At 40.8% G+C, this 70,477-nt stretch overlaps 5 protein-coding genes across 5 annotated transcripts in view; 2 read left to right on the top strand and 3 right to left on the bottom strand.

Moving 5' to 3' along the window:
* Nucleotides 1–7,470, bottom strand: part of LOC106920649 (E3 ubiquitin-protein ligase pellino homolog 2) — a 13,264-nt gene extending 5,794 nt beyond the window's left edge. The window contains exons 1-6 of the mRNA XM_014991800.2: nt 6,534–7,470; nt 2,015–2,144; nt 1,608–1,709; nt 951–1,148; nt 693–878; nt 409–614 (exon numbers count right to left, since the gene is read on the bottom strand). Of these exons, the coding sequence (XP_014847286.1) occupies nt 409–614; nt 693–878; nt 951–1,148; nt 1,608–1,709; nt 2,015–2,144; nt 6,534–6,613 (902 nt within the window). The 5' untranslated portion in view covers nt 6,614–7,470. The remainder of the gene's footprint in view (nt 1–408; nt 615–692; nt 879–950; nt 1,149–1,607; nt 1,710–2,014; nt 2,145–6,533) is intronic.
* A 13,287-nt stretch (nt 7,471–20,757) lies between these two features.
* Nucleotides 20,758–23,635, bottom strand: arf6a (ARF GTPase 6a). Its single transcript, XM_014991805.2, has 2 exons — nt 23,503–23,635; nt 20,758–23,351 (listed from the first exon to the last, which is right to left on the bottom strand). The coding sequence occupies exon 2, from the start codon at nt 22,668–22,670 to the stop codon at nt 22,143–22,145; it is 528 nt and encodes a 175-aa protein (XP_014847291.1). The 5' UTR covers nt 22,671–23,351; nt 23,503–23,635; the 3' UTR covers nt 20,758–22,142.
* Nucleotides 23,636–26,026: 2,391 nt separating this feature from the next.
* On the top strand, nt 26,027–33,231 carry prpf39 (PRP39 pre-mRNA processing factor 39 homolog (yeast)). The gene is made up of 15 exons (XM_014991803.2): nt 26,027–26,179; nt 27,180–27,591; nt 27,731–27,921; nt 28,039–28,164; nt 28,802–28,920; nt 29,015–29,182; nt 29,300–29,480; nt 29,901–30,008; nt 30,106–30,270; nt 30,767–30,893; nt 31,502–31,770; nt 31,912–32,096; nt 32,183–32,266; nt 32,386–32,500; nt 32,586–33,231. Exons 2-15 carry the CDS (start codon nt 27,213–27,215, stop codon nt 32,673–32,675), a joined length of 2,307 nt encoding a protein of 768 aa, XP_014847289.2. The 5' UTR covers nt 26,027–26,179; nt 27,180–27,212; the 3' UTR covers nt 32,676–33,231.
* Nucleotides 33,232–33,717: 486 nt separating this feature from the next.
* faua (FAU ubiquitin like and ribosomal protein S30 fusion a) lies at nt 33,718–36,184 on the top strand. The gene is made up of 5 exons (XM_014991807.2): nt 33,718–33,815; nt 35,195–35,276; nt 35,418–35,562; nt 35,795–35,850; nt 35,955–36,184. The coding sequence occupies exons 2-5, from the start codon at nt 35,202–35,204 to the stop codon at nt 36,078–36,080; spliced, it is 402 nt and encodes a 133-aa protein (XP_014847293.1). The 5' UTR covers nt 33,718–33,815; nt 35,195–35,201; the 3' UTR covers nt 36,081–36,184.
* An 832-nt stretch (nt 36,185–37,016) lies between these two features.
* fkbp3 (FKBP prolyl isomerase 3) lies at nt 37,017–39,208 on the bottom strand. Its single transcript, XM_014991804.2, has 7 exons — nt 39,065–39,208; nt 38,768–38,869; nt 38,513–38,614; nt 38,290–38,425; nt 38,113–38,180; nt 37,446–37,543; nt 37,017–37,311 (listed from the first exon to the last, which is right to left on the bottom strand). Exons 1-7 carry the CDS (start codon nt 39,164–39,166, stop codon nt 37,257–37,259), a joined length of 663 nt encoding a protein of 220 aa, XP_014847290.2. The 5' UTR covers nt 39,167–39,208; the 3' UTR covers nt 37,017–37,256.
* Nucleotides 39,209–70,477: the final 31,269 nt, after the last annotated feature.

Below are 70,477 nucleotides of genomic sequence, written 5' to 3' on the forward strand. Positions count from 1 at the left end.
TAAAAACTTACTCTTGCCCATGATAAATGCAAAAAGTAAGCTAGCTAACAAAGGTGTATTAGCTCCTAGTTACCTGCAGCCTCTGCCACCTCGAGTCACTCAAACTTTTGCCTGACAGAAAAAGTCAGGCAAGAAAAAAACACAAACTACATAGTATTTGTGAGATTAAATAGTGCTGCCACAACAACATTTAAGACCTGTGATTAATATATTTAAGGCCAAATGGGAAAAAATAAATGAATTGAAGACATTTTAAAACCTTGATTTCAGATATGTACATTTAAGACTTTTTAAGGATGCGCGGACACCCTGTTAATAATTTATACTGTCGCCTTTTGCAAACAGGAAATCCAATAATAAACTCCTGATAAAAGTTCTTAACACTAAATCAAGTGACAGTAGTCTCACCTGTGGCTGCGTGGTAAGCTTGGGAAGGCCAGCGTGCTGAGGCCCACAGGACACTGCGGTCGGGACGCGTTCAGTTCTTGACGAAGGGCCTCCAGGTGACGCAGGGTGGGAGCGCGCATCAGGCCCTCCCCGGTGCGCCACAGCAGAGTGGCGCCGCAAAGGTCCACCAGCGAGCCGTCCCGCAGTGCGCTGCTCTCCCCTTCTGCCTACATACAGACAGGGATATGCCTACAGTTCAACCCAAACCGGATCTACGGAGCAAAACCGTCGCTGAGGTGACTCACCAGTTTGCCCCGAGTGGGCCCGGAGCGGGTTTCTCTGAGGGCATAGACGTCTCCGCACACAGAAATCTCCCTCCACAGACCCTGCTTGGGCTCCTGGGGGAAACCCTCCGGATGCATCACCAACACCCCGTTGGTGGTGAGGCCGTCCATGTGGCCGTCAGGATTTTTCCACTTGGTCGCTTTCTCCTAGTGGTGAGAGCGCCGCTTCAGCATTTCCGAACAGAAAGCGCCTCTGTGCCGAACTGTTATCACACTCACCCCTAAAAAGATATTTTTAGACGAGTCAAAGCCTGCCGCGTAAATGCGTGCGGTGTATGGCGGGTTGCGCTCGCACACCACTCTGCAGGCAAATCGGGAGATGGTGCTGGGAGCGATGGAGGGGTCTTCTCCTTCTGTCCCCCCTCCGGAGGTGTCGGTCACCACAAAGTCGATGGGACTTTCTGTGGACCGTCCGATCTGCAGGAGAAACAGAATTCGCTCCTGTTTCATTATAGTGTTAAAATAAACCACACCTACAATTTATTACTATTGATCTTACTGTTAAAAGTGGGTGACAGGACTGCCGAATCGGTTAATAAATAATCTTTTGTAGTTTCTGCCTAGGTCTCTGAAGTTTACTGAGAATCTGAACCATGATTGTTTATGTCTTTAATTCTTAAAAAGGAAATGGCAATCCAGTTAATCATTTACAGGAAATAAGGCAAAAAAGAAATAAAAACAGCCTTAGACAAAAATAGATTTTCTTTGAAAATTATTTTTAACACTTAATCGTCACAACGTTGAACTGAAATAATCTGCCTAGTTTCGTGTTGCATCTGTGATGTTACATAAGAGCGTTTGCGGTAGGCATCAGGAAGAGGATGTTTTAAAAAAGAAACACGACCGTGTCTTAAAAGATTATTTTGTGTGTTTTACCTGGAACATGTCTGTGCTGTTGTCATGGCAATACTCCACCACCACAGTCTGGTTACGGGACAGTGTGAAAGAGATGCTGTGCTGCCCTCTGCTGTGGACGGCCTGCAACACGAAAGCAGCAACAAGCAGCATAAGTACGCTACAACTTTTATTTTTACCACTGAAAACAAAATTAACAGTTTCAGTTTGGTAAAAAAAAAAAAGAAATCTACTGTAATTTGACCAGATAATGGTAAATCTTTTAACATGTATGCTCCCAAGAAACCCAAGTAGGAAGGCATAAGGGAAAGAGCACAAAAACGCCGTTTTTCACAAGTTCACATCCTGCCTCTGACAGGCAAACAAAGGTCAACAGACGATCAAAGGCAGGAAACTTACAAGCCGTTTTAGCGTGCACACACGCATACCTTGCTGTCCTGCGGCGTGTTGAGGATGTGCACGGCGCTGGGTTTGACGCCGTTGGCCTTGGCTCTCCGGTAAAGAGCGAAGCGGCTCTTTCTGCGCCCACGGTCTCCGCTCGGCAGAGAGCCATTGTACCTGGAGACGGACAGGGAAATCAGAACACTGCAATAAATCGCTGTTATTTTAGGCAATCTGCAGAGTTAAAGGACACAAGAGAGGCCAAACATACAACCTGGTCAGTTCACTGACCTGTTACAGCGTAGATTCAAACATATTTGTAATTTAAACAAGTTTTGTTTTTGTTTTTTTTGTTTTACTGCATCTTTCTATGTGATCCTGCCAACTTTGAGTAGGCACACAGATCTTTGGAGATGTTTTTTTTTTTTTTTATTCCCTTGAAATTAATTAAATGAGACAAACAGATAGCTGTTGCAATGAGTCGTTCAGCTGGAACAGCCGTCTGAAGCCAATACAATCATCAAGATGTGCTTTAAACTGAAACTTTAACTCTGTTACTTCTGTCTGACTACAACTGTCTAAAAAAAATTTGTATTATATTCTCGGTATTGGAGTTATATTTCAGAATAAAAGTACATTTGTCTGAATATAAAAATGCCTGGTGAGATGTTAAACTTTGATGGAGCGCTGGTACAGACGAATCTAGAGCGGATCCCGCAGTTTTTTTAAGCTGCGTAAAACATCATTTTCACGGTTTGGGTTCACACAGAAGGCGCTCTGCTATTTTCGCTAATCAGCAGAATGCGGTCATTATCGAAACCACTCGGGGCGGGGGGAACCCAGCACACCAGAAGACTGTCAAAAGAGTCATCAACTGCCCATATTGGCCCACAGATACCAGCCTTGGGAAAGTATTCACGCTCTTTGCAATTTTCAGTATTTTATTGGATAGACCAACAAAAAGCAGAGTTTACGAGGGACTTGAGAGTCCAAAAGAGGCTCACTGTCTATGTGGAAAACAACACTAACCCTACAACCAGAGTTTTAATGAAATGGTTTAGGTCAGAGCATATTCCTGTGTGTTAGAATGACCTAGTTAAAGAAAAGAAAAAAGAAAAAAAAAAAACTTACAGTCTGTGGAAATGTTTTTGAAATCGCTGTATACAGATGGTTTTCCTTCCATCTAACTTTAAGGAATAATGTGAAAACAATTTCAGCCTTTTGATGCATAAACTGGCAAATTACAACTAGAAGATAAAAAACAAAATGTTGAATCAGGGGGTCGAATACAAAGGGATACCAAACTATGTGCTTGTATGTGTAATGAATTTGGAAATTCAAGTGTCACTTTCTTTTTTTTTTACTGAATACCTAACCACAGTTTTTGTGTTGGTTTATCACATACAATTCCAAAACAATATGTAGAAGTTGTTTTGGTTTGTTTTGTTTTTTTGGCAAAATATGAAAAAGCTCAAATGAGGAGAATATTTTTGCACTGTAAGGAAGCAATGAGTGCTGAAGCAGTTAAAGCTCTAGTGACAGTATAATTTCATCGTATGGCAACGAATTAAAAACAACTCCACCTAATCAGAAACACATTTCCTCATATCAGTGTAATACAAGCAAAACTTTCTTAAATCTGTCTTATTTCTCTTTTTTAACCAGACCGATCAAAGTAAATTTACCAAGACGACATTTTGAATAAGTCACCAGTAGTGCAGCATTGTTTAAATTAAGGAGCATGACTCAAAGTTAATGTGTCCAGCCCAGTCAGATCAAACTAATCTGGGTCAGGACGAAACAGGACACATAAGGACAAAGTTATATGGGGCCTGAGTAACAAGATGCAGATGTGTATATCAGAGATTGTTAAGAGAAAATATCTAGAGAAAATGGAGAAGAGAAAATGGAGTACATAAGACAGAAACGGCATAAAAGCAGCCAGAATCCAATTTGAAAAAAATCAGAACCAGAAGCATAAATCGCAAACGCCACCAGACAGGGAGATCCAGATCCTCACGGTGCAACTGTGGACCAGTTGTGTGCACATGCAACACGCATGTGCAAACGCCGTATGAAATATTCACTCCTTCTGCCCCTCAACACGGGGTTTATTTTTGTTAAGGGCAAGCCACCGCAGACCGGGAGCCTGCTTCCGTCAAAGTTTGATACTCAGCAGAACGCTGGAGGGCCGGGAGCGAGGGGACCGGGTCGGAAGGCACCACGGGGTCGTGGACGGGAACGCGCGCGGAGGCAGACGTTTGAAATGCTGACGAGTGTGGGCGAACTCTGCTGGACGTGGCGCATCGTACGGAGACCAGTAAAGACAACGAGTGTTGGCAGGACGAGGCTGCACAGAGCACATGGACCGCAGTGAGGCAGACATCAACCGCAGAGGGCATGTGAGCGTCAGCGGCTGACCATATTCATGTAAAAGCACACATGCACAAAACAGGCCTGGGAGTAATGACATCAGACAGGGAGCAGAAGAAAGAAAGGCCAATTTAAACATATTTCATCTGACTTTTAAAGGGGCTGCTGTGTGACCAATGGTCTCTAACAAGTCCTACCAAAAACATATTCTAGGATTGATTTAGCAAAAACATTATGCAGCTATACCTATAATAACCGCACAATATTTTCTGTTCTAATATTGTATAGTATATTGTTTTTAACGCTTTAAGAAATTTCTTTACACCTGAATTTCTTTTTTGCGGGACAATAAAATCTTTGATACTTTTCAGAGTTTCCCTCAGTGTATTATCAGCCTGGCGGGCCACCAGGCTATAGTTGCACCACCACCAGGCAAAGATTTGTTCATTTATTTATTTTAGTTGGGTTTTTTTTTTTTATGTTTGGCTTTTTTAAAGACTTTGTAGTTGATGTTAATAATTTCTTCCAATAACACATAATTATTACTTGGAGACATTTTCAAATTTTCTGTCCATTTTGACCATTTTTTAAACTCAAAAACACGGTGGGATGACCAGCCTAGCGACCCCTACCACCGGCATTAGCAAGTTTTCTTGGGGGAACCCGGCTCTTCTATTATACTCTTCTATAAATGTTTCTTTTCCTGACATAATCAGATTATAATCACTGAATTAAAGATAACAGGATCTGAAATTGAGCAATTTCAAATGCTCATAGTAGCATAATTGTTAGTGCCTCTTCATAAGAGGGCTTGGTGGAGATATAATGTTTTGGTGACTAGAAGCATTTTCAGAAAACTTAAATTGTCTTTTGTAGGTAAGACCATTAACCATTCTTTAAGCCAGCAACTGACTAACAGAGCTGCGTTCAGCACACAGTAAACTCACCACTGGTGTTTGTTAATTATTGTAAGTATTTCAGTAAAAAGAATTACCCTGCAACTTCTTGAACAGTAATCGAGAATTTACAGGTCAAACCTTAACGGCCGCTAGAAATCGGTGTCAGTCAGCAAAAGCCTGATTTGTCCCCCACTGGTTTTATATTACGGGATGCAGATAGCCACGCTCGAACTGAGAAAGGCTCTCACTTGTTACCCATCCTGATCTTAAGGATGTAAAGGGGAGCTCTGTTCAAACAGACAGATAACAAGGCGGCGGGGGCAACTAATCGGTATGCTGATGAGAGCAACCACAGCCTCCTCTCTATGTTCATCCGAAGGAAGGAAGGGATAGGCCATTAGGTCACTTATCTTTGGCAGACACAGGAAGCCTGCATTAGCAGTGTTTGGTTAAGATGGTGCATCTGTGTGTGTACATATATATGTGTGTGTGTGTGTGTGTGTGTGTTGTGGCATTTATGGTCCCTGCAGACCTCCGCACAGCGTGCAGCTGTAGGGGCTGGAGCTGCTGTGGAAGCCGGTGGCTGTCATCAGCACATCCTGCCCACTGCATGCATGTGTGCGCGCTAGTGATGTAAAGGGGCTTTTCTCCTCCTCCTCCTCCTCATCCTCCTACTTCACCTCCTCCGCCTTCATCCCTGGCATGAATCAGACTGAGACGATTTTCTATCAATTCTTAATAATCAAACCCCAATAAATAAATATTTATATATATATAAGTGAGGTGCATGCATATGTCTGACAATGGTTTGCTCCTCAGACCTACTTTTAGGCAGTCACGGATCCAGCAGTGGATGACATCATTGGGATTTTCAGCCTGCTCACCCCCACTACAACCATTGATGAATAAGCGGCTATCACCATAGTAGCCTTCTAATGTAGTACAGCAACTGCAGATTTTGCATCATTTCCACTGAAATCTGTATTTTTATATTAAGTGCTGGGATATTATTTATAAATGCTGCTCGGTTTATTCGCTAAACCTACTTTATATTACTATTAAGCTGTCAGACTGTTGGCAGAACCGACGGGCATGTGTAATAAATGAGCCTAACTATGTTACTACAATACAGCTGGTGTCGAAAAACAATGTTAAGAGCGACATATTGTGAGTAAAACCGGATTTAACACGTCGCATCACGGATTACTGTGTTAATGGGGGCTCCCACGCGTTTAATATGATTTGCCGCTGGAGCGTTTTTTCCCCTCAACCATTACGTTACAGAAGGACTTACCCTAAAATGACCAGCTCTCCGTATTTCACCGGGTCTTTAACGGGCACATCATCGTCTCCGTCTTTTTTCGGCGAATTCATCAGACTGGACTCCTCCAATGAAAAGGAAAAATAAGAAAAGAAAAGAAAGAATCAGAAAACCTCGACCAGTGCCAAAAAAAAAATTTAAAAAAAAAATAGTGAGGCGATAATAAAACAAAGCTATCAGACTCGAAACTATATTTGGTTGGTGGTCTTATCAAAGTTTGGGCACAGTTGGGTAAAGTTTTCCCAGACGTCCTGGTGTTTGTTTTATCGTTTTAATCCTGTGAAGAAGCATCTTTTCTGGCGGTTAAGGCCAGTGGGAAGCTAGTTTGTATCGCGGTAAATCTGTTCAGTAGCATAGGGTACAACAACGGCTAACGGCAGGGTGTAAGACGTACCAACTTTTTCAGGAGGGTAGGAATTCAAAATGTGCTTTAAATATTTTATAAACCATCGTTCTATCCGCTTATTTTAATTCCGTGTTTCTTATAACGTATTTAAATCCTATTAGTTCGAATGTCTTAAAGAAAGACGTGCTGGTATTTTAAAAAGTGAGTGAGCTGAAAAGCGAACGCCACCTTCATGAGTCCAAATGGTTTCTTCCATCGAGAGACTCTGGCTCCCACTGATAGAATAAAATGAGGCGTTTGGAAATTCACAGGAAGTACTTGTGTCCCAAGGCATATTGATGGATTCTGCAGTTTCTAAACTGATGATATACATCTTCTAATTTAATATCCGACCATAAAGCGTTAGTAGTCTTGTAGTTCATTATAAAGTCTGACGTAATGAGTCTCTTTGCGGGCAGAGAAGATGTGGGTGAACATTAGCGGGCTCCAGGAAGAACATCTTCACTGTATTTCACATGGGAGCTGAAACACAAACATAAGCCAGCTTGAGGCTTTGGATCTCTGTCATCTCTTCCTCTCCTCCCCACACATACTCACTTCACTCATGCTCTGTCACAAAGTGTAGTAAACTATAATGTTGTAACCACATGAGGGCAGTGTAGAGGCGAAATAAACAGACCAATCTATTAAATTAGTTGATTCTTGTTGCTATAAATAATTGTTAAGCTACTTAGGACTACTTTTTGGTGTTTTTCGCTTAAGTATTTCTTAACGTTTGATTGACTACTGCAGTTGATTTAAAAATGATTGTGTTTTCAGTTTCTGGTTGTTGTCATGTTTTATTATTTTAATATTGACTATATTTGTTTTAAGTAATTACAAACAAATTCATAAGTCTTTATTATTAATTTGTGTTTTTGTATTTTCTCATTAAACATTTAAGATAAGAAGTATTTGGTTTTAATCATTTATATTGATGCTTATTGATTTAACTATGCATGTATTCATTATTTTTCATTTACTAGGTGTAACAACTGACATATATGCAAAAAAATTCATTTTTACATTTACATTTAGCATATTCGTGTAAGTTGACATTTCAGTCAATGAGTTTTAGAAACTGTTCGTTTAAAATGTTGTCCCTTTTCTTCTTGAATCTAAAAATTGTTTATGCCTTTCTTTTGCGTGACTGTTGCTATTTATTTGTTAATCTATTCATTTTATTGGCTTACGCGCATAACTTCGGAACTACCTGTGTCCAAATCTGAAGAAAGCAACGACAGACGTACAGGGCAGATTGTTGAATCTTTAACTTGACTGGAGGGGTTCACAGCAAGGTAAATTTGGATTCTTCTCTCCTTAGGTCTTAATAAGAGCCAGATTGGAGTGCAACGTCGTTTCTCTCATGTGAGCTGCGTACCTCAGCTCCTCCTTGCTATGGGCGTCTTTACCGTTGCTTTGATTAATGCCCTTCTTGACCAGCTTGTCAGTTTAGGAGTTCTGCCATGCCTTGGTATGTCTGTAGTTGTGCCATACACTTTCAAATTACAGTTGATGTTTTGAACGTTGCCGTGTGAGATGTTCAAACCCTGTCACGTGGCTTTGTTGTTTTATAACCAATCCATCTTTAAACCTTCCTTCAACTGTATCCCCGACCTCGCTGGTGTGTGTTCCTTGATCTGCATGATCATGGTCTCTTAAGAAGTTTATGGTTGTATAATGATGCAAAAAACTGGAGAAGGTTCACATGGTTTGACTTTTTTTTTTTTTTTTTTTTGCAACAGACTATATATGAAAAGTTTTATTGTGAGTGTGTCCCGTGTCTTGCCTCTAAGCGCTCCAGTTTGACTACAGACTGTTTGGATAGAATCCAAAGTTTCAGTAACAGAATCTCTTCAGTCCTCCAGCTGGGTATAAGTGCCTTTAGCTGAAACAGAGGACTTAAAAGTGGTGCAACACGTAAAGGCTTGCATGCCCTGCACAGTCCTCTGCTGCAATGCTGGAAGCTGTAAAACACTGAAAATGTCTGTGTTAATCAGAGAAGTGAATGGTAATGGGTGATGGCCCATCAGTGAGACTCAGGATAAATGAAGCAGGCGTCCACACCCTTATTTTATGAATGACAGCCTCCTGCAGAGATAGTGTCCGCCTTTAATGATAACTCACTTTTTCTTGGGTATAAAGAAGTAGATTACATAAGCTGCCTTGGGTCTATCTCTTGTTTAACCTCCAACATAGTTTTCCTATGAGATACAAAGTAGAAACTGGCTAGACCAGATGTGTGCGTGCGTGTGTGTGTGTGTGTGTGTGTGTGTGTGTGTGTAAGTGCGTGTGTGTGCGTGTGTGTGTATGCCTTTCTTTCTTTCTTTCCCACTGTGGGATTAAGGTCACACCCTCTGTTACTCTGCCTAAAAGTCTCTGTCTGCTTTTCCGTGGCTGTGTGGGGCTGAGTTTTAACACTAAGAAGCAAACAAGCTTTTAATTGATGAAACGTTTATAGCTACATTGTTCAGACATAAGGACAGAGATCCAATTTGGACAGCTGGAGTTGTTTATTTCACTTCTCGGCTCAGGAATTTAAAGTATGACCCAAACGAATGTATGGACTCTCTGCTGGACAGACCGTATGGAAAGACTATGCAGTAATCCCAAGAAGAACATATTCCCTTTGCTTTGTGCATCAAAACTTCCTGTTTTTGCTAAAGAGCATATTTAGAAGGCAAACGCAGAAAAACAGCATGAAGGACTTACCGGCTCGTGGAGTAACATTTAGTTCAGAACCAATTCTTACTGTCAATGTTGGTCATAAAAAGTCGGTCAGGAAGCGATAGATATGGAGCGTGACACGTCCCGAATAACAACAAATAAATAACTTGTGAAATAATTACTTAAATGTGTCATCGAAACTGTAAATGAGTCCAGAAATATTTTGTTAAATATAAAATTAATCATGCGTGTCTCAGTTAAATGCATGGATTTTATTTTCCATGATTTAATAACTTATTTCATAAGATGAAGCACATCAGGAATTAATTTTATCTGTCAAACCCCGCCCACTGACGTCTGGTTGGCGGCAAGTCAAGTCAGTTTCCTTCAAGTTTGCTATGACTCTGTGAAAATATTTCAACTAGAAGTGTGAAAATAACTTCTGGTTATTCACCGAGCGAGCAACTTCAGCCTCTGCGTCTCTGGTTTGGTCTCAAATATTGCTATCCCAAGAAAGCTCACTTGTGGAGGAAACTGCCACAAACTCCCGACAGCATCGACGTTATCCCCGCCCACACATAATCAATTCTATATTTGCAGAATAATTTCTGTATTTAATGTCCAGTTTCAATAAATTAACGACACGTTTAAATAATTTATTTTATAAGTTATTTCTTTATTGCAATGTGGCACTCGTCACTCTCTGTAGAGGAACACGTAAAGTGCACAATGTTTTCATCCACAATGTAAGCTTTCTGTGGTAACGATTTGAGATTTTCTTTCCTTATTTCGCAGGACATGTTCCGCTGGGCCCTGGGAGGTTTGCCTTAGTGCTGAAGTTTAGACAAACTGATTAATGGGGTGGCAGTAGCATCCAGAGTCTTTTCTGCAGCCCACAGGGATGTGTATTTGTCTTTAAGAGTGGACAGCTGATAATGTCCTTAATGCAGTCTTCTGCACCTTTCCACAGTGCCTTCCCTTATCAGCTGCAGAGCTGCATGCCTTAACAGGATGCTGATCTGACAGAGGATACTCCCACTGGTGCTGCAGCAGAAGGACATAAACAGATCTTGAGAGAGTTGTTTTTCTTCCTCAGACTTCTCAGGAAATTCAGTGTTTGAGGTGCGTTTTTTTTCATCGAATGTTTTTTTTTTTTTTTTTTAAATATGTATACCCAAAACTAAAACTTGGTATTATCCCCGCTCCCACCCACCCACCTCCATTTTTCTACGCTAATATTCATTGGCAAGTGAAAATTTCATTTCCCCCTTAACTCAATTATCAGGTATTTACTCTGTTTTAAAGCTGAGATGTTTTAAACGCTCAGGTCTTTTAGCCTCTTGCCCTTCACTTTGTTGGCATGCTGGCTTCTTTCATTGATCGGCCCAGCTTCCTTTGTCCTTTCCGACAACTCAGTACTGATCTTTGTGGGATGAGAACGAACACAGCTGAATGTGCAAAGAAGGTGCACACAAAACCCTGCTGGGTTACTTCGTCTACCTATGGATTGGACACATCATTCAGTGTTTTGTTTGATTTGAGAGGAGACTAAAGGGAGTCCAGCATTTTGAACGAAAACAAAGAACCAATCAGATGGTTCAGAACCTCTTCCAGGATGCGGTAAGAAGTTAGAAAATGATATATAGTAGTCTTATTGCCAGGAGGTTGATGTAAACACTGAAGAAAACCAGGTTTTTCACTGAGCATCTAAGCAGTTAGAGTCTATTAAACCCCAATATGTTTATGGAGAATTTACAAGATGATTCAAGTAGGCTATTTGTTAGAAGTACGTTATTAAATTACAGATTCCAACTGCAGTTTCATATGTTGCACACAAGTTTTAGCTGTATTAAAGTAATGTTTTATGAAATTTTTGGAGGAAAACATAAACATGTATTCAGTGTTAGGTATGGAGTACATTTAACTTTTCTTTATCAATAAAATGCTGTTACATATTTTGAGGTGGTATATAATTTCTAGTGCAAAGTTAAGTAAATAAATAAGTTAAAAACAAATGTAACACAAACAGTACTTTTTCTAGTAATTTAAGGTTATTGCTCATTCCTTTCAAGCCACTCTTCGGTAAGATTAACATTTGATTTAGTCACTTTGACACATTTCTTGGGCTTGCACAGTTTGCTGACTCAGCAAACAGTAGCACAAAATGTTGTTGTAAATCAACTTAGGCACTTCGTCGTTGATCCAGGATGTATTTGGCAAAAATAACTCAATCTGGATTGTTTCTAATCCAGCAGTTCTGGGAATGTATAAAATGGGGACTGAAACAGAGCCCTGTGGGACTCCTGTGCAAAGTGGGGAAACGCAACAGCGGTGAGGATCAGTCTTGATTGCAAAGCCCAAACTTATTCATACCCATGCCAGATTTTGGTTTAAAACAATATCTTTATTTTACCAACATGTTTCTTCTGACTGTAGGTGTTACTGATGTTTTGAAGGTTCCCAGCAAGAGTCAAAATACCAACAACAATTTGCCCTCCATATGATTCATGCTTGGGAATATATTGCACCACTTGATGAGGTTCCAAATCTGTAATATAACAAACAGCACCTGCACAACCCTCTTTGTTCTGTATAAAAACAGCAACAAGAAAAGAGTTTTAGACTGGTGTTTAAGAGAGTGCAGCCTCTTCAAAATTGACGTTATGCTTTGCAGTTGTTGAGGCCGATCCTGCAGAGGATGGTGACAAAACTTTGGCTACGTCCACGGCGCAGTTCCATCTGGACCAGTTGTTTTTAGTACAGTGCTATGATTTGTGTGAGCAGCATCTGCCCTCTGTCTGACTTGATATTTGGCCGGCACAGTGGTCTTCACAAAGAAGTGATTGAATCACTGCTGCTGCTGCTGCTGCTGTTGGTAATCAGGTTGGCACTGTACTTTAGTTTTCAACATCCATGCAGCATTTTTTTATTGCTTTATTTTATTTTTTGTAAAACATGTGCGTGAAAGTATTAGTACCTTATCAGTCAATGACAACAACATGATATCTTGGCTGCTTCTCAGTTGTGATTGTTTGCATAGCTTGCATACCATGACATTTATGTTGTCTGCATAACTTCTCATAATAATACGGGATTGAAGCAGCGAAACCGGAAAGAAACAGCTATGTGAAATCCTCCAATTGAGCCAGAAGTCATATTAAATTAACTAATCACAGGTTAGATTGTTTGCCTTAGTTTGAGCATTTGGGATGAATTATTTATGCTACCACAGCAGGACGCTTGGCCCGTAAAGACTGGATTTTTTTTTTTTTTTTTTTTTTTAGAATTTTTGGGAAATGAGCACAAATATAGATATTTCCAGGATAACTTTTCTTGTATGAAACACAAATCCAGAGAAAACGTAGGTTTTATTCAGACTCACAATTGAGCTGGTTATTCTCATCCATTTTTTTTTCTGCCTTTTGTAAATTTCAGACGACTGACACACGCATACCAGGTTGTAAAAACTCACATGCTTTTGAATGTTAAGCAGACAAAAAACATTTTTTAAAAAACCATATCAAATTCAAATGTGGATCAAAAATAATGCTGCTTGTAAACTGTAGAAACGGGTAAAAATAAAACACATCTCTTAATATGGATTTAGTCTGTATTGTATATTGAAGTTTCCACCTGAATATTTGGTGGGGGAATGGGAAAAAAAAATAAATAAATAAAAGATGGGAGTCAAAACAGTCATTTTAGATCACTTGTACACTCCAGCCATCTGCTCCTGGTTTCTTTGTCACTGTTGCCATAGAGACAGCAGCAAACAAAGAAAAGGTATGACGAGACAGTTTATTAAACAAACTGTCTCGTCTCCCCTGTTTGTGTTGAAAACTTGAAAGCAACCAACAAAGCAGAACTTGAGACATTAAAGCACGACGCAAGCGAAACTGGACTGCAACAAACGACTCTGCCCGTAGTGTGTGTACCTGCTAGGTGTGTCCTTATTTTATGTTTTTATGTATTTTACGAGCAGGCACAATGCCGCAGATGGCTCAGCATATTCCCATTCTCCGGTAGCAGAGCCTCTGCTACTGTTAGTGATTTCAGCCTGCCCCCCTCCTGGGGAGCACTCTAATTGCATACGCAAGCAAGTTTTGTCACTTTACACCAAATAAACAAATGTTGTAGCAAATGACTGTCTGGTCCGTGCCGCACGAAGCGGCATCAGCAGACTCACAGATCTCAGCGTAAAGCCGAAGACCACGAGAAACTGGAGATAAGAGCTTTTAGTGGACAGAAAATCACAGCCAAAACTGACCAAATATAAAGCTCATAAACATGTGACGGGATTAACCTTTGTATTCGGGGGAAAAGGGCAGAGCGTAAAAGCAGCAGTTCAAGTCTGCGTGGCCTCTTGGAAAAAGAGGAACACATGCGAGGAGATCTATTTTTATCGCGTAATTAAAATAATCTGTGGTGCACTGTCTTGGTTTTTAACTCGAGGTGTGGAAGGCCTCTAATCCTACGCTGCTGAGCCCTTCAACTGTTAAAACAATTTTAATAAGGCACCTGCTAACAACCTGCTGTACATGTACACACACACACACACACACACACACACACACACACACACACACAGCTGCTGGTCCGAGCTTTGCCGAGTACTTCACATTAAAGCAGATGGCTCTTCAGACGGGACGTTTGTAAGAACCAGTGGGGAGGCTCTGTGTGTGTGTGTGTGAGTGTGAATGAAGTGTGTGTGTGAAGTGTGTGGGGTGGGTTATTTTGGGATTTTGTGCTATGTGTTATTTAGGGATGTAAATAACACTTCTCTAAATAAAGAAACCAGAGACAGAAACCGGCTTTGTCTGTTAACACCTCGACAGCTTATATATTAATAATTACACAGAACGTAAACTGTAATACCTTTTACCTAATTCTGACATGTTTTATTTCTTCTGGTTAAAATAAAAGTGTACTGTTGCATGATTGGTTGTTTCACTGACATCCCGGAGCGGAATCAGGTCCATATTATTTTTTCTGCTTACGAAAAGCCAGTGCATTGTGCCCTTTCAGGCCCATGCCTTCATAACCAGTCTCTTTCTTTCATTGATATCGCCTTCTTCCTTTTGCTATCTTAGTCTGTCCATCTGTCACTGTGGTGTGCCATGTGTCACACAGGAAGGTTGCAGCACATGTCAGTTCCTGTCACAACCGAAAGCACAACTCAACATTTATTCAACCCACCGTGCCTTTGTCTATAGAAGACAAAAGATTTGGCATAATTAAAAATTCTCGTAGCTTCCTGTTATTTCAGATAGGCATCGTAGAGGTAACCATTATTGCTAGGCTTTTCTGAGGTACCTTAGCTTCTTCAAATGGCTTCTGAGAATTTGTTTTAACAAAACAAGTGCAGTGCTTTGCATTTCTTAACTTTTTTTTATTTATTTTTTTTACATTTTGTCACGTTAATTTCACATACTTCGGTAACACTTTATTTGAAGGGGGTTGAATAAGACTGACATGACACTGTCATAAACATGACATAACACCTGTCATGAACATCAATAAGCCTTCATGAATAGTTATGACTGTTGTCATAAAGCGTCATTCGGTAAATTATGACACTTTTAATACAAAGTTGACATTATTGAAAATGTCTTTGTTATGACAACTTGACATTAACCAAGAAATCATTACTGTTTAAACTTTACCTTTAATAACATAAAGTTACCTAATTTTTAAAGTGCAATCAGTAATGCTTTTATAACAAATTTATATCAGTAATGATTTCTTGATTAATGTCAAGTTGTCATAACAAAGACATTTTGAATAATGTCAACTTTGTATTAAAAGTGTCATTATTTACCGAATGACGCTTTATGACAACAGTCATAAATATTCATGAAGGCTTATTCATGTTTATGACAATGTCATGTCAGTCTTATTCAACCCCCTTCAAATAAAGTGTTACCCATACTTCCATTTATTTCAATGGGCTTCTATGGTGTGAGCAATTTTAACGCAGAAGGAAAATGCTACACACTTTGAATCAACTTAGAGTCAATACTTTAGCCACAATTAAGACGGCAAATCTTTTGAGATTTACTGGAAAGTGGACCTCTAGTCCCTTCATCTTCTAAGATTGCCATCTATCGTCACATCGACTCTAAACAGCTTTACCCACAGTATGATAGGGCCAACACCATGTTTCACCATTGTACAGTGTGTTCAGGGTAAATCTGAGTTCAGTGTGTTCTGTTTTGATCTTTTTTGACCAGAAATCCTCTTCCACTTGTTTGCTACTTGTGTACCTTTTGTCGAAAAATGCAAATGGATTCTCTCCAGCTCCTCCAGAGTCAAAGTGGGCCTCCGGATTTTTGCTCTGATCATTAAACTTTGTCCGATTTGGTCGTTTAGGAGGACGGCCTCGGCGGGTTTGCGGTTGTGACATGCTCCTTTTATGTCCAGACAGATCCCACAAGATGAAATTTATTAATGGGTGTGAGAATAAAGCAGTTGCAAAGCACATTTAAAAGATTTTATTGGTGGAACATTCAGAAGACCATGTACCGTTCTCCTTCCAGTTCTCATTATGCAGCGCCGTGTTGGTCGACGACACAAAATCCCACGAAAATACGTTGCCGTTTGCGGTCTGAATATGACAGAAAGGAGTATAAATACTTCTGCAGCTTTCTGTCCCTGCGTCTAATTATACATTTCATTCAATAAAGATTAAATGAGATGGATTTCATCCAGTGAACGCTGCTGCTAATGCACCGCCTCCACTAATTACAACTGTGTGCCCTAAATCGTTGGTGCTGCGTTGGTGCCGCCTGCGGCAGAAGCACGTCGCCCTCCCATTGCACAGCTCTCCTCCAAAAAGGCGAACGCAGGCTCTGGGCTCCCTATAATTATTAGCACATTGTCCGCAGCAGAGGGGAACGGAGTGTGCAACAGACTCGGGAGGAGCTCTCAAAATTGCCCTGCTAGCTGAATGCCGCCCCGCGTGTTGCTTTAATGGACGCCGTTTAAGCGGGGAGGGCCTTTGTGCTGCAACTGTGACGGCGAAGCCGAAGCTCTCTGGCCCGTCCAATAATAGCCCGGCTTTTGTCCTTTTAAGCGGAATCTGCTGCAAAGAACAATTATGTCGATGCGGAGGAATTTCATTGGCCCTGTAGCGAGTGACAAAGGAATAAATGTTTAGCTTAAAAGGCCCCGAGAAACACAAGCGGTAGGATGCCGAGGAGAAAAGAGAACTGTAGAAAGTATAGCTCATTGAATTACACACAGAAAATGTTTGTTGTGCTCCGGGGTTTAGGACAAATCGTCTTTTTTTTTTTTTTTTTTTTTTTAATTTTGCAAAAGTATTACAGTCCAGCATTTGTTAGGTAAATTAGAAAAGCGCTGATTTCTTTTGTCACCGAGATCAATCAGAGTCGTTTCTGGTAAAGCGTTTGCTGATCTCAACTTCCTGTGTGATACCGTATTAGAGGTAATAAAGTAGCATGTAAATATTACTGGTGAAATATTACCAATTTCATCAGCATCACACTTTTATCAGTGATATTCTGGATGCTCCAGTGTTAGTTTCTTTTTCCACAGCAAACAGATATTTTATCCCAACTGGACTTCTGTCGTAGTGCGGTGGTCAAACACGGGTTTTAACTCTTATAAGAAAGTTAGACAACACAAGAGCTAAAAAGAGGTGATTAGCTTTATCTTTTGTTTCACAGCGCACTCGACGCATACAGCTACAGTTTGCAAAAAAAATTTGCATCTTGTGCAAAGCAGTTTGCTGAACGCTAGGCTAACATATTTAATCTGTTTTAATTTGACTAACTCATCCGGGAGCAAAACTGTTCTCTAACTTTACACATGCAACGCTTTACTTTGAGCGTTGTTCAATTTAACAACCAGCGTTTCAGCTGCTTTCTGTCCAGTTCTGCTTGCACATACCTGAGCAGATCGAATCAGTTTCTCTTTAGAACGTGAAGACTGTTTTAAAAAGGTTTTGTAAGGTGCTTACATTACAAAGGTAAACCTAAATTTATTCGATCAATAAAATGATGTGGATAACCCGAATTATAGCTTTGCTAGCTGCACACATGAACATAAGCAGCAGAGGAGTTGAGATTTATCAGACACACTTAAAAAGGCCTTGATTTCTGTGTTGAATGAGGATGTCTATTCATTTAAATATGCACAATTCCTCTTACATTCAACCTTATGAAAAGAACAAAAACTGTAAACTAAGCTATGTTTGTAATGGCTTCATTAAGACATATACAGATTTGGATTCAGTCCTCTATCTTGGGCTGCAGTTGCCACTAAAATACATCTTGCAATAATTAGGACGGTGTGCTTGTTCAGTGAGGTTGTTGACGTTCTATCCTGCGAATGTTTTTTTTGTCACTTTGTTTTCTCAGTTCTGTTTTTTTCCCCGCTTTCTGCAGGTGTAGAAGCAGACTTCTAAACTTCTAGGGTGTTTTCTTTATCATTCTGTCTCTCCTCTACTATCTTTTAACTTATTAAACCCTTTCTTTTCTGTCTTCGTGTCCCATTTAACCCAGAGCAACTTCTAATAAATTTTTTTTCTATATATCAAGCAGATAGCTATATTGAAAGCCATAATAACAATAGCATTTCTTCCTGTTCTTTTGGTTTAAGTCTATTTAACGAGGTGCATTAAAATGTGCTGGAGTGACTAGGATTTTTTTTTTTGCCCAAACTCAGTGACATGCATAGAGAAACATATAATGCCCCCCCCTCCTCCACCTGTTGCTACGCACTGCTGGAAAGCAGGCCGTGCCTTCCCACCAAACTTTTAAGGAGGACAAATGATGCATTTCAAAGATATTTTCTGTCACAAAAAGCGCAGTCATGATGTCAAAACAAAATTAACATCTGACCTCACTCCTAACAGGTAAACTCTGTTTTCACAATGCAGTTGACAAGTTACATGTTGTACATCTTCTAAAGCAAACAACCATTAACTGTACAGTAGCCTGCAGGCAAATAGTTGTGAAGCAAGGTCTGGAATGACAAAAAGAGATATTTTGTTAAATAATTTCATTGACTACTACTACTAACTTGACCAAGGGTATATTTTAACTTATTGCGTTCTACTTTATAAAAAATAATGAATAATGGTAACTGTAATACCAAAGCAATTAACTGCTTTGTTTTAAATCATAATACAAATGCAGTGATAATAACTATATCTTTAACTCAAGGTTTCTCAAATCAGCTGTAGTTTGGCAGTAAAACTTGAGAGTAAAAGCTCGGGAATTGAAACTTTAAGGGTTTTTTTTTTTTTTACTTAGCCCCTGACTCTGAGCATTGCCAAGTGTTAACTCTTCTATGGAAACAGCTGTAGGAGGACGACACAGACAGCGAAGTGTGAGAAAAAAAAAAAGACGGGTCTGCTGGTTTTTGTCTTCCACATCCACGTATCTTTCATTGAGGACGTCGACATTCGTGTGCAGTTTTAATTCGGCGTCAGCTCTCTTTTGTGTCGACTTGTAAGGCATAATTGGTGGCTTTCCGATGAGATGAATGAAGAACTGAAGGGAGATTAAAATCAAAGAGCAACGCCTGAGTAAACAGTTGACAGGGGAACTACCAGTAGGCTTGGTTTGTGAGCTTTGTTTGAAGTCGACCCCGTCAAAGGCGTACAATAGAGTAGTTAGCCTCCGCCCAGGGGAAAAGAATAGAAACAAACAAAAAATGTAGAAAATGTCCATTTAATTGTATTGTTTAAACCGAGGGGCCACAGGTGAGCCTGACAGGGTTTGACACCAGCTATCGTGTGTGCGGAGCATGTGCCGGTGAGCACATTGACAGCGGTACAAAAGGCCTGTGACACATGTAGCATGATTCACCGGCCCCAGCGATGACGTAACATCAGGAGTAGTTTCAAACTCCTCTCCCTTTTACACATTTCCTCTCACAGGTTCCCCCTTCTGAGCCACGTTTTCGGTCAAAGTTTCCACATCCAAAAACCAAAAAGGGTCGTGAAAAAAAAAAAACAAAAAAAAAAAAAAACAATAAGAAAAGTCGCAAAACAAGGGGTATGTTTGTCACTTCTTCTGGCAACCAACTGCTCTGACAAAAAAAACAACAACAAAAAGGACAGGAAATTCTTGTGTCTGGTGATCCTACTTTAAATAACAACAACAAAAAAAAACAGACGGTGGAGAAAAAGCGACGGCGGTTTCGTGAGAGATAACCGGGCCAATGTCTCATTTGTGTGACTATCTCGGGCGAACAAGCTCCGTCCTTCAAGCCGGACACATGCGGAGTAGCGCTTTGCTTTCGGCCAAGCTTCACATCGACAGCTGCAGAGCAAACACAACAAAAGCAAACAGAGCAGCAGAGAGAGACACAAAGCAAGCATTCCTGAACAGGAATCCATAGACTTTTTTTTGTGTCTTTGGGAAGTTTTTTTTTTTTTTTTTACGAGATGGAATCACATAAACAAAACAAAACACACACACAAACAAACAAAAAAACACTTTATAGGATTTCACCTGTTCTTCTGTTGACTCTCAGATCTAAGTGCCAACAATCAGCTTTGCTAAAAAAAAAAACTTTCCTGGCTTTCATTCCACCTTCTTTCTTAAGATCGCATTTTCACAAGCAACTTTATTCCTTATTTTTGAATGCCATGGGTGACACATGACGCTCCAAGCGGGCGGTATCAAGTGTTAAGCAGGCAGGGGGAAAGCAAAGACTGAATGGCTTTTGAAATAGTATAGCCCGACTTCAGATCTGTGCCTCAGGATTAGTGGTTTACTCAGAGGCGAAGCGGCAGGACGGTGATGAATAAACTTCATCATCATAATCATGTGATTTCCTCTCGGCTGTGCGTGCGTTTTTGGCGGCGACCCTCTCTTAGTAATGAAGTCTGTAGAAAAGAAAACACGAGAACCGCTGCAAGAGTCTGCCACCCCGGATTGGACTGCACTGGACGAAGTGATACTCGGAGACCTTTTGACGGGAGCACGCTTTACCTCGCAATCACTACTCGGAAACTAGAGCTCTCATCATTTATTCACAACAAATGACTCACAGGAGCAGAAAGGAAACAAGCCGAGGCTCACTTCTCTTCGGTTTGTCCTTCTTTCAACTATCGCAACGCCCTAAGCTCTCATTTCCTCTTTTATGAGCTCAATCTTTTTCAGACGGGAAATATTGTTTTTTTTTTTTTTTTTGGTAATGCAAAAGTAGCAACCGGTCATTGAAAAGGCACCACTTCCATATTGATCTGGATATATATTTCTTTTATTATTTCAACAGCATAGCATAAGAAAAAAAAAGGTACTAGGGGGGAAAGAATTAAACAGCAATATGGTTTTAAACTTTTAACAGAATTGACTGCAGGACTTCAAACGGGCTGGTGATGTTTAAAACAAACAAAAAAAAAAGAAAAAGAAAAAAAGGTAAAGAAGCACCTGTTTTGGAGGCGAGTGGGGGGGTTGGGAACTTTGTAAACCTCGCTGGAGTCCAAAAGTCAGTTCAAGAAAATCCAAAAAAAAAAAAAAAAAAAAAAAAAAAAGTATGCACTACCAGCAAGTTGCTCAACCCCCCTCCCTTCTCCCATTCAAAGTGCAAACTCAGCGGCTGAGAATACCCTTTGCCATTGCGACTGTCTCAGTTTCGGGGAGGACGGGGAGTGGGAGGGGGGGCACACCTGGGACCCTGGTCCGGCCTAAGGCAGCTGAAAACTACAAAACACTCAATGGAAGCTCTGAGAGAAACGAGAGTGGAGATGACAAGAGACTGGTTGGTAACAGATTCTCACCCTGAAACAACCCCGCCCCCCCAACCCAAAAAAAACTTACATATATATATTTTTTTATATATCCATATCACAGTGTGAATATCCAGCGTCCATGTTGGACATTATCATGAATGGAACCACTGCACAGGAGAGAGGAGCTTCCACATCTCATTCATCCCAGTACAATCAGTTGAACTTTTTAAAAAGGTCCTAATAACACATCCATAGTACACATTCTGACAGAAAACGGAGGCATCCCCCCCACCCCCCAAAAGTGATATGCTGATCTAGGAAATGGTTTCTGGGCTTTTCCCCCCCATCCTTTGGATATGTAGCTGGGTTGTGAGAGTGCAGGATGCAAACTAAGTAGGAGGGGGAGGGGGGGAGGCAGCACCGTTCAGGTGAGTCCCCCTTTAAAAGAAACGATACAATAATGAGGAAACAAAAGCAAAATGCAGTAAAAAGCACAAAAGTAAGATGTGTAGATTAACAGAACTGATTACACAGATTGAGAACTAAAGAAAACTAAAGAAAAACATTTTCTTTTTTATTTTGCTTAATTGAAAATTTGGGATTAAAGTGAAATACTTGTCGTAAAGAAAAATAAACCAATAAGTAAATTACGACTGTCTTCAATACACATTAAGCAAAGAGATCAATGAATTGAATTAATTGCTTCAAATTGCATCCTTGTTTTTTTTATTTTGTTTTTTTTTAAATCCTCTGCTACTTTTTTTTTTTTTGTGTGTGTGTGTGTGTGTCTCGAAACGTCCAAGCTGGTGGGTGGGAGGAAACATTAGGATTTGTAATTTGAGGTAAGCCAGGTCAGGCCCTCGTATAGTCCATCCCCTGTCGTCGCGCACGAGGGCTGAACGTACCAATTCCTATCCCGGATCCGGGTCAGGCCCAGCTTCTCCTGGATCTCGTGGGGCTTCATGGCGTCCGGCAGGTCCTGCTTGTTGGCGAAGATCAGGATGATGGCGTCCCTCATCTCCCGGTCGTTGATGATCCGGTGGAGCTCCTGCCTGGCCTCGTCGATCCGGTCCCTGTCGGCGCAGTCCACCACAAAGATCAGGCCCTGCGTGCCCGTGTAGTAATGTCTCCAGAGGGGCCGGATCTTGTCCTGGCCGCCCACGTCCCACACGTTGAACTTGACGTTCTTGTAGGTGACGGTTTCCACGTTGAACCCCACCGTGGGGATGGTGGTGACCGACTGTCCCAGTTTCAGCTTGTACAGGATGGTGGTTTTCCCGGCAGCGTCAAGTCCAAGCATCAATATTCTCATCTCCTTGTTGCCAAAGATCTTTGACAGCATCTTCCCCATCTTGTTTACTGTGCATAAATACTTTGTTAGAAGAAGAAGGGGAACTCCTAATTAGAGCCAAGCTTGTTTTCAGGACAACAGAGAAGGCCGGGGTTCAACGTGAAGCTACACACGTGACAACAGTGGGTTGACACAAGTGTCAAAAAAATCTGAGAGCTGGCAGCAGCGTTTAGGTCTTTACAGTACAATGAGCTGGATTGAGGTAATCTGGCCTGAGGAATCAGAGGGACTTCATGGGGTGCTTTTGTAGATTTGGGTGGGGATATATTTTCATGATCCACTGCGCTCCGATGTGAGAAGAAAAAACGACATTCCCTTCTTTCAAAGTCGGCTTAGACCACACACTCCCTCCCAAAACCAACAAAAATATGGGTCGACTCTGCTTACAAGATCCTTTTTTCCTCCCAGGTGACCGAGCAGAGTCTGGTTTGAGGAGTTCTTTCAACCTAAGGACAATATAAATCAGGCCCAGGCCAAGCCGGGGGATCCCACTTCCTTCTTGGCCGCCGGCTGTCCACACTTAGCTTATTCCCCCTCGGTGAATTTCGAAGCACGCCGATTTTCTTCGCTAACCGGCGGCGACAATTCAGAGCCTTCCGAGTCCGCTTCAGTACCGGGGTAACCACAGGAGGACCGCTCAAAAGGTCATTGATTCATCCGACTTTCTTCTCTTCCTTCCCCCTGTGACATAGGAGCGGTCCGAAGAAGGGAGGGGTGTTAGTACAGAGGACAACTTTGAATCCGACAAAAAAAGAAAATACTCTCTCTACTGAAACCTAAAAGCTCAACGGAAAACAGATGAAAAAAAAAACTGCAAGAGCGGGATAAATACCTGCGTCTGCGGCGACCATTCCCCAGTCCCCCGGGCCGTTTCTCCCCCACTCTTGCCGCTCTCGATTTGTCTTCCTCCCTCTGTGTCTCCAGCCGTTCAGTCAGGCACAGCGGTGGCGGGGCTGTTACCGGAAAAGGTGCGGACCGAGATCAGCCGCCACTTCCTCTGCAGCGCGCACTCACACACACAGAGCAGTGCTGCGTTCAGGAACACGAGTAAAGCTCCGTCATCTGAAATTATAAAGAAATAACGCTAAGACTATTAGCATGAGCTTAAAAAAAATAAAAATAAAAAATAACATGTCAGACAAGGAACATAGTGGAGCATCCAAAGTAATTTCACTTGGTTTGCTTTCTTGTACTTTATTTGATATAAAACAATGTAAATAATAAAAAAACAGACCTTGGCTAATTTGCCTAGCTTACATGTTGAACACCTTTTGAGTCATAAAGGAATTAATATTTAACTTAATTTAATTGACATGAAATAAAGTAAATTATTTCATATAAAAAACTAAATACAGGTAAGCGTATCTTTGTAAATCTATAAAGTGGTCAATAACTTCAAAAGTAAAATACAATTTGAAATTATCAATAACTATTACAGTGGTGACTTTTAAAAAATATTAAGCTTGAATATTTATGAAATCTTATTGTTATTACAGAACTTAATATGCTATTTTTGTTTTCACTTGTATTCATAATTTCAAATTTATTTGAGCAGGGTCTATAGACCCTAAAGCCAAAGGCTAATTTATTTAGATCAAGTTAATATTATTTGTCAAAATCAATGCATAATTATCTTAGAATAAAATTACAAACATAGACTGAAACAATATTTCAGAATGTGTTAATTCTTTAACATGATAAATAATTTATTATTTACTACTCTTTATCTACTGTACAGTATGTACAGCCATGTGGATATGGGAAATAAATGTTTCCGATTACCCCTAAAGGCGCCGTAGCCATTTCGCATGCGCGCAAGAAAAAAAAGAAAGCGGCAGCTCAGTTGCAAGTCGGCCCATTAGCTCGTGTTGCCGCCATTAGAACGCTCATATCAGACACAATCACCTCCAATGTGACGTGTACTTTTTTTTAGTAAAACTACTAAAATAGTTAATGCGGCACAAGGATTTCAAGATGGGTTTTACATGCGGTTCTTTCCAACATGTCCGATCAGTCATTCAAACAGTTTCCGTTTGATTAGTGCGTGACGTGGAGGCTGTGCATGAAATGGGCGGGGGGTGAGTGAGGGAAACTACAGCGCTGCTGTTCTGTCAAAATGCCAGTGGGGTATGGCAGGCCGTTTTACCGTAAAATCGGTTTCGTCAGACTATCTTTAATTACATTCCAGATGTAAAATGGACACAAATACATTTTCACCATTCTGAATGGTATTTTAAGATATCTTCATTTAAATTGTGCCCACTAAGAAGAAGAATTCAAGATATGGTGTATAAGCACCCATACAGCTGCATGAAAAATTTTGGGTGTCCTGTGATGAAACCGATTTTGAGTTGCTGTAGTTTGCCATAAATGGTGGTCCAGGAAAAATTTACCAGGGGGACAAGAGTGGGACCAGTGTTTTTTTTAATGGGAGGTTCAGAACAAAAGAATGCAACAAACAAAAAAATTAAACAAAACAGGACAATATAGCATGGTTTAATCAGACGACCTCTGAAGCTGCAGGTTTCTATGTTTAAACTACAACATAAACGTTCAGTAATTTATATAATCATGGTTTCATTTGATCAACCGGAGTAAAATATTTATTCAGTCTTTAATGGCAACTTTGCACGTGATGTCAACTAAGAACAAAACAACAAATAAACATAAATGAAAGGTACTCACAGACCTGACATTTTACATCTATACAAGGATATGAAGAGCTAAAAATGCTACTCTTAACCCAGTCCCTAAGCAGTTGTTAGGTCTGTGAAAAGCATCTGAATTAATTTTTTAAAGTAAAAAATGTAAATCAAGATGTATATATTCTGTTAATCTTTACATGTTTTGTTTTTCAATATGCACAGATTATCTCAAGTTCTCTCCAAATAAATCAATCAATCAATCACATAAGCAAATGTGATTTAACACACATTTAGTTATTCAGTTGCTAATATTGCTTTCTTGTGAACTAATGGTTCAGTTCTTCAGGTAGGTTGCTCAGTAGCAGTTCAGACAGTCACAAACGTTTCCCAATATCGTGATAGCAGGAATAAGGAAAAACATAACTCAGAATAACAAGCACAGGTTTCCTGCCAACAAATATGGCAGATAATATTAAACAACCAGCGTCCATGTAACTCCAGTAGTTAGTTTGGGCTTGTTTTCCTCTCTTATTTTTATTTATTTATTTATTTATTTATTTATTTACTTGTTTGTTTTAATATAATAGATGTACTTACATTTTAATATCATTGGATACATTTTTGTCTTAGTGTAAATAAAGTTTGTTTTAAAAAAAAAAAAAGTCTTTGCCCCTGCGTTTTTCCCTGGTAACCCCGTTCAGCGTGTCTCCATGGTGTTCTGAGCAGGCATGCGCACTCTGGGTCTGTTCTTCCCCCCAAGTTGATAGGTATGGTGGATGACGCGCGTCTGTCGGTTGTTCGGTTATAACTTTTGAGAGTAATTACCGTTTGAGAGGATTGACTTCAGTGACTTGGGAGCTGCAGGTGAGATTTTCAACCACGACATTCATCCTACTTTGCAATCAATGACTACGATTAGACATTGTGCTAATGCTAGCCACGCTGGTGGAGACGATAACCGGCTAGCCAGTCTGGTGTGTAGTACCAACTGGGGACGAAATCAAAAAGGAAGATTTATAGTTGCGTTGCTTTGTTATCTCGGTATTTCAGACCAGTTATTAGAGAGGGTATTTGATTATGTATAAAAGCAAATATGGAAACAACGCAATCGGGAAAAAATGTCTCTATGCTATTGCTAGCTAGTTAGCTTAACATTCGCGTCAAGTAGACAGGCTTAGAGGCCCAATTTATCGCTGAACTTTGAGCAAGCGATCACCCGGATGAGACATCGCCTCATTTCAGCAAACCCTCTGTCATAACGCTGGTATCTTTCCTCTTTTTTTTTTTAAACTTGAAGTTTTTTTTTATTTTTTATTTTTATTGGGCATGTTATGAAGCTAACACATCTCCGCTATTATTTTTAGCAGGTCAGCTTGAACCTTGTATCGAAATTGAATTTAGGACTAGGAAGTATCTTGTTGCACCACCAGCTGGCGCTTGTCACCTGTCTGCATGGGGTTTATTTTCGGCGCCCAGTCATTTAAAAGTACAGTAATCCATCTTAATGTAAACGTTGAGCTAAATTGAAGCTTAATGTTGCTTTAGATGTAAAGAATGGGTGCTGGAATTCAATTTAGGTTTTTGTTCACCTGGTGGAAAGACGCCATCAGTTGAGTTCTGGGAAATATGCTTTGGCTGCTTCAAACTACTTTTCTTGATCAATAATTAGGAATGTGTAATTATTTTCTATTAAGAGCCTATCCTCTGACTTTGTGCTTATAGCATTTAATTTAAAAGAAAATTGGAATTCACTTCTTTTTTTTTTTTTTTTTTTACTTGGTTTAGCTTGTAAAATTAAAGGTGCATCCCGTTTTTTTTTTACTACTCATAAAATAACCAAAATGTTTTTCTTTTCCCCCAACAGGTCTGTGATTCTAAAGGTGCCACTTTTACTGGAATGCTGGACACTGAGTCCACAGCCATGGAGAGTAATGGGAACGAATTTCTTCCTGACCTTCCTGCTCAGGCAGCGGACTGGTCCTTGGAGCAAGTTCCTCCACAGCCGGCCGCCAGCGTAGCGCCGGAGGGCTCCAATTCTTCTCAGGGCGATCTGACGCAAGAGCAGCAGCCGAGCCAACAAACGAACTCCTCCGAGTTGGGATCCGTGGAGAAGGCTGTGGAGCAGTTTCAGCTCGCCAGCGCGTCTCTTTTCCAAGAAGAGCATCCTCCTCCGCCGCCACCGCCCCCTCCGCCGCCACCTGCAGAGGATCCAGACCAACCGCTGCAATTTGCTACTGAGCCTCAGCCAGAGGCTTTTGTGCCAGATGGAAGTCAAGGTAACTAATAATAGCTAATCTAAGTTTAACATCCTTGGGTATTTAGTAAGGCAGCAAGCCTAGGATCAAATGAAAAGACTGTACTGAATGTTCTGTTTTTCTGTTATTATTTTGTAACTTTTTTACAAATCTTTTGTAGATGGTACAGAAGCCACACAGATGGAGGATGGCATGGAGCTGGAAGAACCAGCCCGAGACGGTTCACAGGAAATTTCTCTTCCAACAGAACCAACCCCACCCTCAGAGTTTGAAAAGCTTTTTAAGATCTGTGAAGACAGCCCAGAGGACTTCAACGCCTGGGTTTCACTGCTGCAGTATGTCGAGCAAGAAGTAAGAAAACATACTTGAAATACGGCAACTCGCCTCCGTCGCGCTTGTATGCAATGCCTGAGGTTTTCATTTAGAAACTGAGTTGTAATCTGTGTTTCCATTGTGTGTCTTTTGCAGAATCTTCTTCTCCCTGCAAGGAAATCGTTTGACGTCTTTTTCCTGCGTTATCCCTACTGCTATGGCTACTGGAAGAAATATGCAGACATGGAGAAAAAACACGGCAACCTACAGGTTTCAGAAGAGGTACAAGTTCCTCTGAGACTCTTTTTTTAATGTTTTTTTTTTCCATAGGCACCAAAATGAGGTCAGCAGAAAGAAACAAAAATAAATCAGAGTCCAGTGCAGTCCTTTAGGTATTTATAGTGGAGTGTTTTTGTTAATATGGTTCATTAATAAGAAAGAAGGGGGGTGGAGCGGAAGCATTATGTAATAAGGAGAAAAAAAAATACTTTTTTTTTTCTTGATGATTTTATAGTTTGAGGGGAAGCTACATAGGGAAAGCAGTATTATCACAGTTTGCATTATGACGTCTCTCCACCCCAGCATGCCGTTATGCCATGCATGTTGTAGATGTTTAACTGAAACACCCATTTGCATTGGACTAATAATTATCCTGGCTGTGACATGAATGAGCTCTTTGAGGTAACTGATTACTTTAAATTAAAGTGTCCAGAAGTGGGAACAAACCTGAAACGTGCTGGACAATACCTCGAATTCCAGAGTTGGGGAAAACGGTCGCGTAATAAAAACAAACTCTTGAACTTTGTGGTTGGACTTGAATCTTTGTCTGGTTGAGCGCGCCAAAGCGTTCAGCTTTTACAGAGAATCATAAAACCGTTTCAGCTTCTAACCAACGACTTTCAAACACTCTCCTACCAAGGTGTACAGAAGAGGCTTGCAGGCTATTCCTCTTAGTGTGGACCTTTGGCTTCACTACCTCACCTTTATCAAAGAGAACTCGGACCCCAACGATCCAGAGACGGAGGGACGAATCCGAGCGTGAGTGCAGCGTTCGTTGCCTAAACGTGACCTACTTAAAACCCACGACTTTGACAATAAACATCCCTTCTTTTCCTTGTTTTTATTTTTATAGTTCATACGAACACGCAGTGCTCGCAGCAGGCACAGATTTCCGATCTGACCGCCTTTGGGAATCCTACATAAGCTGGGAGACGGAGCAGCAGAAGCTGGCTAACGTCACCACCATCTACGATCGCGTCTTAGGCATACCGACGCAGTTGTACTCCCAGCACTTTCAGAGGTACACAGGAGGACGAGCAGTTAATTTTTATTATTTCATGTTTTTTTGTTTTTTTTTGTTAAACTACTTCAGTCACGCCTCTGAGACTGAATGACATTTTGGTTTTCGTTTGCTCAGGTTCAAAGATCACGTGCAGGGCAACCACCCCAAATACTTTTTGTCAGAAGAGGAGTTTGTTCAGCTCAGACTCGAGCTCTCTAAGTCCAGCCTGTCTGGAATGGTCGGCGAAGACGGAGAGTCGAACGTTCCTCAGGAGGAGCTGCCACCGGGAACCGAGGACCTCGCCGATCCCGCCAAGGTAAGAACGTCGCCGCCATTCCTGGTAAGGGACAAAACTGACAACATTCCACTTGCAGGTTTAGCAGGAGCATTCCTGTTGTCCATGATAACATAGGGTTAAAAAAACAACAAAAAAAGAAAAAAAAAAGAAAATGCTCAGGTTTGAAGAAGTTTTTCTATGTCACCAGCCAAGCCAGGAGATCCAGTAAGGGACTCGCCCTTAAACTAAAAGGATCAACCGGGGCTCCTTTGAACCCAGCTGTGCAGGGTGCAAACTTTCCTGTCCCCTCTACAGGCTTCTTGTCTCTGGCAACATCATGGTGATGTAAATCCTTGGTTGCAGGACTAGCAGTATTCAACAAGTGGACAATGTTGTGCTGGAGAGAAGCCATAAAAGTGCTGATCTGGTTCTTGGTGTGTTGTCTTTTTCTTTTTGTAGAGGGTGACAGAAATTGAAAACATGCGCCACAAAGTGATCGAGGTTCGGCAGGAAGTGTTCAACCACAACGAGCATGAAGTCAGCAAGCGCTGGTCCTTTGAAGAAGGGGTAAGTTTTTTTCTTCTTCTTCTTCTTTTTTTCTTTTCCTCCCTCCATGTTCGCTCGTGAAAGCGGCATTTTCCTGAACGATTTCTCCCTTTGTCAGATTAAGCGACCCTACTTCCACGTCAAAGCGTTGGAGAGAACGCAGCTAAACAACTGGAAGGAGTACCTGGACTTCGAAATCGAGAACGGGACCCCGGAGCGGGTGGTGGTCCTCTTTGAGCGATGCCTCATCGCGTGCGCCCTCTACGAGGAGTTCTGGATCAAGGTATTTTTGTTGGGCTTGAACTCGCGATGCGTTGCTGCTGCCTCCCTGCACTTCCCCATCAACGTTGATAATCACATCATCGACTCAGTTTAAAAAAAGAAAAGAAAAACAACAAGAAAAAAAACAAAACAAAGAAACGTCCTGCACTCTCTTTGCGTGTAACGTTGATATGTGACTGTATCTGTTGTATTAGGGGATGGCCAGCTTGCCACACAAGATATGACTGCAGCATTTGCCAACTACTACGTTGCATCTTCTTCGTCTCCCACTACCTTACAGAAACTTATCTAATTGGTTCCATGAAGGTGCTGATGGGTTTACACAGAAAATTTCTCAAAACGATCTTGTCTATGAAGCAATTCACTGAGTGTACGAACTGTATTTACAGGTTAAAAATGTTCTGTTTCTCTTGCCTTTCTTCTTTTCTTCTTCTTTTTTTTTTCCTCTGTCCTCTTGCCTTTCTCCCAACTTGCTTTCCTTTTTTTCCATTCTAAAGTATGCTAAGTATCTAGAAGGCTTCAGCACTGACGGTGCAAGACATGTGTACAAGAAGGCGTGCTCCATACACCTGCCCAAGAAACCTGCCATCCACCTTCTGTGGGCAGCATTTGAGGAGCAGCAAGGTAAAAACATAAATTCAGCAAGCCGGTCGATTTAACTTTATAGAATGTAGTATTAGCACAGTCCACAGACTTTTTAACGGGGTTATGGCCTGAGCCTGACATTGGGCAGCTTTATCCGTTCTAAAACTGTCTTCATTAAGTTTTAGAAGATTTGGCGGCATTCGTGCCGTTATTTCCATTGAAGAAAGAAGGCATTTCAAAGAAGTACCGGCACCATCCATGTGTTCATCGTCATCCACATAGCCATGAAATGTGAAGCTGCGCTTTTTAAAAGTAGAACCCAAAGGGAGCACATGGCAGGCAGAAAAGGAGAGGTCCAAGAATTGATCCCTGAGGGACACCACAAGAGAAATGAGAACTTGAACGTAGTCTAACTCAGACCATTCTGTCCCTCTGAAATAAGATTAAACCTACTCCAACTTCATGTCGGCGTCGGTCTAATTTGGCCTCAGGATTAGAGAAATACCAGAATAAAGGGGTCCAATGTCATGCAGGTTTAAGTAATGTATGTCATTAGGAATTCAAAGGGTCAAAGTGAAACGACATTTAAAGTAATGGGATGTGAGTAAACGATCTCGGGTCAAAGTATCACTCTCGTCGTTGTCCAGGCAACGTGGAAGAGGCTCGCGGGATCCTGAAGGCCTTGGAGGAAACGATCCCGAATTTGGCCATGGTCCGTCTCCGCAGGGTCAGCCTGGAGCGTCGCCGTGGCAACTTGGACGAAGCAGAGGCCCTGTTGAAGGAGGGAATGGAGACCGCAAATAACGAAATGGAGTCGTCGTTCTACGCCGTGAAGCTGGCGAGACACCTGGTGAAGGTGCAGAGAAGTCTGAGCAAAGCGAAGAAGGTCCTTCTTGATGCCATTGAGAAAGACCAGGTGAGGATCTGTCGATACTGGACGACGCAGTGAATACAGACGTTACGTTTTTTTGTTTTCTTGGTTGAACGTTTCCTCTTTCAGGACGTCACTCGCTCTATCAGTTGTGTGTAATATATGTATGCATGTCTGCCTTTGCAGACCAGTTCGAGACTATACCTGAACCTGCTGGAGCTGGAATTCAGTGGCGATGTGATGCAGAACCAGGCGGAGATCTTGGCTTGCTTTGACCGGGCCCTAAGGAGCCCGTTGTCCCTGGACTCTCGCATCATTTTCTCCCAGCGCAAAGTTGAATTCTTAGAAGACTTTGGCAGTGACATCAACGCGTAAGTGAAACGGGAGTTAACGTGTAGACGTTTACCGACATGTTAAGCTTTCCGTCTCACCGACGTTCCTTTAATCCCATACTTAGGCTTGTGGCTGCGTACGAGGAACAACAGAAACTACAGAAGGAAAGCGACTCTTTAAAGAGAACGGCTGAGAACGGATATGACAGGTGGGCGAGGAAACGGCACATTAGCGCACTGTGTTGTTCTCAAACACCAAGCATTGTTTAACCGCTAAAGCTAAATGGTCTTCAAACCAGAATTGTCTCATTCAAACCTTCTTCTCCAGCTCTCAAGAACCTGACGCCAAAAGGCAGAGACTAGACGATCCTTCCGCAGTTGCAGCAAACGCGATGACGGACATGCAGGCAAACAGCTCTGCATACAACTACAACTGGTACCAGGTAGGTTTGAGTAGAATGCCTTGTTGGCTTATCCACTCCCCCCAAAACAAATGAAGTTGTTAATGGGTTTCTGTTTCTTTATCAGCAACAGTATGGCGGCTGGGGACAAAATTCCTGGGGACAGTACAACCAGTATGCCCAGTACAACCAATACTACCCTCCTCCTCCTACATGATGCACTTGAAGATGGAGTTGCATTTTTTTCCCCTGACTTTAAACCTTGGAGCAGAGCAAATTACCTGGGTGTTAAGATTTTAATTCAGCCACACACTGAGCAGGATAACCTTTATTTTCTTCTTCTTCTTCCACTACTGCTGTTTACTCTGTGCTAATTGAATTTCATGTTACATCCCTGTGTAAGAACAAATTTGGTTCTCAAATTTGGTAGGAATGTAAGAATTTGGTTTTAAAACAGCAATTGCTAGAGATGTTGTCAAAGCAATATTGTTTTGATGAAATAAATGTTGAAGGCAAATTGACTTTTTTTTGTGTCCTGTATAAGACAAAAGCGTTTTAATTTTTTAGATCGACTGACTTAGTTTGGTTTTTCTTTGTGTTCTGGCTTTAAGGTTGCTAGAGAAGCATTTCTGTATGTTTCTTGAGTCATGTTTCTTCTTTCCAGACTTGTAAAAATGTCATGATAGTTTCCATGAAGAGCTCCCCGTTTTCTTTGTTTGTTTTTTTATTATTATTTTGACCTGATTTCCTAATAAAGAAATTGATATCCTGAAGGCTTACTGTTTCATGGCAAGAAGTAATCAGTTTAGCACTCATGATATAACCTTATCACGAACTGTTTACAATACACCCACATCGCCACTCAGTCCTCCAGTCAAGCATGTTTCTCTATGGAAGTAAAGTTTGAGTTCCTTATTAGCTGGAGTATACATAAGCCGGTAATCATTTTAATGTCGGAAAAATATTTCATTCGTGAAGTCACGTGATGAATGATCAAATTAAAAATAAACAGCTCACCTCCAAGCATAGTTCAATTGTACTCCTAATTATCACTTAGATTGAATTATTGCTCAGTACACGATAAAAACTTACAGTTTACAACTAATTTTGACTTAAGAGCTTGCGGTATTTTTTTTTATAATACAGATATTTCGTAAATAAAATACAAGATACCTGTTAAATTAGATATCTATAAATTTTTCAGTATTGGTTTCAAGTTATTTTACTTTTCTCTCCGCTGAGTATCCTGGGCGTAACAGTTACATCCGCTAAACCTTACGTAAATCTGCACATGCGCTGTTCTGCCCCTCAGACATTCCTTTTTATGCTTAGCGTGGAACGACTAGCATCAAACGAGGTGAGTCGCCTTCGTTTTCTGACATTATTTCTTGTTATGAAGTGTCCAGTGACATATTCCTTTGCAAATTTAGCATTATAATCAATAGCCACAGTGTGTCGTGGATAGTTTTATTTCTTTCGAATCTGTATTTAACATATTTTAGACCGACTTCTCTCAAACGCATGCACCATGTGGCTAAGCTAAGCTAGCATAGAGCTTGCTAGCATATAAATATCTCTTAATTTAGTTACTTGGTGTTTCTCAGAGTGTGTATTTTACCCTCTATAAAGAAAAAACCCGAATGTGGAGGTTTAGTGATGTGGTCAAATTGATGCTTGTTTCCGTTATTGGATAAAACGCCACGGCAGTAGCAGTTTCCGATCGAAAGGCCGACATGTTGATTTTCAAATACTGTGCTAAAGCTGAAACAAAGTTCTTGTGTCGCAGATTAGCCTTGAGTTGCACCAAAAAGCTACGTTGATAGCTTGAAATTATACTAACTCAACTGTTGTTTTAAGATTGAATTTAGTTTTATGCAGCATCAAAAAAAATATTGTAAATAAGAATTGTTATAACAGCTGTTTGTAAGAAAGTGAAACAAAAAAACAAACTGTTTCTTGTGTAATGATATTAAAATGGCTTTACAGACGGTACAAAGATCATGTTATGCTGTTAAGGATTAAGCTATGGAATCTTTAAATCTGAAAATCGGGGGCAAGTTATGTGTCAATTAAAAAAAAAATCATATTGTGGCCCTAGAGTGTTTATCTCAAACTATTATAATTTTTAAGCAGCAGAGATTTCTATTATCAGCAACATTCTGTGTTAAGATGTTTATATTTCAGCTATAATAAATATCGACTGACTCCTTTATTCAGCAGAAACCTCTAATATTATAGAAAGTGCATATTTTCACCATTAAAACAGAACATTAGTATGTAACAATGAATTCAATTTGAATTGCTTCCTGAAACAGTCTTTGTAATGAAGTTTTTTTTCAAATCTATTAAACAGTGATAACTGTTTTAGAATTGACCAACTTACCTCATCATTCTTTTAGCTGTATTGATATGGACACATTTTCTGGGATTAGTAAAGCATTTACTCATAAATAAACTGAGTTTTGGATTATAGGTACAGTTTAAAAAAAAAAATTGTTTCTTAAAATCAAATCTATTCTTCTGATAAAGGCTTTTCCAGAGCTAACATTTAATACGCCTTGTGTTGGTCACAGGAAGTAATATGTAGTGAATTTAATTTTACTTGATGAAACAGAAACCTTAACCCACAATAGCAAATATAAAATGGTTTGAGGGGATGGCACAATCAGGAGGTTGATTGCAAATGCCAGTAATATGATAATTACTTAACCTTTTGGCTTTCTTCCCCTCTCCCAGAGTAAAGATGCAGCTCTTCTTGCGTGGCCAGAACACTCACACCCTTGAGGTGACCGGACAGGAGACTGTTGGCCAGATCAAGGTACATTAAAAAGAACAATCAGTACAATTACAAGCTGAAATTTGTAAGGTTCCAGAATGATTGGTTTGGAACTGAGCTCTTTTTTTTTTTTTTTTGTATGAACAGTATTTTAAAGATGTGTTGACTCTGGTTGTTTTCCAGGCCCATGTCCAGGCTCTGGAAGGACTCCTGGTTGAGGACCAGGTGCTGCTGCTCGCTGGCTGCCCACTGGAGAATGATGCCTCCCTGGCAACCTGTGGCGTGACTGAGCACTGCACCCTGGAGGTGGCTGGCAGGCTGCTCGGAGGTCAGTACATTATTGCCAGACATTTTCTTGCTTCATGAAAGCATGACTTCAAATATTGAACCACAGTACAGGTTTTAAAAATCATATGGAGTTGTAATACTGTAATATTTGGCTTTTTGTTTAAATTCAACTGTAGTTTGACACATTGACTTTAAGGCAATTTAAAATTGCATTCTTGTAGTTGTTGATGCAATCACAGTATAATGTTGACTCATGAGTGTGTTTCTTCCAGGTAAGGTGCACGGTTCTCTTGCCCGTGCTGGAAAAGTAAGGGGACAGACTCCCAAGGTAAAGTATCCCGTATTCTTTTCTCTTTGTTGCAGAAGTAACTGTGCAATCAATCGTTTGTCAAAAATTATCTCAACTGAGGCATTTTTGTTCTTTTTTTCCAGGTTGACAAGCAGGAGAAGAAGAAAAAGAAGACCGGCCGTGCCAAGCGCCGCATCCAGTACAACAGGCGCTTTGTGAACGTTGTGCCCACCTTCGGAAAGAAGAAGGGACCCAACGCCAACTCCTAATTGCTTCAATGCCCTAATGGAGAAGTAACACCATCAACTGTAGAGTCATCAGTTTTTACCAAGTTGAAAGTTGTCTTGTACAGAATAAAGGATATTTGACTTGGCTTTATCTAGTAATGTCTTTAGTTACACAAACTTGAGTCTCCAGCAAACCAGCTGCTCTTCACAGGGTTTCTTTGTGGTACTAGATGAAAGTTTTCCATTGTTCTCTCTGTACAGCCGTTTCTGTTTATGGTAACTTTAAAAGTAATAATGTGGTAGTATCCATTTTACTTCTTTATGGCATTATTTTACATTCTAGATGAAGAATTAGGGTTTTACTACAATGGAAACAAACATTCATCTGGAGGAATTAATCACTGAGCATCAAGACGTTTTGCTGTAAATCCTCAAATATATTCTACTCTTGAACCAGATTTTTCTTCAGGTAATTAAAATCAATATATCCTCGGTGGCTACCGTCCACTAACTGATCCATGATGAGTGCATAGCGAGATTCAGCTTGAAGGGTAGGAGTTCATAAATTAGTTTAAACTTGTCACTAAAAAAAAGCTTTGTGTGGAAAAGCCTTGAAGATAAAGTAATATTGCCATTAATTCATTTGCATATGGCGCTAAAAGAAAACGCATATTTAACTGCCCTAAAAAGTTGGATTAAACTTGAAATGGTGAATTATGTGTGGAACAAGTGACATACGTTAACTGGCACAGACAAAACAGTTTCCACTGTGATACTATTTTTAGTGTAGCACAAAATTAAATTGTTTGCAAATCGTGGAAAACTGGGTGATCATTATGTGATCTTACTTTTCAAAGATGGGGTTTGCATCTTCATATTCATTTAGCAGAACTACTCAATTATTTTGGTGAGAGCACTAAGGTTTGTCCTTTTTAACCTGAAAACAATTCGGTAACCTCTGAAATAAAAACCACAGAGTTCAATGAAACGGGTTTATTACTCATTATGTACATGCAAAAAAAAAAAAAAAAAAACAGAACTCGATCCACCTCTTAAAATAAACACTGAAAAATCATCTGTTTTCCATTTGGTGTTTGAAACTGCCAGCAACTATTTGTACTTAAAGTAAACTGACAAATGCAGTCCGAAGACGGTGTAAACTTAAAATCTTTACGGGGGACGGGAAGAAACAGACATTTCGTGCATGTTGGGAAATATTCAATCCACGGACACCAACTCCACCTCAAAAATCAGCTTTGCATTAGGTGGAATTCTGATGGAGCAGGAATTAAGGAAATATTTGCATATCACCAACAGCACAAACTCATGCCCAAATGTGTCAACACAAAGCCTGTTCTGTCAAAACCCGAGTGCCACGTCACCTTCCAGATGAAGAGAAAAGGATACTTGGAATCTGGAACGCCCTTTTTTCCATAAGCCCATTCGGGTTCGATCTCCAGCCGAGCCGTCTCGCCCTTGCTCATCGTCAGCAGGGCCTCATCCCACTGGGGTGAGAACAGAAATAATCACATCCATGTTCTCCAAAGCGACCCGAGATCACAAGTATACATGCAGGCTAAACTGTGTAAATACACTTCCAATATTATCTGGATAAATATCAATTTTCCAGTTGCAAAGGAGCCAAATTTGACCAGATCAGAACTGATCCTTAAGCTTTAACTCATTACAAAACCAGTTCTGATGTGTGGGATCACTGGTGTCATTTTTTTATCCATCCAACTGTTCTGAGGTAAAGATAAAAAAAGAAAAATGATGGAAGTCGTTATTTTTCCATTACCCTCCCAACTTCTGCAAAGCACCACTACCACTAGCAGCAAAATGGTCCCTCAGCATGATGGTGCCACCACTGTGCTTCACACTTCTTAGATCTGAAAGCCTCAACCTTTTACAACCAAAGCTGTACAGCTAATTGTCTCATTCACTGGCTTGTTCAGTTGGACTTTCGGAGCAGGTGTTTTGTTTCTTCTTGGTTGCCAAAATTAATGCATTTGTCAACATGATGAGTAAGTGCAAACCTTCGGAGCTGTAAATACAAAAGGTAATAATGACATACCCCTCTGATGACTTTGCCCAGGCCCACTTTAAAACTCAGAGGTTTGGTTTGCTTCTTCTTTTTTGCACCTGCAGATGGACGAAAGTGTCGGTTTAAAATTCTTTATTGGACTTTGGTGATATTAGAGCACTAATTGGGCGCTTCTCAGCCAGCTTCTACATGTGGATGCAGTCATACCTGCGGGGATATTCGTGTCAAAGACTGTCCCGTCTTCCAGGCTGCCAGTGTACCAGCAGCTCACAGTGTCGCCCTTCTTTGGGAAGTTGGTCTTATCTCCTTTCTTCAGCACCGCTTTGGTATATTTTGGTGGACCCTGAAACAAGCAGTGATGTCTTAAAGGTGCTTTAAACCAGGTAGGAGGAATAAATATATATATATATATAAACCATGAGTTGAGCACCTCGTCCACAACTTCTGCTTTGACTTCTTTGGGCTTCTCCTCAACCTTCACAGCTTTAACCTGCTCGGTTACGTCCTCCACTGGATCCGTGCCTTTAAACCTCTGCACGCGCGCGCACACACACACACACACACACACACACGCACGCACACGCACACACACACACACACACAGTAAAAAGTAAAACCTTTTAACAAAGCCAGCTGAGGATGCAGAATTAGCAACATGAAAAAGTTCACTGTTTCCACCACTTACTTTGCTCTCGAAGAGCTGGTTGTACGCAATAACCAGCTGCTCTTTCTTTGCAGTTTTGGCCACATTTTTAATGTTTCCCAACAGTTTGTGCTCATTGAGGAACTGAAAGACAACACGCACCACAGAGGAGAATGTCAGCACACTTTGCGTTACTTCATGGCGTGTTTTGGACGCTAACATGTTTCTCATGCTGCTCCCCCTATGCTAACTCTGCAGCATGCTTGCAGAGCAACGTGGGGGAATTACAAAGAAGCTATTCTGACCGAAACCGAGGCAACGCCAAAGTGGCAACCCTACCGAGTGGGCCGCATTGTCCTGGAGGAACTTTATTATGTCTTTTTTAGGCAAATCATCACTTTTGAGCTGCTCATCGCTCCACTCCCGTGCTGGCTCCGCCATTTTGAGAGGCGAACTGGTGAACTCTGAACTCTGGGGGATGCCTTTCCGTATTGCCCCTTAGAATCCGCACCAGAACACGTTTATATTTAATACACCTCTCGGTGATTGTGTTTCAGTTCACGTCCAATAAAATGTTAACTAAACTAGGGGTATAACATATATAAGATATATGGGTAAGTCTACGTAGTTAGGTTTGCAACTCAAAGGCTGTAAAAATGTTTATAATCTTACCTTTTATTAATTTTTCATAATTCATGGTATAACAATTTACTAAAATATATCATTGTCTTAGATTAGAATTTATTTGATATGTCAAATATTATATTGCAACTCTGTGTTTGCCCTGCCACCTACTGGAAAAATGTTGCACTAGTGAAATAATATTAGGGGAGAAAAGAATACATATCAGAATACATATGTCACAGGGACAATTTAACTTCAAATAGTGGGAAAAAAGTGTATCTCCTTTTACTTGGTGCAAGCAAACTTCTGGTCACAACTGCGTATGTTTCTGAAAGCTGGTGCAACCAGCTGCCGTCAGCAGCCACCTGTTCAGTAAATACAGTTCACCGCTGGATAATTTTATCTCAACATAAACACAGATGTTCTCTGAAGGCCTCAGAGATTTGAGCACTAGTGAACAAACATCATGAGGACAAAGGAACACCGAATGGGAGAAGTTTAAGCAGGACTACTTTATAAAACAATACGTGGGTATCTCACAGAGATTATCGCTCAGTCGTTTTTCAGAAGCTGAAAGAAGAGCAATAGAAAGAGAAGCAGCCAAAAGCACCAACAACAATCTAAACAAAATACTTACACATTCAGAACAAAAGTTCAGGCCATTTTTTTGTGTTAATTTTTCCTTTGATTTTCTTCTGCATCCTCATATAGATTTGTGCATTCTGGCACCGCTGTTAAACATATGCATAAACCCTGTTAATGTTCTACAAATTTTTCCTTTCATTGTTGATCATGCCATTGATTTGATCCTTTAAGTAAAGCATTGAGCAGTTTTACTTTTGCTGGAGGCTATTTGAACACAAATTGCGATCTACAGTCATTCTCTTTCAGATTTCAAACAATACTTTGTCCTCAAGCCACAACAAATGCAGCTCCCTGTTGACTCCGCCACTCCGCTCCTTCAGACTAGCCAGCAGCAATTAGCAACACCTGGTAAAATGGTGCATCTGCTGAGCTCATTATCTGAGCTACTTCTCAGTGCAGTGGTGCCAAAAACGTTGTTTGAGGGGTAATAGAGGAGATCTTGTGATGACTTCCTGAAGGCGGAGTTTCAGAAAGAACAGGAGTTTCTTAAAGAGACAAGAGGCCCAATTTCAAGGTGTTAAATTACAAAGAAAAATTTTTAAAAGCTGAAAAATACACAGTATTTTTATAACAACTGAACTCAATATATTTACTTGATTATACTAGAAAGTGGCACTATGTTGCTGGAAAATATACAATGCTGCCCCTTTAAGTTTAAATTCCCACTCCCAAATAAATGATCTGCACTCCATCTGTTTTTGAAATCCTCTCCCTACAGTGTCCTGCTTGTCTTTCTATACGTCTGTTGAAGCTGCGTTCTACACAAGGCTTCACGTTTAGTCGGGGGTTTTAGCAGGAGCATCTTTGTTCTCTGTCATTCTGCTGCCTCCTGGCACCTTTCTTAGAGTGAACATGTCGGCCTCATCCTTTGTTGCATCATCCTGCCTCACTACATGAGCCCTGCTGCTCAGCCAGTCCACAGCTAATACACCAACAGAGACACATCAGGCTTGAAAACATGCCCTGCTGCAGCTCCTGCTAGCTTCTGTTTATCAGCAGCCATGAAATGCAGTGAGATGACGATGATGATGGTGGTGATGACGGTGATGATTTGCAGACACTGTACCAAGCTGCAGAACAGGGCTGTGCAGAGTTGTTCTTTTTTCTTTTTCTTTTTTTACCCTCGGTGGTTACTAGGCAACAAGAGTGACTCTGGGAGAGCAAGAGGAGAGGGATAATTATATCTTTATAGGGAGTCTCCCAGGTCTCGTTTTTTTCTCTTTTGTTGTGGGGAAAATAGTTACAACCGTGCAAAGTGTGATGATGTGACATTAGCAGAGCCAATCTCTCAACTCAATGTATTGTTTTTTTTTTTTTCCTCCCTCTGCTACTGTGATGCTTCCTTTGTGGTTACATCTTGAAAATATTCATAGCATAGACAGGAACTTCCATTCTTGTCTAATGTATTATTTCCCTTTCATAAATAATTTTCTTCCTAGTTCTGGTTTGAGGTACTTCAGCTTCTTTATGCCTTCTCAGGCTGGCAAGAAACTCGGCTAACTTAGCAACGTTAATCTCAACGACATCTTGACCTTGGCAGCATGCGCCTCAGTCCTATGTAAACTTTTTATATTGGCTAATTTCACAAATAATACGGTCACATTCTCAGCAACATCAGATGTAAAAACAACACTCTCTACTCTCTACATGCCATAGTGTATTAATTACATCTCTTTTTGTCACATCAAAATAAATCAACCAACAGATTTACTGCGAAATTTTTTAACTGTTGAAAAACGTTTGTCAAGCCCTCACAAGTCCCAATTTTTTTGGTTTGTTTTTACCCATATCGGACCCACATGTTGTCATTGCTCGGTTCCATTTTGCACCTGTTCCTAATCAGGTGCAAAATGGATTAAGTACATCCATGGTTACTGTCAAAGTTACACACAGCAGTCGCAAACCGATTAAAAGCTCCAACGTTTGTGTAATCCAGCCAGTGATGCTCGGGACAATCAGGCATATTACAAAACAAATATTTCTTTGGTATGCAACGTTGAACAGTCAAAATGATCTCGGGGATCAAGAATTAGGGACATTTAATTTGACGCTCCAGCTGAGAGCTCTTCACGTCAACAGCTGATGCAGATAAGTGATATGCGTCCTCTCAGAGGCATCTCTCGACTTCTCCTTCGCGACACAAATTTAAACTCATGCAGTGTGAGATAAACATGATTAAACAGGCTTTTCACTGTGGTGTTTAAAGAACCACACGAGTGACATAAACCCATTGGGTTCATTTGAGGTGCAGTTTCTACTGTAAACCTGTAGGGGTCAGTGTTTACGCATTCTTGGTAAGGCGTCGCAGCGCTTCAGCGTGCGGAGTTTGAAACAAGGCTCGACTAGAGCAACAATAATCATTATTCAACTAGCTGTGAAAAAACGATAACAATAATTACCATAACTTGTAACAGAGACACAATGGGGTGGTGTATTTATTTCATTAAGAAATGCTCACTGAGAACAAACAGGGTGATGAAGGATGGGGGTTTTATTGCAAGATTTTCACAAAATACTATCCTTCCTTCTAAAAAAGTACCCTTGAAAAAGCCCAGATGATTCTGGTTTGGGAGTTACTGGGTCAATGAAATCACAAGAGGCTCAGAATCCGAGGTGATCAGCTGTTGGCATTAGCGAACAAAATGGCAGACAAGTGACTTGACGGATTCCATCCTGTATTCTGATGCCTTCTTGTTGCATTTGAGGTGAAAGGGGTTCACCCTTTCCTACCTGATCGAGAGTTAGAATCTCACGACCCCTAAGTGATGACGACCGAATGGTGATGAGAACAATGATTGCAAAAAAAGAAAGAAGAGAAAACCCTGGATTTTACTTGTATCACCTTAAGCAGACGGGATGATTTGTGGCACTGAATACAGTCTGAGCTAACATCACTTTAGCTAAGCAGAACAGCCTCTCACTTTCTGCCTCGCAGGCGATGGGATTTCTTTTCTCTTGCCTTTTGTGTTGACTTAGGCATGTGCAGGCATGGTGGAGCTACCTGGCTGCATCGGGCTCATCATAAGCCCGGCTGTCTGGCAATCTTTTACAGCAGGAGTAGTGAACGATACAGAAGTTATCCAGGAAACATGGTTGGGATGTAAAAATCTAATTACTGTCTCACGTCAAACAGATTGCATGTTCTTCTTCTTTTTTTTTTTCTTTTATTTTGGATCTCTGCTCAAAAATGGCAGCTGATGATCTTTGACATTGACTTGTAGTCGTTCCTACATGTGTTTTATTGAGGTAAAATGCCTTGACCTAGCAAGACACAACATAATTCTGCTTTAGGTGATGCCACCAGATGTACAGTACATCATATTGTTAAAAGTATTCACCTTTCTGTGTTCCTGAACGAGACAGTTCCCCCGCTTTGCCTGCTGGGGTTGTCCGTTGGTCTCAGTTGCGTTGCAGCCTCGCATGGTACATCTTACCATCGTCATCATTTACATTCCTGAATGTAGGAATCTGAAGAGCTTTGGAGTCCTCTGACTTGATAGAGCAGCCACTTACCATATGAACTTGTAGGGAGATCCTAGTTGTAATCTATGGGGTTTAACATGATGTTGGCTCATCATTAGCATTGAAGGTCCTGGCTGCGAACAGAGGAATTGGGTGGAGTAGAACAATTTTGATTGGATAATCCGTTTTCCTGGCTCCATATGTCTGGTTTTATTTTCATAGTGGTTTACTCCTGTAGTGAAGTTTTAAGTTGGATATTGACAGATATTCTCACTGTGATTTACTCGAGGCAGCGATGGCTTGACATGTCATGAGACTCCAGAATATATTTGTTCGTTTAGGTTTAAATCAACAAAACTTAAACAAAACGGCCCCCAAAATCCAGTGGCTTACAAACTGATGTCATAGAAATAAAGGTACCTCATTAGTTCAGCACAGTAATTTAGCCACCTTGAAAGCTATACAAGTGATCATTTATTTTCCTATGAAATTTTAACTGAAAAAAAGAAAATTAATTCAAATTAATAGAATTCGGTGGATCCCATTAGTCCAGCATAGTAACAAAAAAATTTGGTCACATGATCTGGAAGCTCTTACAGAATAACTAAACAGTTTTGGCTTCTTTTGGTGCAGAATTATGATGCAAGTCAGTGGCGTAAAGATGCGTTCAGACTGCAGACGCTTTGAAAATAATCAGATATTTATCCGAATAACTTAGTGCAAAATATGAAAGTCACACAAATCCGATTTTTTTTTTATGGGGCAGTGAAAAGATTGGAATTGGGCCGTTCAGACTGCCATAAAAAAAATTGGCATATGGGTCACGTATGGGCAAAAAGATCGGGTTTGGGTAGCCAAAGAGTCGCTTTACACCTCTATGCACAATACTCTGCATTGCATTTAGTGATGTAGGGCTTGAATGAAGTTACTTGACCATAAAAACCATTTCCAGGAAGCTCCCAGCACTGTTCTTGGTCTAATCTGAAGGTCACCTGAAGTTTGTAGGTCTGCAGAAAGTTGCCGACCTTTGCGCAGCATCCGCCGAACACACACTCTCATTATCGATGGCCTAACACTTGTTGCTGTCAATTAAAATCCCTTCATCCTGGTTGTAACACAACTGACACTCGACTGTGGAATATTTCACAACTCGACTTAATTGCACTGCTAGCATCTGTGTGCCATGTTGGAATTCAATTAGTTTAATTGAATTTGCAAACATATTTTTTGCATATAAAACAAAACAATGAGTGCATTATTTGTAAATTAGGAGTCCTGAAGTCTGTTAAAGGAAAGGAAAAGGCTACGCTAGCTCACGCAGTTTGTACTTTCAATCTTCAATCAAGAGAAATCAGTACAATTTCCCCCCCTTTGACATTACGCACAAACAAACAAGTAAACAGAAAGCTTTTCCATCATCCCCACTCGTTACACCTTTATACGACACACAATGGCCAGAATTAAAGGCTTTCTGAATGGAAATCGTCCCTCAGCGGCCTCGGCCCGCTGTGGGTAATGTGTTTTCTGCTCCGAGCCTAATAAGCTTCCCTCTAAGCCATATGGCAAGCTCAGTTCACCTGCCTACAAGCAGGGCTGCAAGAACACGTCCTCTGCTATAGTGCGCGATTCATATGCTGGAACAGCTCGAGCTGACAGCTCACGCCTTAGACGAGGTTGCATTTCCTCCCCCTCAGGGAGCTCTGCAGAGTGCAAGGTATGTTGGGTCAGCAGGGGGAAAACTCCACCAACATCCGACTGTAAGAAAGTTTCAGTATTTTCCTCTCTCTCTCTCTGTATCTTGTAAAAACTATAACACCTTTTCCTGCCGGAGCTGCGCCTTGTGGGAGGAGAGCGAAGGCTTGGGTTAAAGTGTGTCACAGCAGCAGGTGGGCTGGTGAAAAGGGAAGCGTGCCATTTCTCACAGTCGCACGCCCGCGATCGTCATGCAGCAGCGGAGCTCTTGGTTTCAAGCGAGCTGCTCCCATGCTTTGGAAGGCTTCCAATCCCGGAGCTTAGCTTGCAGATCTGCAGCCTCGGCAGCAGCCAGTGCCTTTGCCCCGTCAGATCTAATCTCTTGGCTACGTGTCACGAAATGAGGGCTTATTATAAGTTTACCTCAGATCACCTGAAATCTGGCCTCTCCGAGGCAAAGGCTAAAAAAAAAAAAGAAAAAAAAAAGTTTTCACCTGGAAGAAATGTATTAGGAAGGTTAAAAAAAAAAAAAGTGAACATTTTGGTGGCATGCGAGGTTGATATCAGCCGCCAGAGGCTTTGTTGTACACAGCTACATGCCCTCTTCCCGTCTGTCTCTTCAGGATGCGTCATCTGTTCACCGCTAATTAGAAACCAAAGAGAAAAGATGGATTTTGAAGTCTCTGTTGGATCCGATCCCAGTCTGAAAACCTCACCGGGCTTAAAAGGACAGACTTCAGAGCCACATGCTCCGGGAAAAAAAAAAAAAGCAAAAAAACTCTCCACAAAACTCTTGCCTCTTCACATCACTCCAAGCTGTCTGTTTGCAGCTTAGCAGTAGGATTCAGGACGGCATGAAACCTCCACGAGCGCCGAGGCTTCACACTGGCCGCAACGTTCACAGCTTGCTCCCACACCTTCAAGAATGCTGCCAGACATACAGCTCCTTAGTTCGGCGGCGAATCGTTGGCCTTGACTTTATTTTCCTTCCTTGCTGAGGCTACCCACAAAATGGCATAAAAGGCATGCACAAACATTTCACAGTCAACTCTGTCATCCTTAAATTACAGCAGCATATTATGACTGCAGCATAAAAGGAAAGCAAGAAGCTCTTCTTGAAGTTTTACACGTTTTGTCATATAAGAGTGACAAACTTTAATTTACTTTAACGGAGTTTCATAGGTAAATCCATGCACTCATTTAACTGATGTTCAATGTCAAGACTTGTACATTCAATCTGACTTTACTTTTTTTTTTTTAGCAAAAAAAAGTAACATTTCCAATCTTTCAATGTATGCATCTGGCAGAAAATTCTGCAGCTGTAATTGGAGTGAAAGGTGGTTCCACTAAGTAGCTGTATGGAGGGGAGGGAATGGAAAATATAAATATGTATAATGGTTTACATATTCCATTTGTAAATGCTGCAAATTATGTACTGTTGTCGTTCCCCTTCGCAACTGTCTGCTGCTTTGAGACGAGATATCCCATAAAACACCGGGGGGAATAAACCGAAATTTGTTCACGACATTAGAAAAAAAAAAAAGAGTTGAGGGAATATAAATACGTGTGCGAGCCGCTGTGCCGTTTAAAGTCTGCAACGCAACCAAACATTAATATGTAATTTTGTTTACGATCATCTCTCCATTGCCGTTCTTTTTCACCTTCGACAGCCTTCGATAGCCGAAGTTCGGAGCGAATTCAAATAAATCCAGGAGCTACTCCTGGACGCTCTACGCGCCGTCGGAATCCGAAGCGATGCAGCTTTGGGGCGGGCTGGCATAAAACGAGCAGGTCGACATTCACACGTGGCCACGCGTTCTCAAGCGCGTTAAATTCGCATCTACAAGCCGAATCGCCGGCTGCCTTTCGATGCTGGACAGGCTGATGTCAAGGCTCTGCTCAGACACACAACATGCTCTCTGTCTGCTTGTACATGAAACGTCCGTCATCGAAGACATTGTTGCCCTCGTGAAGTTTGGGCTGACTGAGCCTCTCGGTGCCCGTGTGTCAGGCTGTGTTTCGCGTGTAAAACGTCTTGGATATTTCGAGGGGAAATTCTCAGTGTGAAGCCTGGGACGTGATCACAGAGCAGCTTTAGTCAAAAGGAGAACTGTAGAAGTGAAAAACGTGCGTCGGGAAGATCCACTTTAGATTTAGAGGGCTCTCTCTACGCCGTGATCTCATTTTGGTTTTATATGTGTACAACTTGATGTAGGGCCAGTTTTTTCCCCCCCTTTTTTCTTCAGGAAGCGCTATCTGAGAATTAAGCGGTCACATTTATCATTTCAAATTATTACTCCGAATGTGACGCGTTGGATTACCTCATTATTTGAGCTTGATTTATTTAACTTCACCAGCAGATGACTCAAAGGAATTGGCAAAAGCCAAGTTTATCAAGTACTTTAACGGTAAAAGTGATTCAGTGCTCGTATTAGCCCCCATTAAATCCATGCCAGCGCACTCAGCTCGGCACTGGTTTCATAAAACACTTTGCCCCATATTGCTCAAGCAAATCTTTCTTTTTCCTTTTCTTCTTTAATAATAGAAAAACGTATGGATAGTTCTCCTAATCAGTGTGTCTGGCAAACAAGACGAAACAACTTCACGCTTTTTTTTTCACATCGTAGACAATTTTATTGGGATTTTATTTGTGAATAGCAAGTCCTGATTAAGTTTTGTTTTTTGTTTTTTCCCAGAAGACATGTGGGGGAGATGCTCTCGTTAGATGTCACCAAAATTTAATCAATACAAGAGCAATCCTAGGAAACAGTGACCCTGGAGAAAAGGTCAAAGGTGAAACGGTTTAGATCAGAGTTGGGTAACCTGCGGCTCCAGGGCCGCACGTGGGTCTTAAGGTCAAAGTCGATACGCAGTCAAGCAGTTTTTTTTTTTCCCAAGCCTCATCTGCATCATGTTTCCGCCACAGAGTGACGCCTGCCTTTTTTAAGTTAATTGGCAGCTTTGTAATATATTTTGTCCCTCTTTTGCATAACTGTTGACAAACTGTTTGAAGTTTAGAAAATTTTCATATGCTTTTTCTGTAAAGCCGACGAATAGACATCAAATTATGATTCTTAAGTTTTAGAATGAAACAAACAAATGTCGTATTGTAGTCATTTATACACTTGCTAAATTTTAGACACTTTTTGAATAGCATTGGTGGATTTTGACAAATCTTTATCAGTAAATCAAGGGCAGGAATGTCACCCCTGGTTCAGATCAATGCATATTCATGTGCTAGAATGGCCTATTCCAAGCCCAGACCATGTTTCACTTTCAACGTTACAATAGAATAATCCCCTTTTTTAGTTTACAAAAACACAGTCGCTCCAGTCCAAGAGTCCTTGAACACACACACACACACACACACACACACACACACACACACACACACACACACACACTGATCGAAGGAGGGTTTTTCTGAAACTGAAAATGTGCTTCAGTTCAATAAACGCAGTTCTGTCTTCACTCCTCGACTTCCATCATCGGGATGGAGAAGGTTTCTCCATCTCGCCCATGTAAAATGCAACATGTCTGCAAAGACAGGGGAGGAGGGGGAAGACCTATCTATAACAGAACATGTTCCTGTACTTATGTATTTATGACACAACTGCTGAGACTTTATTAGCTGAATCTCTTTCCCAGAAAAAAAGCTTAAATGAGACTGAAGACGGAGCGCGTGGGCTGAATGCGAGGCACGATGCCGTAACGTTTTCACTTGCTTTAATGTTGCCTTTTTTCCCTTTGTCCTCTGAGCGTACACGCTTTTGGATGAATGCACTTGGAGGAGGATGAGACAAACCGAGGGGAGAGAGGGCAGTTGACGGATCAAGTGTAAGTGTTTTAAATCTGGTGAGTGCTCCGAGTTTGCACCTGGTGTAAAAAAAAAACAGAGGGACATAAAAGCGGCCCAGAGAGCTGTGACCAGTCTTTTTTTTTTTTCTGTTTTTTGTTGGGGGGTTTTTTATGTGCAGCCTTCCTGCACTGTCCCCCTGCAGACAGCTGAGCCACTCAGGCTCAGAGTTTGATCAGCAAGCGGAGCCTGACAGGAACAAGGTGCGGCGCCGTGAACATGAAAAGCAAAACAAACAGAAACACACACAAATTCTCAGAGAAGCTTGCCACTCATTCACACAGTCCCTGTTTAATTACTATTATTATTATTACTATTATTATTATTTCTGTTTAACGTGTTTGTCCTGCTCACGCTCACCCACCCACCATTGTTTTCACCAAAAGGGCTCAAAAACACAAAACAGTTCCCAGCCATCTCTTCTCTTCCCCGCTCTGATGGATCCCATTCATCTCGGTAATGGAGAAGTGTGAAGTGCCAGGAGCAGATTGTCTGCGGCAGCGCCACCGCTTTGCTTCTTTTTTTTTTTTAGGGTGCCAGCCAATCTTTCTATCTGACTAAATGCGTGCAGGTACCATTTTAAAAGGAGGACAGGGAAGAGGCAGAAAGGTCATGTTTGAATAATGAATCTGCGGAATGGACTACGGCTCAAGTCGGAGAGTGTGAACGTCGGCTTTGGTTGTCTGTCAGCGACAGTCGGAGGCATTTAGGAACAGCAGAACAGGTAGTTGAAAAAGATGTTTCGTCGTCTCCTACCTGGGATAAATAAGTGACAGGAAGTGAGAAATACGCTGCAGATAGCCCTGGAACGGTTCCAGAGTTTGTCACATTATCCGCAGGAACTTCAGGAGATTTTATTTGATAGACAAACGTCCTGCTAGAAGTGTAACCTCCACCTGGAGCTTCTAAGGTTGTGTGTTTAGCTCCATCAACACTCCAAACGGCTCAGACTAACAACCCGTCTGTCCCTAGAAAAACCAAAACCTCAGCATGATACCGCCCCTATCATGTTTCACTGTGTGGAACCAACCTGACAGAGATACATAACATTTAGATAAGCACAGACAACCCTGAGCATCCTCTTCGTGAGAGCATCTTCAGTCAGAGGCTTTTTCAAATCCACTGTAAGACAGACCGTTACAGGAAATCATTTAATTTCCCTCTGGGATCAATAGAGTATTTTTGAATTGAACTGATTGTGGGTTGAAAGGTATGGTGCCACATAATTTTGGTTTGATCTGACCTGAACATCTTATGCAACGTCCCTCGTATGACCAACTACAAAGTGCCGTGTTCTTTGGTTTTTACGTGACGTTTTTATTCATAGATACTCTCTGGAAAACCGCTGAGGCCTTCACTGTGAACCTGTAGATTTAACTCATTTTTATTTCAGAGTATAAGGGGAAAAGGGGGATAAATACCTTTGCAGTGAACTCTAATCGTGATTTTGACGAATATGTTTGATGTTATGGATTGGCACCAGTTGGAGCCAAAACCCAGCCTCCTCTATCTGGATGAAAAAAAAGGTTTTACCTGTGAGGGTAGATTACACCCCTGGGGCTCCAACTTCATCACTGTAAAAAAGAAAGAAACAACAGAGAGGAAAGCTGCAGACAACGCACACAGTCGGCAGGTCAAGGCGACCCCAGGACAGCAATAACACCTCATACAGTTGGAGACGGGTGTAATTAGAAGTAGGTGGGGCTGTCCGAAACTCTCTCCCCCGGCACAAACTCTGACAATGTCTATATTCTCCTTTATTTGGGAAGCAAGATTATTTTAATTTCCATTCTTTCATTTGAAAGATAAAGTAGAAAAAGAGCCAGGAGCCAACGTTTGATGGGTTCTGTCAGCGTCTCTTTTTAAATGTGCTTTTGGAAGCTGGCTAAAAGCATTTCAGTTCATGTTTGATTCTTCTTAGAGACGACTTTCATTTTCCTTCCAGTCTCGCACGTGCTGCTCTTTCAGTTTCAGTCCATAGGCATTCAGGGATGTTCGGCTTGTGAGGAAGATCGTACGTACATTTAAGGAAATCTAAATTCTGTTATACGACACCTGCATTTGTCTGCTCAACTTTTTTTTTTTTGACACAATTTTCTGGTATTTAACAGAATACATTTTTTTTTTTCCCGCCAGAAAGCTTTTTGCACACATAATACTGTATAATTAAAATTAAGACTTGACTCGGCATTTACACAGGACTCTAAAACATGCAACAGGATCACAGATGAAATACCTGCAAGGTTTTCTGTGCTGCCTGCTTTGAACGAACCGCCGCGTTAAAATCGTCAAAATTCAACGATTTCGTTGCTCCCGTTTCGAAATGTGTCACGCTTCGTTTTAAAAATGTGTTCTAAATGTGTTCGCTGAGGGCAAAGTAAATGTTAAGATTCCTTTCAGATCGGGCAGCACAGCAGGAAAATAATTTTTTTTTTTCCTCCATGAGACTTTTAAAACTCAAACGGGGCCTTTGTGTTCTTTTCAGTGTTCGTTGTTAGTGCTTGACCTCACATTCGCCGATATCGCTCGACGTCTGAGTCACATTAAAAGCAGTGAAAACATTTACCTGAAATTACTTTCTTTTTTTTTACTTTCATTGTGTGAAAAGTGTTCAGACGAGTTCATGGCTACCGATGAAGCAGTCTAAGTAATTAGAAATGTGCAAATCCATGCCTTTCCTACCAGCGTTTGAAGTGTCTAGGTGGTCTAATGAAATACTTCAGTCAAAAGCGTTCTGAGAACCCAGATGTCACGGGGCGACTAAACCTTACCTACATTGTGATTTGCGTGATTTTTTTTTTCCAGATAAAATGAAAAATGAAAAAAAAAAAAAAAAAACAGTATGTGCAAAATAGGTCATAATTCTTTAAACATTCTGACCGACTTCACAAACGTGAAAACGCACGGTAGACATTTCATCTCATAGTTGAAAGCTTGAGGTAATACTGAGCAGACATTTTGGTTCTCACTTGGTAAAAGTGAGCAATTATTCCAGCTATTGAGTCGGAGATTTTAACTTCCATTTGAAAATAAAGCACCTTATTAAACTGTCTTTTTTATATAAACATATAAAACAAGAGATTTTTCCCATATTATAAGTGAACTCCTCTGCCAGTGGGACTTTAAGTTACGGAACCGCCTTCTGAGCGACATGGGAATTTTTTTTCTTCTTTTTTGTTCCCTCTCAAAACTTTTGCACCACCTTGCAGTAAGTTTTGCGTTCCCTCGCAGTATGCTTACCGCAACATTTGCTGGTCTATTTTGCATGCAGTCACAAATGTCAATTTAAAATGTCAAATATATACACGTATAAAGAGCCTCAGTGAAAACGTGTTTATCCTTACCTCTTTGGTGCAAAACACTGATTGAAAATCGATTTATTCACTGCATGTTTACGTCTGTTTGTGTGAGGTTGGGATGGAAACGGCCATTTAAACCATTCAGACTACCAACACAATCAAAACTGTCAGATGACTGATTTACCCCACAATAATAACTCAGAAATAGTCCAAATAGTTTGGATGTATTTTTATGTCTTTCCTTACGGAAAGTTTCCGTTTATATCATAGGTTTGTGGTGCATTTCTGTCCTAAAGCAAAATATATAAAACTTAAGATATTTCACAACGAGATATTAAGATACACGGAAAAACCTCACGAAAACCTTATATAACAGCAGAAGGTACGATGGCCACCGTAATAGAGGCTTAGAAAGGCTTCAATTATGCGCATGAACTGATTGCTACAGTATTGCGACAGAACGCGAAAATCCCATGTCCCCTTGAGGGCTCCGTACATCCAAACCGGGTCTTATTCTGGCGGTTGGACGCATTTTCATAATAAGCCCTTTATTAAAAAAAAAAAAAATCAGTTGTAGTATGAATCTCTTGATTGGTGTTTGCGCTGTTCCTTTAAGTCACGTGGTTGTAAAACAAACAAGCCGAGAACCAACACGGTTTGCTGAGCAGGGTTGACTCGGATATCTCACACCTACCTTCATCTTTTCTGTTCTACATTCAGCACACCTCGCGAGGCACACAGGTATGACGCAGTTTAATAAACAGCGCACACTTGAGGCGCGCAAGTATGACAATGGATTTAATCAGCAATCCGCAGAATTGAGTGTCGGCCTCCGGTGGACACGAGCATCTGCCGAAGAGCGAGCGACTCTCTCCATAGTGATGAGACGGAGCCAGAGACGGGAGGGGAAGGACGCATACGCGATTGTGCCCCCAGGCTCGGTAATTTGCTATGTGACAGGAGTTGCACACCTGTTCGACGGCTTGTTAAAGCACATATCTTATCAGCCAATCATGTGGCAGAGGCTCAGAGGGATCCGGCGCGTGGACGCGGACAGGAGGACGAGCTGAATTTTAAACCGTAGATCAGAAATGGGGGAGGAGGGGGGAGATGTGGTGGCTCAACAACTGCTGCAACACTGATGGTTTTATAATTTGGCACAAACAAGCGGACACGAATTCAAAAATTAATGCACAAGTATTTCAAGTCATCTTTGCAGTTTCCAGGGAGCGGCGGAGGCTTAAATCCTCAGCCCATGCAACTGCAATATTTATGTTTATGAGCCGAACGAGAGCAAATGGAGTGATTTGATTTAATGTACAAGCCCCCCTCTGCTTATAGAAATGTAAAGGCGGAGTGGAGAGCTGCTTTTTAAAGCTTGACCCTGTTCCCCTGTAACGCTGCATTCAGGAAGACCAGAGTACAGCTCATCCTAATTATTTCTAACCGACGGGCCAATCCATCAAGGGAGGCAGGCTGAGGGGAAGCGAAGAGGAAGAAGAGCCAGAGGTAGAGGAAGAGGAGGAGAAGGAGCACAGGAGGTTGGCGTGAACTCCTGCTGAGCCTCGGTTTCTCTTCCTATTGGATTTTTTTCCCTTCCTTTGTGTATTTTTTTCTCTCTTTTAAACCCTTCCTCTTTCACTCATCTTATTGCTTTTACTTCATCACCTTCCTCGACTGGTTTCTTCACACAGGACGTGCCTCCTGCTCCGGCGGTGCGCATTTGGGAGACACCAAGACGAGACGAAACGAACGCGCCGAGATGTTTGGCGCTGCGCGGCATGCAAGCCACCTCCTGTCAAAAATGAGTTAATGCTAATTCAGGAAGCCTATTTAACATGATTCCTCATATGAGAATTGGAAAGACAAATGTCCACGGTCCGGGCATATCGGGCCATTAAATTCAGATTTAAAAAGATTGATATCAATACTTATCAAAACACAGACGCCCCTTTATGCCATCAAAAGCCCCGGGCAGCTATTCTCCACTCAACGTGAAAGGAAAGATGGATAGACCCAGACGATGAAAAAGAGGAACAGAAAGGGTACAGGGAGAAAAATTTGCTCCTTGGCAGCAGAAGAGCCGTTCCCCATCGCAGCATTAGCCAACATCTCCTGATAACAATAGTAAGGGATTAATCAGTATGCTGCGCATACCTGAGGGCTGTACTAGTCCTTTATCACAGCAGCAACTGCGGCCTTCGTCTAAAGGTAAGGTTAAAACGGAGATTATGCTTTGTTCCCAGGTACCTCCTCTAATGAACCTTATCTCTGCTCTCTACCCACCTCCTTCTCCTTTTTCACTTCCAAAGAATAACAGCCTCTGCCCTCCTTCTCCTCGCTGTGGATGAAAACGCTTATATTTTTTTACTCTTTATTTTCACAGTGCAGCATATTACTGTAAAAGTCTTTCAAATGTGGACACAAGCCAAAAAAAAAAAAAAAAATCCAACATGGCTGCCGTTTTTGAGCCTTTTGTTACTGCCATAAAATGTTACCCATTTCCATGACTTGGATCATGTCCCATTATATGCTTTTCAACTTACAATTTCAAGTTGAAAGTTTTCAGCTTAAAATTGAAAACTTAAAATTTCAGTTTTTAAGTTCAAATTTGAAGTAAGTCATCAGCCGGAAGGAGATGAAGATGTGTGGCACAAACTGTTTTCTTAATGGTTGGCGTTAGCGTCTGCTAATTTTTAGCATAATGGTTTAGCGTTAGCAGAGCTAAGTTTTTATGTTTAGCATAAGCATAAATCTTTATTTTATGCTAAGATTTTTTTTAGATGTGTTTAGTGGTTTAGCGTTAGCATAGCTAAGATTCTATTTTTGAAGTTAATTAGAGGTTAGTGCACCTAACGTGGCTAGCTCTGCTCACCATAGGCAGTTTTAGTGCAGGGTTCTGAAATAATACAAGCTCTACAGAGCTATATTCAAGGTATTGTCTGCAAAAGGAAAGATAATGGTGCAACTACACAATAGCACAACTGTGATACGTCTAGAAGAGAGGAGGGCATTAATCAGAGAAGCAACCAGTTGGGTAAAGGTAAGTTTGAGAAATTGCACAGACCCAAAACTCAGGTGGGAACATTTGTCAAAAGAACAACTATTGATTGTAGATCGCACAAATCTGATCTTCATGGAAAAGTAACACGAAGACGTCAAGTGTTCTTATATGTAAAAACCTGTTACAATCCACAGGTGTTTTGGTTTGTCTCACAGTTTTAAGCATTTTTCTATTGCTTGTGATCACTTCTCTTCATTATTGCTAGAATGGTGTTGCCGTACAGGTTCATTCCTTTGTGCTTAATTTCTCAGTTTACGTGTTCTTTGTAAATGTGAAGTTGGTTCTCCAAGACCTGTCTCATTCTCCCGTTTTGTTATTCTTCATTGCCTCTTATTAGTTTATCTGTTTTTTTTCAACCCCTGCCCTCAGTATATAAGCTCTCTGTTTTTATATTTGTGTTTTTGTTGGATTCTTCCATTACCCTATCTGCTACCCTGCCATGCCCTATTCCTCCCTCCAGTGATTTTCCTCAGTAACTTAATCTCTTTTTGTTACTAAACAACCTCTCCAGTTGTTTTTTGGAGAGGCTCCTTTACATACACCATCATAACAAAACCCTTTAAAAAAATTATTTTTCCTTTTCCTATATGTAACTTTTGTCTTGGACTATTAAGAAAAATTCCTGTATGAAATAGGCACTAAAATGTGAAAAATTAAGAGTGCCTATTGCCTATTTTGCTGAGTAAAATTTGGTCTAAAAAGACAAGGCAAACAAGCAGACCACTATGTATTAGCCTGTATCAAAATCATGTGAAATGTATTTATTTATTTATGAGGTGGTCAATATCTTGAAAAGAAGAAAGCCATTGTTGGTGTAAGAAAGAAAGGCGTTCCAGTCAAACAGGACTAAACTTGAAGGTTTTGGCTAAAAAAGAAAACACAAAATGTTAAATAATTCTGCAACACAGCTATGAGTATGTTGCTTAAACTATTTTATGTCCATGTTAAGTGTATAACCATGATATATTTCTACAAACCAGCAATCAGTTTTTCAGCTTTGCAAAAATCCCTCTGACTAATTAAAACTTGCAAATCCAACAGTTGCAAATCCAATGTTATCAGCCTCACTTGCAAACCCAGAGGCTAATTTAATAGTGACTGTTGTAGAAAAATAACAGTGCTCATACCACTAACGTAATTAAAGATGAACCACAAAAATGAAATCTTTACATTCAGATTTCTTTGACAAGCGAGATGACCCCAGAGAACTGTTAGCTGGCGATTTAGCAATATCTGAGCCACAGAATGATGCATCTCTTAAACCCTGTCAGGTTGTTTCTTTTTTCTTCCCCCCCCATTTCTTAAGGACAGGCTTTACAGTTTCTATTCATCTATTTTAGATAGTTTTTTTAGACCTGCCACTTCCTATTTTCCCCTCCACTTCTCTGGTTTCCTCAGTTTCTTGAGGACACACTGAACGTCGCACTGCCACCGTCAGATAGAGGGACGCGGCTGAAAATTTTAAACAGAAAATGTCCAAAAAAAAAAAAACCTCTGAAAGAGTTTTGGAAAGCCCGGAGAACTATTGATCAGGATCAGTGCTACTCGTTACACGAAAGAGGAGCCTGGCTGAAGATGAATAAAGATGAAGGTGACTCAAAGTTTTCACGGAGTATAATAATATCCTCAAATTTTATTTAAGTGCTTTTTTTTATTTAATTATATTGTAGAGAGAAAGTGGGTTGGCTTTAAAGGTTTGGTGCCAGTTGAAGCTCGGACTATCTCTAATCTATAAAGGCTGTGTTTAATCTTTCTACCACTTAAATGCACCAACACACAAAATTTCAAAAATCATTAATTTCTTTCGTCAGAATACTTGCTCAGAATGATCTTTGCTTTCTTGTGCCCCAGATCATTTCATTGAATAAATCAATAACCAGTGTATCCAGGCTATTTATATCATTTCACTCTCGATGATCAACTCCAGTGTTTGTTTTCTCCAGAAGAAGAAGAGTGTTTTATTGTGGTATCTTTCTGGTTGTATTGCAGTATATTAACCTCCCCTGCTCAGCATCAATCACATTCTGAGCAAAGCTTAAACTGACTGCATGCTGATTTACGAAATTTAAATATGATCCACTCAAACCTATAGAGTTTGAGTGGATCATATTGTGACAGCCGCACAATCACCTTTTCATCATGAGTGAAAAGGTGATTGTGAGAAAAAAGTGAGACTTTCAGCTGGTTCCATTCAACTGTGCTACGGTTTACACAAGCACAGTGGTGACGCCTGGCCACAGGCGTCGGAGTAATGGTAATAGTGCCTCACGATGAACCTCAGAAACAGAGGAGAAACTGACACAATGCTGCTGGTACGTGTGTCTAAATTCAACCTTTCACCTTCGATACGATATCGGCACAAATCATATTTTTACTACTTACTTTATAGTGCGAAATGTCAGAAAAGGCTCAATCAAGTTAAATTACTCAACAAACAAATTACCCACTTATTAATAATCAATATGTCTGCATGCATCATCTCTATTCTGCTGAACAGAGATGCTGAGTGCTTCAATCGGAGATTTTAGATTTAGGTTAATGTAATACGATACTCGATTTTTTTGGATGGACATCGGACAGATTTCCGATATCAGTATCAGCTCGGGACACCCTGGCTGCTGGTATTTAGGTTCAGATTACCCCATGTCATCCCAGTTAGCTGTTATTCTATAGTCAACAAATAATGTGATGAGATAACTGCGTTGTATAACCTATCTACGTCCTTCCCTGCCTTGTGAACACAAAACAATAGCAAAAATTCAACACAAGGCAATAAAGGCAAGTTTATTTGCGTAGAAATATTCAGTCTAAAGTGCTTTACAGTAAATTAACCTCTCAAAAAACGTTTTTCCACTTGCCTTTCAAGGCATAACAAAACCTTCTGAAATAAAAAAAAACATAAATGTTTCATTGTGGGAAAGATGCAATGTTCTGGTCAAATTTTGTCCACAACATTTATTTTCTTTTTTTTCTGCCCTCTCTTTCAGGAAAAAAAGACGCTCCTGAAAGAAAATCAAACAAAAAGCTTGAAAATGTCTTAGTTTTGATTTTTTCCCCCTCTTTTCTTATTTGCAAATAAAAAGATAGTTTAATCCAACTTACAAAATAAGTTCATAATTATTATTTTTTTTCATTTGCCTTTCGTCACTTTAGAACACACAGCAAAGTAAGAGAACAAATATTCAAACTTAAAAATATTACATCTGTGTTGACATGTTTCTCCTCTGTATCATTTGACATCTAAGGACTCACTTCCATGCATTAAAATTTGAATAATGGTTGCACTTACTGCCAAGTATGTGATTACCTTATGTTTGTGTCCCCTCACATAAACTGGGTGATGGGGGGGGGGAAAGCTTTGAAGGTGGGAAGGTCAAAAAGAGTAATGTGCTGTGTGAGACTGTATAAACTTGTAATTTCCCCTAATAGCCAGCATTAAGAACCACATTTCATTTCCCCCCCCCCAGGATTTTCAACGCTTGCTACAGCCGTTCCGTTTCTCAGAATAACTGCACTTAATGGCTGATGTGGCAGTCTGGCTCAGTTCAACCGTTTTGGTTTACCTGGTTTTAAAACACAGTGATTTCAGCTGTAAGAGGCCCATTCAGTGCATCTCTCTCTCTGTACAAAATTTCCAAGTGTTTTTTTTTACGAAACAAAATTCAACTCTTTCCCAGGCTCAGTTGGTAGCTCTTCTTTTAGAGGCACAACTACAAAGATGAAAGACAGAAAGAGAGAAACTGTGAAAATTTCCAAGACATGAGGTGTTTTGAAAAAGTACTTATACAGCTTAAGCTTTTCCAAATTTTGTCACATTCAACACTTTTTTTTAAATAGTAAAAAAAGAAAAAAAAAAGTCCATGGAAAAAACACAACCTTTCAATTTACTACACACCATAAATCTGGAACAAACTTCCAGAAAATGGCAAAGATGTTGAAACAGTGTTCATTTAAATCAAGACTAAAAATGTACCTGATTAGAGCTGCCTATGTTTCACAATAATCCAAACATTTATGTATAAATCCATCATCATTGACTGAAATATTTGTTTGTTTGATGATGGCATTTGACAGAATGTAATGTTTATTGTTTGCTTCACAATTAATTACTGAATTATGTTTGTACAGTGTAAAGCACTTTAAACTTCCTGGTTGCTGAAACTTGCTCTGCAAATAAATTTGACTTGACTGGACTTGATCCTGTGACACTGAAACTGAATTTTTTTAGCTAGTATACAAAAAACTACATGGTAAAAAAAACTAACACTGCACATCATCCTGAATAACACACCACCACTGTAGAACGTGGTGGTGGTGGTGGCATCATGCTGTGGGGATGTTTTTCTAGTCAGAGCTGTTGGGAATAATAATAGAGCTTCAATTTTGGCACCAAAATGATGTCGCCATCAAATAAAATTATATTTCAGTATTAGCATATTTCACTTTGCTAAAGTAAAGTTTTGAAACAGTGTATAAAGAAATCAGAAAAATCAGCTCACTTTTTAGAACCCCTGCATGTGTCCAAAGACCTTTCTACAGATTCCCATGTGAGCAGGGTCTTCTTGCCCTTACATTCCTCGTCTTGCGTTAAATCCTTTCACTTTACCTTTTTATTAATAGACTACAAAAGGTGTGAGCGACAACGCAGACTCTCCCTGACCAGAGACTACCTTCAGAGCAAAACATTGGACCTGACAACTTGAGCACATTAGCATTCCAGGAAGGAGACAAGTCTGCAAATTTGAGATCTGATTTAAGCCACGGGGCTGAAACGTGGTTCCAGTGAGAATCACACACATCTTCATCTTCACCTTCCTGCATTTTCAACCGTAGCCTGGTGTTTGTGGCCACAATAACCACTTCTGTCTCTCATGGATCAATAAAGTTAATCTTACTTTAACACTCCAGCCCTCCTTCCCTCCCTCCCTCTCTCTCTCTTCCCTGTTGGCTTCACAGTCCTACACCTCTGCCACACACACACACCTAAACACACACGGATATATACAGACTATTTATTGACATCCACATCAATATGAGAGAGACCGAAGAACATGAGCACACACACAAAAACACAAACACATCCCACAGCCTATGTGTCATCCTCACACACACACGCGTGCGCGCACGCACACACACACACACACACACCCACACAAGCAGAGCCACCTTTTAAAGAGAACACAGAAGCCTCTTAAGTTCCAGCACACTGCATTCGCGATGAGACCAGCGGGCAATCATCGCCCATCTCCGCCAGTGAAATGAGCCCAAAATTGTGAAGAAAAGAAGGCAGTTTTGACAGGCAGGGTACAAATACAAGGCGATAGAATCTCAATGAGGCCTGAAAGAGGGAATGCATAAATAGATTAGATTGAAGGGACTGGCGCCACACAGAAAGCAAATCTAATTATGAGGCGGCTGTGTCTCCCGATTTTCGAATAGGCGAAGCTCATCTCCACCCCAGCGGAACCCGCCGGATCCACTCGGACAACAGAAGCCACCGATGGGGAAAGAGAGGCAGAGGAGCAAGAGTGATGCATATTTCATTTTTTTTTTTTTTTGGGAGGGGGGGGGGGTTCACGGTGAACAACAAAAAACCCAGGTGCCGGTGTTCTTTGAGAGCAAGAACAGGCACCCAGCTGTAAAAAACGTGGCAGATTAATACGGCTACTGTGACGCCCAATAATATCCCCGTAACAAAGTCTGGATGGAGGAACAATGTAGCTCGTTAGGATTTATCTGGAAGCGCCGCCTGATGCCGATGTAACAAAAAAGGTTAGCGGTCTTGTTTTCACATTCAAATTGCCTCAACGCAAGCGGCGCCCCCTCTGTGATGAGTTTTCCAAGGTTTGGCTCTTCCTCTGTAAAAATGGGTTAATAAGATCTCTCTGTGTCTTCATGACCTGCTCTCACACGGTTACCAAGTCTGACTTCATTCTCTTAATTTAGCCAAATATACTCTGATTGGAGTCTCTCTTTTTTTATCCCTGGTATAAAAGAAGGCACCTTCACTGGTAGCAATTGCTACCAGTGAAGGTGCCTTCTTTTATACCAGGGATATATGTACCAATCTATTTTAAAGACGGGCCATAACAATTAAAATTCATTTTTACAGTAATTATACACAATCAAATTAATCGGAGGGCTGTTCCTCGCAGGAAAAGTCTAACGCAAGTAATTGAAATATTCCAGCATATAGCTGTGGCACACAAAATTAAATATGCATTAGCGGAGCGGCGTGCCTCTCCGTCAGGACGAATGCGTCTCACTGTCAGCAGCTGCAGTTGGTCCACATGCGCAGTGAGGTGAAGCTTGACTTGTTGAGGTGAAAACCAATTAAAAGGGAATATCATCACCGCCCGCCCTAATTCTAGATGCAAACCCTAAACGGAGATATTATGATACATCAGAGGGCCGAGGCTCGTGATCGAAATCTTAAGACTGTGGTGTGGATTGAAACCAGGTTGCAGGGAAAAAAGATAAACTTGTAACTTAAATGGCTCTTCATTAGCTGCCTTGTACCATTTATAAATCACAAGTGGAGAATATCCAACGCGGCTGTGAGCTTTTAGAAACCATGACGACAGTGCGGGAAAGCAGCAAGTGGTGCCGGACTGATGTCAGTGTTGCGTCTAATTCGTCATTTTGCTTTGAAAGGAAATTACACCGATTAAAATGAAATGTACTTTTATATTGCCATGTGAGCTGTTCAGTAGGGCTGTTGTAAACGAATATTTTAGTAATCGAGTAATCTATCGATTATTCTTACGATTAATCGAGTAATCGGATAAAAAAAATTATAAAATGAAATATTGGTAAATCTGGCATAATACCGGTGTTATTATCAGATATCAATATCAGTCCAATTTTTCATATATGAGCTTCCCTAACAGTTGCTTTTTTGTAGTTTAGAAAACTAACCTGTAACAATAATAGCTCACTTTCTAAGTTAACCAGAAGAAAAGTTATAGAAAAATCTGAAATTATATTGAATTTAATAACAAAGAGGCAGGCTCATAAATATGCTTATAAAAATGTCTACAATCCAGCTTTTAGTTTATGTATTCATCTTCAGTGAGTTTAATAGATTAATTAAACTCACCTTGCCACCTAACCTGTCACGCTTTGGGTTTGAAAATACGGGAAATGCCGCCTGGAGTGGGAGGAGAGGGCGAATGAACGAACGTAAGATGGGGTGGAGGGGAGGAAATAGACCAGCGGACTGACGAACCGTTAGACCGGGGGACGAACACGGGGGAAGCAATACGGGATATTTACGACACCTTCACTGGTCACACTCAGAAACTCATCTACCAGCCATGTACGATGCGCTCCACCACCCGTTTCTTCAGACCGGGATATGAAATTTATTGTGCGGTTCGTCGGTAAAGCTACATTTACACGGTAAGCATCAGCTACTCAGCCACCCGCCCTGTTCAGGCTATCCGCTCACCTCAGCGCTCTTCCCGTCGTTCGCTTTCAACGAGCAGCCCCGGAGGAGAAATGCTGCCGTACTCCAGGCATTCCCCCAGTCATTTTAAGGATGCTTATTGGTTCCCCAAAAACGATAAAAAAGTCGGGCATTATCATCAATCAATAAAATCCCCACGGGCCAATCTTGAAGATTGGACTTTATGCCGCTGAGACTTAGCTTTTGTCAACAACTCAGAGGCGGAAGTGAGTGCTCCGCGCAACGCAAATGAAGTCCCGGCCGGAACACGGTGCGCTAACTAATAAAACATAAATTAACGAAGCTTCGAGGAAGGTAAATTTTCCTCGAGGAATTTTAGTAATCGAGGTACTCGAATCATTCGAGGAATCGTTTCAGCCCTACTGTTCAGAGTAAATTCGTATTTGCAATATCAACCTTGCAGGGAGGGAGGGAAGGGACACACCTCAACTTATTGCTTTTCCAATTGGAAATGATTTCCAGCTCTTGTTAGAAAAATCCTGCTGCTGGTTGGCGGCACAGCTCATCCATCGTGGGTGTTCAAGTCCAATCCTCGACAGCTGGTGTCATGCAACTTTTAGATATATTTCTTCTCTATCGTGCCTGTCAAAGTATCAATACTGGTCAGAACTGGAGCAGAAAATTCAAGATCTGATTTGAGCTGCGGCTCAGCTCTCACTACTTTCGATTTGACTGGACTTTGTGTTGTGCAGGAACTTCATTAGGCTGTGCCATTAGAACATGCGGGTCAAACAAAACAACAAAATCCAAGCAAAGAAACAGGAATAAGGTTATTAATTTAATTTACAGACCCAGATACAAAATGAAAGTGTATGCAAAATAAAACATTTATTACGAGGAAATTCAAAGGGTTACTATAAAGAGAGTAAAAAATGCAATACCAAAAGAAAACCCTCCATTTTGGTTGTATCCAGTGATGCGATCAGTGACGTAATAAATCAATTTAAACAGGAAATACTGTGCCAGCCCCACCCATAGCCACTCTTTAGAAGACAGGGAAACATCTTACTGGTTTATGTAATTAGTGCAATACTGTAGAAACAACGGAACATGTTTTTATTAGTTGGAGGAAATAAGTAAATCAAAGAAGATTACCGAATATGGAAATAGGTTTTAATAGGGAATTGACATTTGAGAATGTGGTTGCTCAGTTAAATCATAATGGAAAAGGGAAAATATTTAGTTTTTTTTTAAAATACCGGGCTCATTAGGAGAATTTGAGGAACAAATATTAGGATCCAACAAATGGCAATAGTGCAACAGTAATGTATACAAGCTGCCATGAAAATCTAAAGAAGAAGAAGGCCTTGCCCATGCATCTGTTACTACTGTACACTCAAAAAAATAACTCTTTGGATTAACATAAAAACATTAATGGAAAAGATTTCTACCTGATTACTTTGCTTTATTACAGCATTATGTAATTATGTTACTCCAATTTAAAGCAAATATGTTAGTTCAACTTAATTTTTAAACTTTTAACATTTTGTTATTCCAGCCAAAACTGGGCTGTGTTGGTCACAGAAATCAAATTCCTAACAAAATTTTTAAAAAGTATCAGTAAATTTGCTCTTCAATTTTGAGAATTGTAACAATTTAAATCTTGTTTTCGACTGCAGTCTTTAAGGACTGATTGGTCTTATGAAGCTTTCCTCAAGTTTGGAAAGCCATGTAACAAGTTTCTCAGCGGGAGAGTTGTGTTTTGAGAACTTGTGCTTTGTTGGATAGTTTGTTTCTGTCCAATCCCAGAACAATTTTCTGCAGAACTTCAAAAGCATACTTGGGCTCCTCAAGTATACTTATCTTATTGCTATGTTATATGTAACCACTGTTCACGTTTCCCCTATGAACAACTGACCTACACTCTTATCAAATACTTCACACTGAGAAATGAGTATCTTAATTGGCAACAGCATGTGTTATAAAAAGAGTGCATAACTGAGCATAATAGCAAGGCTAAGATAACTACAACTAAGATTTAAATGCAGCGCAACCTTAACCTTATACTAAAATAAGGAAGGAAAAATGGTAAAGTTGAAGATGTACCAGTTTAGTAAACCGTACTGGTTAGTAATAAACCAAGGGCAATGCACATTAACAGAGCACAGTTAACTTTCAGCACATTACAACCCCAATAAATCAGTAAGAGGGTATTTGGCACACTTAGTGCAACCGCGCTGTATCAGAATTGTACAAAACAACCCTTTAAACAGATTATATACATAAAAAACAAGCAAACAAGGCTGGCAAACTGAATGCACCAACCACACTATTCAGTCTCTTGAATTAGTAAAGCAGTCCGTTAGCTTTACAAACGTTGCAGGCCTGAAGGGACAAAGTTAGCATTGGTCCTCGGGATAACAGTTCCAAAGATGGCGGCTCCAGAACCACCACGAGGAAAGGGTTACTCACCCCACCATGGTTTACCAGTTTTGAACGAACGGCAATAAAACGGCTCCAACTCCGGTTTAACAGTCCTTTCCGGTTCACGAGCGTGGTCTGCAGCTCCAAAATCCAAGCAAAACGTTGACCGTGATCTGGTTCTATGGCAAAACGTCCAGGAAAAAGTTCGTAGCTCCAACTGGTTAGCTATAAAATAACAGTCCAGCAGTATAGATCCAATTTCGTCCATGAACGGCCACCGGCTGACTGCCAGTAGGTAGCAGCGGGTACGTACACCTCCAGTACCGTTCTCACCCCAGTCAATCACAGCCAATCAAATTGCTTAAACTTGATTTTGCCCTTGACTGACCAGTAAGGTAGAGACAAGTAAAACGATGCATTTACTGGCGGTAGTAAGTAACAGTTATTAACAAACGTTAGATTTACTGCGTGTTTTTAAGCCAACTGAAAATACTTGTGTGTATTATAATGTTAAGGACTTTTACAGTGTGTAAGTCCTCCAATATGCGAGTGTAAACATTAACCTGGTTAAATAAAAGGCGATGATTACTGCTTAAGGCGAGAAGGCCCACAATGCATTGTATTTAAGAAAATATTTAAGGTATGTAGGAGAAAAGAGTTATATATATAAGCTGAGGGGTTACACATACTTATCTCAAGAATAGTTTCTGTATACAATCTTACCTTTTTCAAATTAACTAGATGCACGGCAGGAATCTCCCCGCTTCTCTAGAAAAACCGCCCTTGAAGTTTTCCCAGGCGCAAAACAGTTGTGTCGCGTGATCTTCTGTAATCTCTCTAGAATCTCGCGTGATCTCCTGATCTCGCTAGACCCTCTTCGGCGGGAGATCAGTCTGACTATATTGAATCACGTTATCTCAACTTGAATGCATTTTATTAACGGTACTTTGTTGAATTTGACTGACAAGATTTTATCACGTTTGCCTTTGAAACATAAAATTATTTTTTTTGTAAATGCAATGACCACCTCAATTTTTTTTTTTTTTTTACACAAGCATGGAACAAACAGAAAATGGTACAAATGGTAGAGAAACGCTGTTAGCACATGTTAGCCACTGACTTCATAGAAATTACATAGAAACGTGACCAAACATAGCAACTATTGTGCATATATGCTGCCAGGAAAATTTAGTCTTCTCATTACTGCCGCAGTTGAGTTAAGTTGTTGAAATTCTTGTTTATCCAACATGATTTTATCACGTTTTAGTTTGAAACATGAAATTATTGTGTTAAAAGTACATGATATTCTTTTGTTAATGTAATAATAACCCCCGAAGTTCATCTTTATGAGTGTAGAATCTAAAGGGACAAACGATGATGAGTATAAAAGATATAAACAGAAGTGATTTACCTTATAACCGAAGAATAATTAATATTTATCTAATGGTTTAGTAGTGTTAGCTTTACAAAACAGGTCCATCATGTATGTAAACTGCACCGTAATGCTAACGAACAAACAAACTCAGGCTAGCAATTGAAGCTAAGCTAACAGCGATGCTTAAACTAAAGCATTATGACCAACTATAAAAACACTAAATTAATTTGAAAGGGACAAGTAATAAATAAATACAAACTTAACCACTTTGTCACAGTGACATACACTGTTTGAGTGCAGCCAGGGAGTATTTCCAGTGGCTACAATTTATTGACATTCATTGCGCAGTAATCACTGAACTCTTTTGCAGTTCACAAAACACTAAAGTTGCTTTTTGGGGGTGGGGGGTCATGCCCCTGTTTTGTTTGTTTACTTTCAGCAGGACAAAGACCCAGCGATAACTCAGTCAAAAGCCAAATGGAATTAAAATGCGAGTTAACTCAATTTGTTTAGGCAAATATTGTTCAAGGCGCTCATTAGCTGGTGCCGGGAAGCCTCCTGGTGCGAAGCCGCATGACCCCCCCCACCACCCCTGCAGCGTCATGCTTCCTTTCAGCCATTTCAGTTTAAAAAAGGAAAAAAATAATAATAATAACGAGCACACAACAAAATGAATAATCACATCACAGTGAGAACACTTATATTAACTCCTGCTTTGTATTTCTAGGATATTATATATAAATTACTCTGAGGCAAAGGGAAAGAGGGGGGGGTGGGATGAAAAATTGATTTAAAGAAATATGCACAGAGAGACTCTCTCCCACCACCTCCCCGTCCCTTCCTCTCTTGGTTTTGTTTCGATGGTGGGTGACATTAAGAAGCAACACTTAAATGGGATTTCAATTAGACAGCTTGCGGCCACAACTGTTCAGCCTTCTTGGTTAAATTCTATTAACTACAGAGAGTCAAACATATGTGTTGGCATCTTTGTGTGTTCCACGATAAGCCGCAGACATCTATCAAAGGATTTCCAATTATCACACTGAAAATAACAGTTTGCTCTTTTCCTGATGTTATTTCCACTGTGGATTCACGTCTCTCCATGTTCTGCGGTGCCCTCCGGCTGCCCTGCTCGCCTTTAACCAGCCCCCCCTGGTGGAACACTTGGGTCCTGAACTTGACGACACACTCCAGCACGCCCTCTCGTCTGTCCACTTGCTCGTGTTGAGGGCAGTGACGGAGAGGATCGTCTGGCTGGAAGGTGTCCACTTGCTGTGGGCTCCTGCATCCCGAAGGTGAGTGACTGACAGGCAGCCACACACCAGCCATGCGGCCAGAGGAGTCAGCGACTCCACCAGCGCTGCCACGATGACCTTCACACCAGTGCACCGGTTTGGACTTGTTTTAATACACAGTCTTGGTATGCATTTTTCTTGACTCGGATGCTGGAAATTGGACTTTTTGACAAAGATAAAAATGCTTTTACATCCTAAAGCAAGTGAAATGTCTTTTTTTTTAAATCCTTGTAAATTTTTGTCAGTGTTAAAGTATAAACTACTTTCTACTGTGACTGCAGTTCTTTCAGTCTCCTGCAAAAAGAAACTCCCGAGGCTTTTGCAGACAACACCGTGTGAGATCCAGCCCATGAAAGTCCAAACTTTGAATAATCATGGTCATACTTCCTTCATTTTATTTTGCCTTGCCCAGACTCCCTACTCACTTAAAAAGTATCCATTCTGTCTCTGGCAAAGGCTTGGTGAAAGTTGACTAAATGAATTCAGTTACTTTTTCAGTTTTGTTTTGTTTTTGTTTTTTTTCATTTCTCGTCCCACTGGAAGAGCTCTTTGAAAAGTATATGATTGGAATTTTACTTGATAGTCTAACAAATTGCTCAGCACTGCAAACATATGCATCATTTTAAAAGATAAGAAAAGAAATTATATTGTCTATTTGCACAGAAAATTGTTTCGCAACACCAGCTTGACACTCTTAACAGGACGAGAGACAAATACACAGAACCTGAGCAGCTCTTCAATAAAAATAGGCAGGGATGATTGTGTCCATGAGCTCCAAAGCAACAGGCGGATAATTCTCACAATTTTTTGGTGAATTTTAGGCAGAGAGATGGTGTTCAGTTTTTTTTGTTTTTTTTCTTTCCCCCAATTTGTTGGAACAAATTTCCAAGCTTTGGATAATTCACGCATCATCCTAAATTTGACAGACCTGACCCGGTCGTCCACCAGAACTGACGAGTCGGGCAACGAGGGCAGAAAGGCGCCCGTGGCAACTCTGAAGAAGCTGCAAAAGCTCCAGGCTGCCGAGCCGCTGTGCCGATCCACAGTGTGGCATCATGGGATACGTGCTCACCATGAGCCTGAAGCGGTCGAAAGCACCACAGCTGAGGCAGACCTCCCGAGTGGTACCAGCGCCGAAGACCACACCATCCGAAGGACCTTGATAGACTGATCCATAATCACCTTCGCCCCCCGGTAAGAACTTCATTAGACATTCGTTTGTTGGAAAAAGTTTTTTTTCTTGTTTTTAATGGGCGGATTTTGACCATTCTTAAAATTATAACAAGAGTAGAAACCTACTTAATTGCACATCTATCTCTGATAACCATATTGTAAATTTGTCTTTGCTATACAGTCTCTTATGTTTGTTTTTGTTTACTTTAACTTGTGTGAAAATGCAGCTGTTATTTCTATTCTATTCTATGTATTTTTGTTTGATTTTGTAGGCCTTGCTAGCTTAGCTAAATCCCAGTTTTCCTTCACACTGCTCCTCAATAAGCCAGATTTCTCCTCACAGAAACTTTTCAGGGCATTATTCATCCGTCGGAGCAGCCTGGTGTAAAGGTGGATGCGAATCAAAAATACTCCAGAGTGTTATAACTGGATGAGATTCAGGGTGGGGGGGGGGGGGGGATGTGATTAAGCGGCACTCTTCCCTCCCTCATTTCAACAATTAATTATGATAAGCTCTCCGACAGGCACTTAAACTTGTTTATGTTTAGGTTTAAGGCTGTGGTTATCCTATTATCCTGTTAGATGTTAATGTGTGCTCCGCGGCCGCGCGAACGTTAAGCCTCGCGTTGCTGGAAAAGAGCACGCATGGTCAGCAAAGCATCCCTGGACAAATGGAAGGAAAAAAAAAAAAAAGAGAGAAAAGAATATTATCCTGGATCAAGGATAAGTCAAGCCGGCTGTTCCCGTCCTCCACAGCCTGCTGCTTAAATCCAACACCAGCTTGCCAAATAAGCCTTGAGCCTCGGCGCTATTTCCCTGAGCTGCAGACCTTGACCCTGCACGCCGAGGGCCCAGAAACACTCACTCGGCCCCGGTATCATGACTGCTGCCGCGGAGGCGTGAGCAGATAAGGCATGATGAATGCAGATTGTTTGCGGTGTGACAGACTCATTCTTTTACAGTGGGATGGTGCTTTCACGAGGGGCGCGCCCATGCAGCCCTGGGAGGGACTGCAGGGGGATAGGAGAAAATCAAAGGAGAACAAGATAGAGGACAAAGTGAGAATGTAATATAGAAAATAAGAGATTAAAAAAAAAAAACAGAAAAAAGAGAGGAGGGTTGTGGGACTATTATCAAACTGGAGGACGGCGACAAAAGAAATATTCACTTTTGGGGAGTCGATTTTTTTTCAGGCAAGCAGAGAAAATGATAAAAAGATTCAAAGAAAACTCTTTAAAAAACAGAGCGAGCAAAGCAAAAATGACAGACGCGGACGGGAAAGATGGACACCTTGTGCTGCACGGTTACTAACCTATCGTGTTTTTTTCTTCTTTTTTATCTCTGAGTTGTGGGATTTATGCTTCTCCCAGATACACAGACAAAGCCCCCGTCTGATACTCTCCATGGCAACTGAAAGTGGTGACTAATTTTAGGG

Source organism: Poecilia mexicana, unplaced genomic scaffold (genome assembly GCF_051168715.1).
Source record: "Poecilia mexicana isolate PSO_F unplaced genomic scaffold, ASM5116871v1 scaffold_21, whole genome shotgun sequence".
NCBI lineage: Eukaryota > Metazoa > Chordata > Actinopteri > Cyprinodontiformes > Poeciliidae > Poecilia > Poecilia mexicana.

What these genes read in the sequence shown, in the direction of transcription:
- arf6a (XM_014991805.2), bottom strand. Translation starts at nt 22,670, where the DNA reads ATGGGGAAGATGCTGTCAAAGATCTTTGGCAACAAGGAGATGAGAATA.
- prpf39 (XM_014991803.2), top strand. Translation starts at nt 27,213, where the DNA reads ATGCTGGACACTGAGTCCACAGCCATGGAGAGTAATGGGAACGAATTT. An exon ending in AGCATTTGAGGAGCAGCAAG is followed by an intron (nt 30,894 to 31,501) that starts GTAAAAACATAA and finishes GTCGTTGTCCAG; the next exon opens with GCAACGTGGAAGAGGCTCGC. An exon ending in ACAACTACAACTGGTACCAG is followed by an intron (nt 32,501 to 32,585) that starts GTAGGTTTGAGT and finishes TTTCTTTATCAG; the next exon opens with CAACAGTATGGCGGCTGGGG.
- faua (XM_014991807.2), top strand. Translation starts at nt 35,202, where the DNA reads ATGCAGCTCTTCTTGCGTGGCCAGAACACTCACACCCTTGAGGTGACC. An exon ending in GGCTGGCAGGCTGCTCGGAG is followed by an intron (nt 35,563 to 35,794) that starts GTCAGTACATTA and finishes TGTTTCTTCCAG; the next exon opens with GTAAGGTGCACGGTTCTCTT. An exon ending in TAAGGGGACAGACTCCCAAG is followed by an intron (nt 35,851 to 35,954) that starts GTAAAGTATCCC and finishes CTTTTTTTCCAG; the next exon opens with GTTGACAAGCAGGAGAAGAA.
- fkbp3 (XM_014991804.2), bottom strand. Translation starts at nt 39,166, where the DNA reads ATGGCGGAGCCAGCACGGGAGTGGAGCGATGAGCAGCTCAAAAGTGAT. An exon ending in AGGACAATGCGGCCCACTCG is followed by an intron (nt 38,870 to 39,064) that starts GTAGGGTTGCCA and finishes GTTGTCTTTCAG; the next exon opens with TTCCTCAATGAGCACAAACT. An exon ending in TGGGCAAAGTCATCAGAGGG is followed by an intron (nt 37,544 to 38,112) that starts GTATGTCATTAT and finishes TTCTCACCCCAG; the next exon opens with TGGGATGAGGCCCTGCTGAC.